Source organism: Monodelphis domestica, chromosome 2 (assembly GCF_027887165.1).
Source record: "Monodelphis domestica isolate mMonDom1 chromosome 2, mMonDom1.pri, whole genome shotgun sequence".
Lineage (NCBI taxonomy): Eukaryota > Metazoa > Chordata > Mammalia > Didelphimorphia > Didelphidae > Monodelphis > Monodelphis domestica.
This window is the reverse complement of record NC_077228.1, coordinates 283,561,625-283,633,336: the sequence shown is the minus strand read 5'-3', so window position 1 is coordinate 283,633,336 and position 71,712 is coordinate 283,561,625. Positions and strand designations below refer to the sequence as shown.

The 71,712-nt window shown below is 40.3% G+C and overlaps 2 protein-coding genes across 3 annotated transcripts; both read left to right on the top strand.

Moving 5' to 3' along the window:
- The first annotated feature begins 28,342 nt into the window (after positions 1 to 28,342).
- LOC100027389 (gastricsin-like) lies at positions 28,343 to 41,507 on the top strand. 2 transcript variants are annotated; one of them, XM_056818229.1, is made up of 9 exons: positions 28,343 to 28,645; positions 34,950 to 35,100; positions 35,857 to 35,974; positions 37,097 to 37,215; positions 37,755 to 37,954; positions 38,594 to 38,716; positions 39,285 to 39,432; positions 40,017 to 40,115; positions 41,207 to 41,507. In XM_056818229.1, the coding sequence occupies exons 1-9, from the start codon at positions 28,503 to 28,505 to the stop codon at positions 41,360 to 41,362; spliced, it is 1,257 nt and encodes a 418-aa protein (XP_056674207.1). In that variant the 5' UTR covers positions 28,343 to 28,502; the 3' UTR covers positions 41,363 to 41,507. The 2 variants fall into 2 exon arrangements, with proteins under 2 accessions (XP_056674207.1, XP_001370482.2); XM_001370445.4 differs by lacking the exon at positions 28,343 to 28,645 and adding an exon at positions 32,293 to 32,437.
- A 15,961-nt stretch (positions 41,508 to 57,468) lies between these two features.
- Positions 57,469 to 65,874, top strand: LOC100027368 (gastricsin-like). The gene is made up of 9 exons (XM_001370425.4): positions 57,469 to 57,749; positions 58,727 to 58,877; positions 59,634 to 59,751; positions 60,867 to 60,985; positions 61,524 to 61,723; positions 62,990 to 63,112; positions 63,647 to 63,794; positions 64,365 to 64,463; positions 65,573 to 65,874. The coding sequence occupies exons 1-9, from the start codon at positions 57,688 to 57,690 to the stop codon at positions 65,726 to 65,728; spliced, it is 1,176 nt and encodes a 391-aa protein (XP_001370462.3). The 5' UTR covers positions 57,469 to 57,687; the 3' UTR covers positions 65,729 to 65,874.
- The last annotated feature ends 5,838 nt before the right edge of the window (positions 65,875 to 71,712 follow it).

Sequence of the window (71,712 nt, the reverse complement as noted above, 5' to 3'; positions counted from 1 at the left end):
CTTTACATCTTTCCCCGGAGAGGTGACTCTGGCTGGCAGCGTGCTAAGCTTTCTGACATCTTGGTGTGGTGGCAGCTATTTGTCTGGGCTTGGCAGTGAGTTTGCCCTTGAACTGATTCAGGTTCAGGCATCTTGGCTGAGCCCTTTGGAGTTCAGGCTGATTCTTTCCTCCTTACTCTTCAAAACCGTATCTTCCTAGAGCCTCTGGTCTTCCTCCTGGTACTAGCCAGGCAGGAGAAATCCTACACCCTTTTCCTTCTTCCTTCTTCTTAATTTATTTCCACTATATAAATTAAATCACCATAAATTTCCAGTTGACTTGGTTATATTTCTTTTATATTTGGGATATCCATGGCAACCAAATAATTAGCATAGTTTAGGTCACAATGCTAAATTATCCTTTACAGTTATGATCCATGGATTTTTTCATTTTCCATTTTCTTCTCTTGTTCTAGAACATCAAGGCAGTTCTTCCTGATATTTTCTTGCAAAATGGTGTCCAGGCTCTTTTTAAAAAATCTTCACTTTCAAGAAGTCCAATGATTCTTAGGCTATCTCTCTCTTGGAGAGATAGCCTGTTTCCTTTCCAAGCCTGTTATTTTTCCAATGAATTATTACAGATTTTCTCCTATTTTTTCATTCTTTTGAATTTGCTTTATTGTTTCCTAATATCTTGTGTAGTCATTAACTTCCATTTGTCCAATTACAATTTTTAGGAATCCATTTTCTTGCTTGAAATTTTGTACTTCCTTTTTCAGAGAGTTATTTTCTTGCCTGAGTTTTTGTAATTCCCTTTTAGGAAGTTGCTTTCTTCAGTGAATTTTTGTTCTAAGTTTATGCTTTAATTTTCTTTCTTAAAAAAAAATCCTTACCCTTTTTCTTAGAATTGATACAAAGTATCATTTTCAAGGCAGAAGAGAGATAAAGAACAAGTCAATTGGAGTTAAGTGACTTGCCGAAGGATCAGACAGCTACTCTCATTTCCTTTCCCAATTTTTCTTCTACTTTTCTTATTTTTTGAACCTCTTTCCAATTTCTTAACAAGAGTTTATTTTGAGCCTGATATCCTTTCACATTTTCCTTTGAGGCTTCACATATTTCTATTTTTGCATTGTTATCCTCTTCTAAGCCTGCATTTTGATCTCCCCTGTTGCTAAAATAGTTTTCCAGGGTCAGGCTTTTTCTTTGTCTTTTGCTCATCTTACCCCTCTGAAAAATTGCCTTTATGTTGAAGCTCAACTATGCTCCTGGAGTGTAGGGATTACTGTTTTGAGTTTGTACCATGGTCTAGTCTGATGCCTGGTTTTGAAATAAGCACTCTGCAAGAGAATGTGGAAAGTTAATATTAATTTGTACCCCTTTTAGGCCCCCAAAACAAACTTTTGATTTTAAAGCTCAGTTTGAGTTTAGACCAGAAGCTTGAACTGTATCTCCCTGAGGCAACAGGTGGATTCCTCTCTTCTTTTGTCTAGATGTTTTGTCTTTGGTAAGGATGGGCAGAGTGGAGACCTGTGCTTTGTTTATCTGTAAATAAGAAGTCTCTAGGTGGTGAATAACTAAGTAAATTTAAAGGCCTATGTGGGAAAGAGTACACTTGGGGCCTGGCTCCTCATGATTGATCCTGGCATCTGGAAGACCAGCTTCTTGTCCTGATTGAGGTCTGAGTTCCCCAATGAAAGGGGCCCTGGAAAGGGATATCATGAAGAGCATAAATTGTTGGAGGATACAGGAAATGGGCCTCTTTTTCTTGGAACCAGGGACTCAGGAGGGTGCATGGTTTGACTTTAAGCTGGCTCAGCCTGCTCACAGAACAGGTAATTGAAAGAGCTAGCCAACCACACAGCTTGGACTTCTCTCTCTCTATCCCACTTTTTACTGTTTTGTAAATAATAATTATAAAGTTAAGATATAGGCTCTAAAGAATGTTAATCATAACAAGAGGTCTGTCTGATCTGCTGGGGTGGGGGCTGCAGCTATTTCATTCAGATGATGCTTGTCCTGGATTGAGGTGGATTCTTTCATGTCCTGCAGCATCTAGACTGCTGGGCTGCCCATCTCCCATTACTACCTGCTCTTATGCTATTACTGTCATCATTTTACAGTTAAGGAAACTGAGACAGAAACAGGTTAATTGACTTGTCCAAGTTCAGACAGATACTAAGTGCCTGAAGTTGTATTTGAACTCAGCTCTTCCTGGCTTCAGGCCCAGTACTTTGTCACCTATCTGCCTCTATAGTTGCCTCATAACTATGTTACACAGTCATTCATTGTTATTTTGGTATAGGGAACTCCCAATGGGGAAAGGCCCTTTATCAAGGCACATCAGTAGCAGGTCTGTAATTTATAATCTTAAAGCATTGCCAGGGACACAGAGAAATCAGGCACTAGTCCAGGGTCAAAGAACCAGTATATGTCAAGGGGAGGAACTTGAACTTCAGTCTTGTTGACTTTCTTTATATAATAGTTAGCATGTATATAGATCTTTAAATGCTTTGGAAAATGCTTTGCATATATTCTTCCTTCCTTCCTTCCTTCCTTCCTTCCTTCCTTCCTTCCTTCCTTCCTTCCTTCCTTCCTTCCTTCCTTCCTTCCTTCCTTCCTTCCTTCCTTCCTTCCTTCCTTCCTTCCTTCCTTCCTTCCTTCCTTCCTTCCTTCCTTCCTTCCTTCCTTCCTTCCTTCCTTCCTTCCTTCCTTCCTTCCTTCCTTCCTTCCTTCCTTCCTTCCTTCCTTCCTTCCTTCCTTCCTTCCTTCCTTCCTTCCTTCCTTCCTTCCTTCCTTCCTTCCTTCCTTCCTTCCTTCCTTCCTTCCTTCCTTCCTTCCTTCCTTCCTTCCTTCCTTCCTTCCTTCCTTCCTTCCTTCCTTCCTTCCTTCCTTCCTTCCTTCCTTCCTTCCTTCCTTCCTTCCTTCCTTCCTTCCTTCCTTCCTTCCTTCCTTCCTTCCTTCCTTCCTTCCTTCCTTCCTTCCTTCCTTCCTTCCTTCCTTCCTTCCTTCCTTCCTCTCTCTATCTCTTTCTTCTTTCTTTCCTCCTGTCTTATTATGGATTCTGAGGAGGAAGAGCGGCCAGGGCTAAGGTAATTGGGGTTCAGTGACTTAACTGCAGGCCTGTGGCACTCTATTCACTGTACCACCTAGTTACTCCCTTTCAGTAATACACATTAGGTGGGAATTAAGCACCTGGGAAAGATCAGAGTGTTCTGGGAGATTTGAGAAGGGAGGATCACTTTTAGATGAGGAAATCAGGAAAGTAGAGGAGACAGTAATATCTCAGCTGGATTTTCAAAGGGGGAAACATAAAAAGGCAGCGAGGGAAAGAGTGTTATATTTGGAGTCAGAAGACCTGGGTTCAGATCTTAAGATTTGCCTCTTACTGGATAGGTGACTTTGAGAAATTTACTAGTTTCCTCATTTGTAAAGCCAGGAAATTATCTCTGAGTCAAATTTAAATTACAAATCCATGATCCTTTGAGCCTCTGATAAGATTGTTTCCTAATTCTGGTCTCATTCTCATCAGACAGAGATTTTGGCTTTCCAGATTTTTACCTAGCCATAGACTTCTAGTTGCCCCAGTTCACTCCACCCCTGAAACCCTTCCCTCAGGCCTTTGGAGACATTCTATCCTAGTAAGATTCAGTTACTGGAAGTGGAAGCGTCTTCCCCACCCCTTCAGCATAGTGGCCATGGAAGCCATATGAGTCTATGGAAAGAGCATTGTTGGAATCAAGACCTGGGTTCAAATTTTAATTCTGTGTGACATTGGACAAATTCTTCCCATGACTGAATCTGTTTCCTCATCTGATAAATGGTGGGGCTAGCCATTACTAAGGCTACTTACAACTTTAAACCTTAGGAAATTGTGAGCTAGGAACAATGAGGGATTTCTGGTGGTTGGGATAGAAGGTGACTCCTGTGGCCTTTGTCTTGGAGAGATATCTAGTCCTGGGGTCATGGGGCACTGAAATTTAGGGAGAGAAATTAGTCCTCTGATTATCTTTTAGTAAGTGTTCTTTTTTTATGGGCAGGAAGGATACTCTTGGGGTTCGGGAAGGATACCTTTTGCAAGCATGCAAGACTCCAAAACTTAGCTTAAAAACAAAAAGAGATTTATTAATTTAGAAAGTAATGTTGAGAGTGGCCAGGAGGATAGCAAGGTAGAACAGCAAGATGGGGAGCAGTTCCTTGGGAGTACAGCATGAAAAGAAAGGCTGTTCCCCCATGGGGACAGCCTGGATGGAGAGGCTGTCCCCCAGAGGACATCAGTTCTGGGGTTTATGTACTCTTTAGATGCTAGGTCCTGGTGTGGGCGTGACTTGGAGTGCTAGTCCCTCAGGCATTTGGTGGAGTGGGGTGGTCATCTGACTGGGGTCTTCCTGGAGGCATAAAGATTCATTTCTTTGTCCACCTTAAATCTAGAGGACAAAAGAGGGTAAACATCTCAGGACCCTGGGTGGGGTCATTGGGTGTTTCTAGGTTAAGAGTCACAAGGATGCAAAGGCAAGGGAGTTTCCCTGATAATAGTTGGCCTGGGTTTCTGGGGTACAGAAACTGGGGTACAGTGCCCATGTCACTTTGTGATCCCTTGCTCTAGAGCAGAGGTTCCCAAACTTTTTACACAGGGAACCAGTTCACTATCCCTCAGACCATTGGAGGGCTGGACTCTAAAAACCTAACCCTAACCCTAACTCTAACCCTAACCCAGCAGCAGTAAACACAGTGCGGAATCCCCTCCCCCAGATCCCTGCTCACCATGCTGAGGTCTTCCTTGTACAGCCACATAATCCTTTGTGCTGTCCTAAAGCACCACGCAAAGGATTATGTCAGGGAAGTAGCACTGTACGTGAGCAACGCCTCGCTTTGCACTGCTGCCACATACAGTGCTCCTCTCACTGACCACCAATGAAAGAGGTACCCCTTCTGGAAGTGCATTGGGGGCCGGATACATGGCCTCAAGGGGCTGCATGTGGCCCATGGGCTGTATTTTGGGGACCCCTGGTCTAGACCCTTTTCACTTCCTTCAAACAATCCAAGAATTTCTTGGCCTAGGAGGAGCTCAAGCATACAGTGACCTGGACCTTGGATATTACTGTTGTTTGTGGGCCAGGTTATAGCATGGGCCAAGGGTTGAAGAGATGGCTTGATGTGGTAGATAAACAAGCCTCACGGTCAGAAAGACCTGATTTTCAATCATATCTCTGACACATATTGGCTACTCTAATTTCCCATAAGTATTATAGGCAACTCTGTTATCTTGTATTCAGAACACTGAATGGATTTTTGAACCCAAGTACAAAACTTTGCATTTATATCTAATGAGAAGTGGCCAATGAAGGACCAGAACCTCTACTCTACCCCTCTTACATTTCTATTTTCTTTCTTTAAAAATAGAAAACAAAACAATCCCTATCAAATCTCTACCAAAAATCATTCCAAGGCAGCAGAGTGGTAAGGGTAATGCAATCAGAGTTAAGTGACTTGCCTAGGGTCACCCAGTTAGAAAGCATCTGAGGCCAGATTTGAACTCCTCTCAACTCTAGGTCTATCCACTGTGCTACCTAGCTGCTCCTATTTGCTTTTATTTTTATTAGAATCAGCTATCCAATGTTGTACCTTGTAAAGGTCCTTTGAGGTACTGTGCTAACTATCTCTGCCATCTTTGTATCATCTGCAAATTTGTGATTATCCACAAAGAGGAAAGAACTGGACAAAAGGAGCTGGCAACAGTATGCTGGTAAATGTTTAACAAGATCTCTGAGAAAAAATAAAACAAAACTGTGCGTCAGGAGTCTTTTAAGTTTAATCAACATCATGAACATTTTCTCCATCACTTTCTTAAGTTGAGATAAACCAGCAATGACTCAAACCCTGACTTGGAGAATTTGCTGTTTTCTTAGGGGTAAATTCTTGGAAAATATGACAATGATCAGAGTTGGTGTGTTGGGTGAACAATAGAATGAGAAAAAGTTAGATAGGCTCTGCTTGAGCCAGATTCATGGGGGACTTGAAAGCAGGTAGTCATTTTAGAGTTTGAATTAAATGGGGTAGGAAAAAAGAGAGAGCCATTAGACATTTTTTAAAATCATTTTTTGTCCTAGCAGCAACTCTAAGAAAGAAGGGTAAGGGGTAGGCAAATGGGGACTTGCCCAGGGGCACACAGGACACACAGGGCTTTAGGCCAAACACTCTATCCACTGTATTACCTAACTCCCCTCCTTTGGATAGAGAGCCAGGTCTAAAGATGAGAGTTCCTGGGTTCAAATGGGACAGCATTCACTTCCTAGCTGTGTGACCCTGGTAAAGTCACTTATCTCCCATTGCCTAGCTGTTATCCCTCTTCTAGCTTAGAACCAATACACAGTATTGATTCTAGGATGGAAGGTAGGGATTTTAGGGAAAAAAAGAGAGAGAAGAGAAAGGAAAAAAAGGCAACAATTTAAGAAAGTTTGAATGAAGGTAGATAACTAGATGGTGCAGTGGTTAGAATGCTTGGCTTAGAGTTAGGAAGACTCATCTTCCTGAGTTCAAATCCATCCTCAGACACTTACTAGTTGTATGACTCTTGGCAAATCTCGTAACCCTGCTTGCTTCAATTTCTTTTTCTATTACAATAAACTGGAGAAGGAAATGGCAAACCACTCAAGTACCTTTGCCAAGAAAACTCGAAATGAGGTATGAAGGGTCAGAAAGGACTGAAAAACAATATTGAATGAAGGTAGGAAGAAGACTGAAGCTCCCTGACTGATGGTCTTGGAGAATTGGAGTTTCATGAGCCTCCTGACCTTGTGGATGTGCCAGTTGGACCCTTAGACTTAGCATAATTAATCCTCATAGACCTGAACTACAAGGTACAACCCTGAAATAGCCCACTCACCCTATAGGAGATGTCTCTTTCTGAAATTCCAACTTGTTATTCCTGCTCTGGTGCCTATAGGTCTTTCATCCCTTTTGGGCCTGCAGATAGGTGTGACCTGATCCTAGGACTCTGGTCTCATTCTATCCTGGTTCCTCTACCCTCTATCTGTGGGATCAGTGCCCAAGATCTTGGTTCAGGATTGCCCAGGAAATACATCTGAGATTGGAGACAGATATCAGGAGGCAGGGTAACCCTGGGTAGCCCAATCAGCAGAGCTGAGATTTTCTGAGGAGGAAGGGGTCAAACTGGATCTCATCCGTGAAGAGCTGGCATTCACCGGCTGGGAGGAAGGGGCAAGACTTCCAGAATCCTGTGGTCTGAAGGGCAACAGGACCACAATTCAACCAGAGGTGGTTAGGGGTTATAAAGACTTACCCACCCTGATCCCCAAGTGTGACAGTAGAAGCAGTTCAATAGTGCAGAAAGCCTTGTATTTGGAGTCAGAAGGCTTCTTTTCTGCCTTTTCAGTAAAAATATCCCTCACTTGATCTATCTAACCCAACTGGCTCTCTTCCTATAGCTCCTATATCTTCCTTTCATGGCTAACCTCCTTTTGAAAACTGCTTATAATCTATATCTTATTGCCTTTCCTTTTATTCTTAACTCTCTGCTGTACAATTCTTTTGACAACTAGCTTTTTAACCTTGGACAAGTCATTTCCTTTCCTGTGGGCTTCAGTTTCTTTCTCTGTGAAATGAGGTTGTTAACCCTAAATTATGTTATTTTTTTCCCCAAGTCAGGATTTGTGAACTTGTTTGCATTATTTTGAGAACTATATTACAACAGAATTGATTTCCTTTTAAATCCTTTGTTTCATTTTATGTATTTAATTGAAAAATGTATCACATGAAATAAAATTTAAATTAAAAAGCAATGTATTTTTAAGAAATAAAAAATTATTTTGAGAAGGGCTCCATAGTCATCACTAGATTATAAAAGGCATTCAGGATACATGAAAAGAGGATGAATCCCACCTCTGAATCCCATTAATCTTTTTTTTTTTTTTAAACTATTACAAAGTTTTGGTTCCAAGGCAGAAGAATGGTAATGGCAAGGCAATTCCTAGGGTTAAGTAACTTACCCAGAATCACACAATTAGATTTGAACACAGGACCTTCTGTCTCCAGACCTGGTGCTCTATCTATCCATTGAGTCACCTAGCTGTCTCATGAATCCTATTAATTTTAAATCCCCAAATGGGATCTTTTACCCAAGGAGTCACTTTGGTTGTGATTGTGAATGATTCTCTCTCCCCTTTCAACCAGAGGAGGGAGATGAAAGGTATTGAGAAGATACCCAGGACCTTTCTGAACTCTGAACTCCCCTTCCCCACCCAGAAAGAGAAGTCATCTCTGCAGACCTCAGTTTACTGTTTCCTAGACCCACTCCCAGCAGAGGCTGCTGCCACCTTGCTTCTTTAGTCCAAAGCTCAGCTGGAGGGGCAAGGAGCCACTCTGAGACCAAGTGAGCTATGGAGGGTGTCCTCACACATCCTGCCTCCTCCAGGCTTCCACGTGGCACCTCTCAGGTGCTGAGGGTGCCTTGTCCCACTCTCTTACAGATAACCACATCCTGCTGAGGGCCCAATCAAAGGCCCTGTGCTTGGGGGAGGTGAGAAGGGATGCAGGCTGAGCACTCAGAACTCATTATCAGTATTTAGTTTGGGGCTTTTTGAATGGATCCCTGTTCCTTGTTTTTACCTCCTTATCTAAGGGCCACCTGATTAGCTTCCCTGCCTCTACCCCCTGTGCCTGCCACTGCCCTCCAGAGATGGATCCTGGGTTTGGCTGGGGACAGAGCAGTACTAGGCCTTCCTGTACATGAACCTCTGGCAGAATTCCTTTTTATGACCCTTCTCCTTCTTCCTGATACTCAGCCTCTCCAGGTAGGCCTTAATTGTGGCTGAGTAAATCTCTGGCTAAAATAGCTCCCTGACCATCCTGCCCACCACAACCCATGTCTCCAGTAATCTCATCTTTTTTTTTTTACCCCTACCATCTTAGAATCAATACTAAGTATTGGTTCTACAACAGAAAGCAATAAGGGCTAGATAATTGGAATTAAGTGACTTGCCCAGGGTCATACAGCTAGGAAGTATCTGGATTCTGGCTCCTGAGCTGCTTCCAAGTAAAGTTTTATTTTTAAAGAAGAGAAGAAGAGAGAGAAGGGAGGGAGGGGGGAGGTAAGGAAGGAAGGAGAAAGAGAGAGAGGGAGAGAGAAAGGGAGAGAGGGAGGGAGGGAGAGAAAGAGGGGGGAAGGAGGGAAGGAGGAAGGGAAAAAAGAAGGAAGGGAGGGAGGAAGAAAGGGAGGAAGGGAAGGAGGGTCTGGTGTGCTATGGTCCATGGAGTCATGAAGAGTTGGACTTAACTGAATGCCTCGACAACAGTAACCACAAAGTTAGATATCACATAGTTAGGGAAAGGGGACATTAGTAGCTGGAGGAATTAGGAAAAGCTTCATTAGGAGAAGATGGTGCTTAAGCTTCATCTTGATGGAAAAGCAAGATTTAAGGAGCTAGAGATGAAGGGGGAAAGCAATTTAGGCAATGGACATGAAAACAAGAGAGGGAGTGTCCTATGTAAGGAACAGAAAGGAGACCTGTTTGACTAGATTGCATTAAATGGGAGGGAGAATAATGGACAATGAAGATTGAAAGATTGATTGGATCATCAAGGATTTCAAAAGCTAAACAAAAGGAGTTTATATTTGCTCCTAGAAGCAATAAGAAGACACTGGAGTTTAACAAACGGGAAAGTGATAGTGGTCAGATTTGAACTAAAGTGGAGAGAAGTAGCTGGGCAATATGGATTGGAGGGTGAAGAGATGTGAGGCAGAGGGAAGTAGTTTCAATAATCTAGGCAAAAGATGGTGAGACCAACATGGTGGTTGTGTGAACAGAGACAAGGAGCCTGATTCCAGTGATACTTTGAAAGTGGAAGTGCCAGGGACAATGAGGTAGCACAGTGAATAGAGAGCCAAGCTTGGAGTCACAAAGTTCTGTATTAAAATGTGACCTCAGACACTTTCTAGCAGTGGAACCCTGTGCCAGTCACTTAACCCCAATTGCCTAACCCTTACTGTCCTTCTGTGGTATAATTTATATTAAGGCAGAGTTTCAAAAAAAGAAAAAGAAAGTAGAAGTGTCAAAATTTGACACTCAATTGGCAATATGAGAGTAAGAAGTTAAAGATGAAACTGTGACTGAGAACCTTTGACTCATGGAAGGATAATGGTGTCCATGACCAAAACAGGAAATCAGGAAGAGATGTGAGTCTGGGAAGAAAGAGAATAAGTTCTGTTTATGTAATATTGAATATGAAATGTTTTTAAGACATCTAGTTAGAAATGTCCAGTAGGGAGTTAGTGATATGGAACTGAAATTCAGGAGAAAAGTTAGGTGTGAACTTTAGGTTACACCACCCTACTTAAGTCTAACAAAATCAGGAATGTCTACACCCATACTTAAGGATTAAGTATGTAGGAGGATGGACTATGATAGACATGTGCTAGCAAATGACAAATCAGAAACAGCTTACAGACCCCTGGGCTATCCTAAGTCAAGCTTAAGCTACCATTGGTACATGTGAGATGCAGGAAAGTGATGTAAAACTGTCTATTTCAGGCCACTTCCTTTCTTGGGGCTCTTTTGTGTCAGAGAGGTGGCTGGCAGCAGCTTGCTGAGTGTCTTGGCATCTTGGTGTGGCGGAAGCTATTGTCCGGTTTAGTGGTGAGTTTCCCTTGATACCATACTGGAGGAAGCCTAGTAACCTAGTTCAGGTCAGGCTCTTCTCTGAGCTCTCTTGGGGTTTAGGTTGATTTTCCTCCTTTACCTTCCAAACACTTTCCACTTAGAAGCCTCTAATCTTCAGAAACCTTGTGGTGGAGGACTTCAAACTCCCCCTGGCACAGGCCAGGCAGGTGAAATCCTATGCCTTCCCTCTCTCTTCTCCTTGAGTTCTTCCCTCTATATTGATTGTAAAAATTAAATCATATCTCTAGTAATAAAAATATTATATTTTAAGAGGTTTATTAAGAATTATTAGAAAATTAAGGATACAAAATAATAATCCACATGACCAGGGCTGATTAGCCCATTCAAAGCTTACTTACTACATCATTGCAATGGATGAGCAGAGAGAGCACATGGGAGGCGTTACTGCCAATTAAATACTAATTGTGTTCTTGCCCAGGTGGAGACTCAGGTGAGATTATAGGGAATTCTGGGAAATACCAAGGATTTCTGGGGATTGAAGTCCAGGGTTCAAATCTCCATTTTTATATACCCTCTGTGATTGTATTGGGAAACCAGTTTCCCCAAAAGGATCATGGAAATATAACTAACTTAAAGATTGCAATAATTTGTGGATAAAAGGAAAAGAGAACAAAACCAATCATTGCTAGGCACATTGACAAAAAGCCAGTTAGGGGGCAGTCCCCTTTGGCATAAGACTATACATATAAAACAAATGCATTCAAACCCCACACAGTTCAAATCACCACATCCCAAAGTTCCCTCTGGATCTTCTGGTGTAGCGTGTGGTCTGTGGAGGCATTTTCCTGGTGTCTTCTCCAAACAGTTCATTTTCTGGATTCAGAGAGGTATCATGTTTCTTAACCTAAAATTACTCTCAGAAGGAATTTAAACTTTGCAATTTAAAATAATGATAATTATACATACCCCCCTGAAGAGGGTGATTAAAAAACACAGGGATCACTCAGGGATGCATGGCTGTGTTATGAAGTATATGAATCAATTGACAAGATAAATAAAAAAAAAACAGCAAAAAAATCCAAATAAAAAGATAATTTCTGGATGAAATATAGACTATCAAAGTCTTATGTGTAAAAATTCAAAGTAAAGGAAAAATAAACCTATAACAGGTCCTTGAATCAGGGCCCAATTAAAATACTTTTAACATTAAGCATTTATCCAGTCAGTAGCCAGGACTACAGAAAGTTGCCACATTATGAAAGACAGAATAGGGACTAGATTTTAGGAGCCAGGTAGGAGTCAAATTTTGGTACTTGTCTGTAAGTATTTTCACAAAGAGTGTGGATACAAGGAAGGCCTATGTCTTAACATATGTCAAACATAGCAACCTTGAGTCTAACTCTAGGTTCAAGTCCTTTGTATTGGCTTAGAAGTGCATCAATCCTTCCTGGATTGGTTTCTTCTTCTTTTTTTTTTTTTTGACCTGTGACCTGTGTGCTCTTTTGGCACTATTCAGGTTAAGTTTGTGCTCCTTTTTTTTTTTTATTCTCTTGTCCTGGAATCAGACAGAATTCTTTAAGCAAAGTCCCATAAATTTTTTTTAAACAATCAGTGGCATCGTTTTTATAGTCTCAAGCTTTGGGGCATGCATTGACATTATAGAAAATGTATTTTAAACTTATATTACTGCAAAATGAAAAAAAAAAAGTTAAAGAACTTCTTAATACTGGTGACATATGCTTCAAATATAAAAAGGAGAGAAAAAATAAAAAAACTGAAATAGTATATTGCACATGCAAGCTAAAACAATAATAAAAGAGTTTTAAAAATAAAAATAAAAAAATATATAAAGTCATTGACACACTCTGTCAGCTAAGGAAATGTAGAATACAAGGTTTCTCACCAAAATGAGATCCATTTACTCTTCATAACTTGCCATGATCCACTGTGAGTACAAGCAAATGAATTTCACAAGGTAACAGGTTTTTTTTTATTTAATAAAGAACAGTAGTATAACATGTAATACAAATTCAAAAAGGTATCAATATCCCCCAAATTTGCAATAGCCCAATTAATTACAATAGCAAATAAACCCACTATCATATTTCACATAAGTTGTTGTATGACATAAAAAACCTATGAATTGATGGATATTTGTCACAACTTTTATAGACGTAGCAATGTTTCAACCTTGGCTGAGATATTTTAAAACAAAGTAAAACTTATTTGGGTCTAGAACATCATCAAGAAATCTAGCTATCATTCTGGTGGAAGTAAAGTGAGCTGAAGAGTTATAAATGAGAGATGCTCCTCTTTTGGGAGCCATGCAGGGGTACCATGCCCTGGGATTAACTTCCCAGCTCCTTTGGTATGAGACTGTGATGTCCCATCCATTCACATTTTTATAAATGTGGGAGGTGGGGATTATAATTGTATTTCACTTCAGCTACTAAAATGGACCTTACCTCCTGTTAGAGGCAGGCAAAATGATCAGAGTTGTTGAAAAAAAATCTAAAAATCATGTCTAAAAACCCCTTAAAATCAATTTGAGATATTTAGCTCATTAAATTTTTTAAAGATTGTTATACAATTGTAACCAGTTTTTTGAGGATGTCCATCCATCCTCTATGTGACAATTTACAAAGTCAAAATAGAAAAGTCTGTTTTTATATATGGGCTTATTCAGTAATATTTGTTCAGTATAGTTATAGGGGAAAAGCAACAGAATATAACAGTAGTTAAAACCCAGTACATTAAAATGATTCAGTGTACCAAAATAGTATTGAATACATTAATATATGAACTTAAACCCAACAAAATTAAATCTTAAACAAAATCAGCAAAATGCAATAAAATACAGATTTTTATAAAACATTGGAGTCCAAAACGCCTTAAAAATATAACCTCCAGTCTCTTTAAAGTTCATTTTTTTTGTTTGTTTGTTTTTATCCATTGAGATGCCTTTTGTCAGCACTATGGTGGGATTTTTCATAGCAAGGGTAGGTTTTAATCTCAAATTGGGTAGGCCCACATGGCAAAGAGTTGTAGGGAGATGAATTTCTCTCCTGAATCTAAGGTGAGATAAATAAAAGAATCAGTGCACTCATGAAAAAACATCCTTTGAAATAGGAAATGCATTTCTCTCTCATAGAATATGCCATACTTCATGTTTGAGAAAAAAAATATCTTCCTTCTCCTTTCCCTCCCCCCACCCCCCATGTTCCCCTGCCACGTGGAGGCTAATTGTAGCCTAAGGGAAGAACACTCCAATTTTTACCAGTTGGTTTGTGATTCCTTAAGACACAGGGGCAGCTATCAGCAGCCTGGGTCCTGGGGCTGGCCTGGGAAAATCTGGCTCAGAGGTTGGAGATCAGCTGGGGCTGGGCCAGGGTGGGTTGGAACCGGGGGAGCGATCTGGGTCAAGTAGGTCCGGAGTAGATGGCAGGAGGCAAGAGCAGGATCAGGAGCTGGGCAGGCAGGACTGGGACCAGGTGAGTGATCTTGGTCAAGAAGGTCAGGAGTAGCGAACTGAATCAGAAAGCCTTGGCAGGAGAAACGTGGCTTAAAAAAAAATATCTAGGCTATCTTTAAAAAATTGAGAAGTTCTCATCCAAATCTTGTGATTGCCAAAACTGTAAAATTTAAATTATATCTCTAGTATAAAATATTATATTTTAAGAGGTGTATTAAGGATTATTAGAAAATCAAGGATACAAAATAATAAACCTCATGACCAGGGCTGATTAGCCCATTCAAAGCTTACTTACTACATCATTGCAATGGTTGAGCAGAGAGAGCACATGGGAGGTAGCACTGCCAGTTAAATACTAATTGTGATCTTGCCCAGGTGAAGACTCAGGTGAGATTATAGGGAATTCTGGGAAATACCAAGGACTACTGGGGATTGAAGTCTAGGGTTCAAATCTCCATTTTTACATGATTAAACCACCATAGATTTCCAAACTGACTTGGGTATTTTATTTGGGATATCCCCTGGTGACCAAAAATCAAACTTAGATTAGGTCACAACCCTAAATTATCCTTACATAGGGCTGGATATATAGGTCTAGGAATCATTTGCAAGGAAGATAATTGAACCCTTGAGAGTTAATAGGATCACCAAGCAAGAGAGAGTAGAGAAAGAGGAGTAGACAGTCTAATTTAGGTCCGAGTTAGCATAGCATGAATAACATTTTTTAAGCCCTTACCTTCCATATTAGATTCAATATTATGTATTTGTTCTAAGCCAAAGAGCAATAAAAGCTAGGCAATGGATATTGAATGAATTGCCCTGGGTCACAGAGCTAGGAATTGAGGTTAGATTGGAATTCAGGACCTCCTGTCTCTAGGCCTGGCTCTCTATCTAATGAGCCACCCAGCTGCCCCTGCATGAATAACTTCTTAGAAGAATGTTATTCTGATGTCTTTGGGGAAGAAAAGCTACAAATTCCTTACATTCATCCTTGAAACAGATGTATGTGTGTTATAGATTACCCTTCCAAATTATATTTTGTCTGTCATTATTAAAATGAGTGGGAAGAGTATTAAACATACCTTTCCTTAGATTATACCACCATGGAAGAATTGAGAACTTATCGATTCCAGAACTAGCTCTGAAAACTTTTGCACAAAGAACTTAAAGTTTGGAACAGTGCTCTCTTCATTATATGATATAAGATTTAAATTAATATCCAACACTCAAAGAATTATATTTTATCAAGCTTATTAATGATCAATTGAAGTAGGAGGCATAAAAGAAAATAGAAGCATACAAAACCCAGTTACCTAACAAAATTAAGACCACATTATTAACTTCTCCTTGCCTGTTTAAAAGGCCCATTCCACCAAAACCATGACAGGAAGAGAAGAGAGTGAGAGGCGGGGCTACACCAAAATTTATATTCGTCCTATGTCAGCACATAGTGTGAGAAGGAGAGTGGGATGCTGGGAGTTGTAGTTTTAGGGTACAGATCCTAATTGCACCATCCTCCCTCTGATCCTTTGAGAGATTAGTCTCCCCAATGGATCATTTAAACATAACTAACTTATACCTCTAAAAATCTTCTAAATAAAGGTGCATATGATATTGTACTTTCTAAGAGAAAACTACAATAGCTAGAGATAAAAAGGGATATAGGAGAGAGAGAGAGAGAGAGAGAGAGAGAGAGAGAGAGAGAGAGAGAGAGAGAGCAAAACTAATATTAGCTAGGCGTTTTGACAAAAAGCCAATTAGGGGGCAGTCCCCTTTGGCATAAGAGTTTACATGCAGAATAAATGTGTTCAGACCCCTTCATTTCAATTGTTTATATCCCAAAGTTCATTCTGGATCTTGGTGCAGTGTGTGGTTTCTGTAGGCATCTTCATGGTGCCTTCTCAAAACAGTTCAATTTCTGGATTAGGGGAGATAGCAAGTTTCTCATCCTAAAATTACTCTCAATCAAGAATATTTTTATAAATGTAGAATTATATGTCAATTATACAACCCCCCCTGAGGAGCGTGTTGGCAAACACACAGATCACCCAGGGTTATATGGCTGAGTTATGAGGTATGTAAATAAATTGCTAAAGGAAATCAGAAATATTAAAAAAAAAGAGGGAAAAAATTAAATAGTATAAAAAAAATTCTGAGTACGCAAGAATAGACCTATAACAGATCCTAGAATCAGGGCCCAATAAAGTTGTTTATGTCCCACAAGCCTGTAGGACCATTGTAGCAATATGCATTTACCCAATCAGCATCCAGGACTACAGAAAATTGCCACACTTATGAAAGACAGAAAAGGGACTAGATTTTTGTAGAAGATGGGAAATAGTATTCCCTGGTCTGATTTTACCTTTGCTATCAGGGATAGGGGAGCCAATATTCTAGCCAAACTTGTCAGAATGTGACATGTGGGACATGGGGAAGACCTGTATATGATGTATGTTAAATAGCCACAATCTTGAGTCTCTAACAACTCCTTTGTCTTGTGCAGATCTCATCAATCCCACTGGTATTGGTAGGTCCCCTTGTTCTTGTGCTTGTAGGCACTGGGCAGATTAACTTTGTTCTTCCTTGGCACTATGCAATGGCTCTTTTGTGATCCCTTTTTCTGGAATCAGATACAATTATTTATCAAAGTCTCACAATATTTATCAATCAATAGCAAGTTTCCATAGTCTAAAGTTTTCGGGTATGCATTGATATTAGGGTTAATGGATATTGTAAACTTATATTAGTGCAAAATAAGAAAAATATTAATGCTAGTAACATGTGCTTCAAGAACAAAAAAAGAGAGAAAAAAGAAAACTCAAATACTCTATTGCACACACAAGGAAAAAACAAACAAACAAGATAACAAAATATATAGTTCACCCTGTGTTTGCCTAAGGAGAGGCAGAATGCAAAGGTTTGTCACTCAAAAATGAGATCTATTTCCTTTTTAACTTAGCTATGATCCACATTGTGAGTGTACATAATTTTCACTAAGAAAACAGCTTTATAAAAAACAATGGTATAGCAGCTAATACACATTCAAGAAGTACCAAAACCCTCCAAATCATAATAGCCTGTTTAATGACAATAGCAAACAAACCTACTATCATTAGGATTCATGTGAGTCTCTGTAGCTCATGGATACTTATCACAAGTTCTTCATATCTAGAAAATCTTTCAATCTTGTCTGAGATATTTCTAGCAAAATCTATTACTGCCATCATTCCAAAATTTGGCAGAATAACCCAGAAAAAAACCTCTGTACTGCTGATGAAAATCTTTTGAGTCTAAAATGTTACCAAGAATCTAGATCATTCTGGTGGAAGGGTAGAGTAAGCTAAAGAGTTACAAATATTTAAAAAAATCCCATTCAGAAACTACTAGGCTTCATGGGAAATGCTCCCTATTAGGGGTCATTCAGGGGGTACCATGCCCCCTAGGAAAACCTTACCACCTCCCAGATGATACTATAATCCATCATGGGGTAACCAAACCCCTTGGGAAGCCTCCTTCCTCTGGCATGAGACTGTAATAGCCATAAAAGGCATGTCTATATTAGTCCCATCCATTGCAATGTGGAGGTGAGGACAATAGTGACAATCACTTCAGATGTCTCATCCATTACATTTATATAAATGTGGAGGTGGGGAATATAATAATGCTACAGCAATTCACTTCAGCTACCAAATGGACCCTTTACCTCTTGTTACAAACAACTCAAAAGTAGGCAAATGATCAGTCAGAGATAGTGGTGCTACTGGATATCTAAAAATCATATCTGAAGGCCCCTTAAAATCAATTTAAGTTTTTAGGTCATTAAATTTTCCAAAGGTTGTATGCAGGTTGTAACCAGTTTGATGAAGTCACAATTAACAAGGGCAAAAAGGCACAAAAGGCTGTTTAGTCAACATGTGACCTTGATGGATCTGGTGACAAACCCAGCATCCATAAGGACCTATGGTTTTGTCATGACAAAGGGTTTGTGCAAGTTGTTTATGGACTTTTACAATGATATTTTCTGTAGTACAGTCATATGGAGAGATACAAATAAAGATAGTAGGATGGTGCAAATAAAAACAGTGTAACAGAACATATAGCTAATAGCCAAAACACAGTAACTTAAAATGACATAGTGTAACAGACTATATTAGATTAGATCAATATGTGAACTTACCAAACAAAATTAAATCTTAAAACAAACAATCAGCAAATATAATATATGTGACAGGATACAGGAACTGAATTCAAGAGTCCTTTTTAAAAAATTCTTTAAAAAGTCCTTTAAAAAAATTCTGATGCTTGCGTTACAGAGACTTCTTCACTATTATGAGGGGAATAAAACTGAAAGAGTTAACAATGGAGTCTGAAAAGGCTTAAAAATTCACCTCCAGACTTTTTAAGGTTCCTTACTCTCCCCAGTATCATCATCCATCTAGATCCCTTTGGTCATACCTCCAGGGTTTCACATACCTGCACTGAGCATAGTGGGGACGAATCCCATATTGCCCAGAGAATGGGCAGGTCAAAATGGTAAGGGGGTGAATCTCCCCCCGAATGTCATAATTATTCAAGCTAATCTCAAGGACCACTGCATTGAGGAACAGTAGTAAGTAGTAAGTAGTAAGAGAAGATACCCCAAAACTTTGAGCTGTGTAATCTCTGTAATGCTCTCCCAGAATGGGAGCTGTTTTGAGATAGGCAAGAAATTGGACCATGCTTGCATTTCTACTTTTTAAATTGGTTGTAAATCTACTTCCTGTTTGGAAGAGTAACCTTCCTTCCCTTCCTCCCAGGAGTAAAAACACCAGGGGCCATGTGATACTGTATTTCCCACCCCCCACAGCCAGGAGCATGAAAGCCCTCCTGGGTTAGTTGAAAATCAACCAGGGAGGCATATGGGGGTAGGAGTAAGTAGGGGTAGGCAGTGTGGAAGGGGCCCAGGAATTCCTGCTCACCAAGTATTCATGTTGAGCTGCTAGGCTGTTGCTAGTTTAAAAAACCCTTTCAGCCCTGAGCTAATACATGCCTGAGATCCACATGGGGGGGAGAGTTAAGAGGGTGGAAGTGTCTCCTCAGGTAAAAACCTTTAGGAGGATGATAGTTGCCTAAAAGAAATACCTGAGCTTCTCATTTAGGTTTTAGTAATGCAAGAGAAAGAGGGATTAATACTTTACCAGCCACAGCCACAGCAATAGCAGCAACAGTATGAGGAGGAGGAGCAGCAACAGTAAGGACCACCCAGGTAAAAGCAGCAGCAGTTGGAGTTCCCTGGAAAGAGAGGGCAAAAAGGCTGTGGCAGGAGAAACCTAGTTTTTAAATTAAGAGTTCTAAATCCCACTTATCGTCTCAATCAATGTAAGATTTAAATTAATATTCAACATTGGAAGAATTACATTTTATAAAGTTTATTAATAATCACTTGAAATTGGAGGAATAAAAGGAAATAGAAGCATAAAAAACCCAATTACCTAACAAAATTAAGATCATATGTCTAAGTTCTCTTTGCCTGTTTAAAAGACCCACTCCACCAAAGCCACAACAGGAAGAGAAGAGTGTGAGAGGTGGGGCTATGCCAAAATTTATGTCCTTCCTACATCAGCACATAATGTAAGAAAGAGAGTGGGATGCTGGTAGTTGTAGTTTTTTTTTAAAATTTTTTAAATATATTTTATTTGATCATTTCCAAGCATTATTCGTTAAAGACATAGATCATTTTCTTTTCCTCCCCCCCACCCCCCATAGCCGACGCGTAAGTCCACTGGGCGTTAGATGTTTTCTTGATTTGAACCCATTGCTTTGTTGATAGTATTTGCATTAGAGTGTTCATTTAGGGTCTATCCTCTGTCATGTCCCCTCAACCTCTGTATTCAGGCAGTTGCTTTTTCTCGGTGTTTCCATGGTAGTTGTAGTTTTAGGGTACAGATCCTAATTGCACAATGAACAGAGTCCAACTTTAACAAATTTTTTTTTTAAATTAAAAGAAAAGGAAAAAAATCTGGAAAATAAGAAAAGAAAGAAAGAAAGAAACACAACATAGAAAGTTATTTTGGTGACACGGAAGACCAAAACACAAATTCAGAAGAAGATATAAAAGTAAGTATTGCTGCATCCAAAACTTCCAAGAAAAATGTGAATTAATCTCAAACCCCCAAAGAATTAATGGAGGTGCTAAAAAAGGATTAAAAAACAAATGAGAGGGTAGAAGAAAAACTGGGGAAAGATATGAGAGTAATATAGGAAAATTATAAAAAAGAGTTAACTTGGTAAAGGAGGCACAAAAAATTCTGGAGAAAATAATACTTAAAAAAAAAAAGAATAGGCCATTTAGTAAAAGAGGCACAAAAAATCCTTAGGTAAACTCCTTAAAAGGAGGAATTGACCAAAGGAAAAGAGATATACAAAAATTCACTGAAGAAAAGAACTCCTTAAAAGGCAGAATTGGCCATATGGAAAAAGAGATACATTCATTAAGGAAAAGAACTCTTTACAAAATACAACTGACCAAATGGAAAAGAAAGAACAAAAGCTCATTGAAGAAAATAATGTCTTAAAAATTAGAATCAGGTAAGTGGAAGTTAATAAGTCCATAAAGCATAAAGGAATAAAAAAAAATCAAAAGAATGAAAAAATAGAATAAAATTGAAATATCTCATTGGAAAAATAGCTGACCTGAAAAGTAAATCCAGGAAAGATAAACTAAGAATTATTAGACTACCTGAAAGCCATGACCAAAACAGATCTTAGACATCATCTTTTTTTTTTTTATGGTTTCTTCACCAAGGAATACTGCCCTGATATTCTAGAACCAGAAAGTAAAATGAAAATTGAAAGAATCCACTGATCACCTCCTTAAAGGGGTCCCAAAAGGATTACTCCCATAAATATTCTACCCAAATTCTAGAATTCCCAGGTCAAGGAGAAAATATTGCAAACAGCAAAAACAAAAACAAAAAGAAAAAGAAAAAAATTCAAATTTAGAGCCACAATCAGAACAGCATAAGACTTAACAGTTTCTACACAAAAGGATCAGAGGAAATAGAATATTATGTTCAAGAGGGAAAAGGATCTGGTACTACAAAGAATACTCATCCAGAAAAACTGAGCATAATCCTTCAGGGGAAAGATGGGTATTCAGTGAAATAGAAGACTTCCAAACATTCCTGATGGAAAGACCAGATTGAATGGAAAATTCAACTCCCAAACATAAGACTCAAGAGAAACATTAAAAGGTAAACAGGAAAATGAGATCAAAAGACATTCAATAAGGTTGAACTGTTTACATCCCAAATGGGAAGATGATTCTTGTAAGTCTTAAGAACATTATCATTATTAGGGTAAGTAGTAGGAGTGCACATAGAGTGCAAGGGTGTGAATTGTGTTAATGACTAAGTTAGTCCTCAAAGTATCCACTTATAATAAAAGTGGAGATTTAGTGACCATTAGGCACATTAAGCACCTTTCACTCCACAAGATATTGAGAGATTTAAGGAAAATACTCCTTCTATTGAAGATGATCCTATTGTGGTTATAAAAAAGCTAAAAAGTATTTACCACACTTATGATCCCATGTGGATTGACATGAAAAATTAGCTCCAAGCACTTTTAACAGAAAGAGAAAAAAATAAAATTGTTTCTTTTGTTAATCAGGCCAAGGGAAGGAAAGCAATTCATTGGCCACAGGAATACCCAAAATGGAACTTGAATAAAGAAGATTCTCCAAAACTATGCCAGGCATGAGAGGCATTATTACAAGCAATGAGTTCTTGTTCTTATAGCTTTGGTATATGGACAAAATTCAAAAAATTTAAACAAAAGCATGATGAAAATCCCTCCAAGTTTATGGATAGACTTATTGAGCTGGGAGGGAGATGTATAGACATGGACCTTTCCAGAGAAAGGGATGTCAGGCAAATAAGAAGCCAGTTTATTAAAAAAAAACCTGTTGCAAAGTGGTCAAATATTATTTTAAGACCAAATGACCAAACTGGGCTGATATAGATCTCGAAAAATTAAGAAGAGTAGCAGGTTATGTCTTTAAAGGCTATTAAAAGAAACATTAAGTGAACATTGACTTAGTGGAGGCATTAAGGAAGAAAATAAAAGCATTAACTGAAAACGTTGAAATAGGAAATGAAAATCAGGGAGTGGCCATAGCCCCTTTGCAAAAATCCACAAATCAAACACTAATGTGTCAATTCTGTGGGGAAAAGGGTCATGTAATTATGAATTGTAGGAAGTGGAATCAGGTATACAATAATATAAATTTTAGGAATAATAGTAACTTCAGAAATAATAACAATAATAGAAACTTTATAAATAATAATAATTATAGAAACAATTATCCAAATGAGGCAAATCAAGACTCATACCAAAACACCCCAAATGGATTTCATCCACATAATATTCAGCGCAGGTATCCCCCTCAGTATGGGGGACCCCAGAGGCATGACCAAAGGGATCTGGATAAATGATGGTACTCAGTAGGTGAAAGAACCTCAAAGAGTCTAGAGGGGAATTTTAAGCCTTTTCAGACTCCATTGCCTTATTGATGTTAAATGTTCCAGTCTATTCTTCTCCCTAGTAGTAAAGAAGTCTCTGTTATGCAAATTTAAATTCAGGTTCTGCTTCAATTACTGTTAACCACTCCAACAGCTATCAAAAATGGAGAAAAGGACTCTTGGATTCATTGCTCACATGTAAAACTGGTACCTTCTATTAACACTGATTACATGTAACACAATTTATTTGTACTCTTATGATTGGATTGGAGATAATACCATTGTAAAAGTCCATAGATAAGTTAGATATTGTTTTGGCTGACACATAGTTATAGAATATGAACTATGAATTTTTGATTTTTTAAAATTTTATTATAATTTTTCTTTTTATTTGCAATAGGATATTTAAAATATCCATTAGCCCAAATACCTATGTGTACCCAAAAGCTTTAGACTATGACAACCTGCCATTAATTGTTAAATATTATGGGACTTTGATTAATAATCATGTCTGATTCCAGAAAAAGGGACCACAAAAGAGTCACTGTACAGTACCAAGAAGCACAAGATCAAGGAGATCAACAATCCCTGTGGGATTGTTGTAAATTTGCACCAAGACAGAGGACTTGTTTGAGGTTCAAGGAAACAACTGTTTGACAATGTCAGATACTGAACTCACCCTTGTCAGATTTCTGACAAGTACCTTAGTTTGGCTGCCATTTTGGCTCCCCTATCCCTGAGAGGTAAGGAAAAATCAGACCATGGAATCATATACTTCCCTTTTTTACTTCAAAATCTAGTCTCTTTTTCTCTTCTATAATATAGCAATTTTCTGTAGTTATGGCTGCCAAAGGGTAAAATGCTATATTACTGCAATTGTCCTGCAGATTTGTAGGACATAAATCACTTTAATTGGGCCCTGATTCAAGAACCTATTATGGGCTTATTCTTGCTTACTCAGAAATTTTATATACATAGATTTGGATATATTACTTTTTTTCCTTTCCCCCAAATTTAATTTTTTCTCTTCTATTTGTTTTTTTTTTATGTTTTACTTTTTTCTTTTGAGAGTTACCAATGACCTCTTTTCTTATAGGGATACATATCATTTTAACTTATTGAGTCTCTTAAATTTTTTTTGTTTTGTTTTTCTTTTCCCCCCTCTTTTTTAATTACCTTTTGATGATTCTCTTGAGTTCTGTGCTTGTACATCAAATTTTCTGTTCAGGTCTGGTCTTTTCTTTACGAAAAGAAAGCGATCTCAGTTGCTGGATGTCCTGGCATCGAGCTACCAACCAGTTTCCTAGGTGGAGGGCATCTGGCTGAGAGCATGAATAAATCCCAAAGATGCAGAATCAGTTCAAGAGAAGGAAAGCATTTATCCTTCATGTCCAGAGGAGGTCAGTTTTGCTAATTATGATGAGACCTGACAACTTCTCATGGTTCTGACTGGTGAAGAGTGATGTGTTTAACAGAAGCACCTATCTTGTGAGCCAGAGAACTTCTACCTCGTTAAACCAGGATCAATATTGTGGAAACTATTTTTCTTTTCAACATTTTTATATCTTATACATCTATTTTGATAAGCAGATAGATAGAAAGAAAGTTCAATTTTAGATTTATCACTGAATCAGTCTAAAGGACATTATTCTTTGAGAATAGTTATTGTTTACAACCCTCAAACCCTGAATTAAATCTGTTTTGTGGACTTGTTTTCATACATGATAGGCACTGTCAAAAATACTTTGCTTTTATTCTTTAACTGGAACAAAGCATTGCTGTTCAAATGAAGAAAAAAAATCACATTTAAAAACTTAGTAGTAAAGTAACAGCCTTAAAGAACCTTCAAAACAGTATGCTTGGGATAGAAAAAAATGTTTTAACAATAACAAAAAAAATCAGTTATCTTCAAAATATTATTTGACAGAATACAATCAAATTCACTGGTTAACAACAATTCATAGAATTTTTCAGTGTTTTCTTGAGATGCAAACAGTTCACTGTTACAGTGTTTCAAATGACCAAACGAGTGCTGCTTGTTTTTAAAAAGGCCACTGGTATATCCATTTGATTGCAAAGGATGTTCCGCCACTGCTGGAAAAATCCGCTCCCAAGAAGTCTGTGTCATTTCTCACAACTCATCTTTTCCTAAGTCGTTAAAAATTTTCTTTATGAATTCTTGAAATGCTTCTATTTTGTTGAATGACCATACTTTCCCCTGTAAGAATATAGTAGTTGTGCTGGGTAGTTGATTCTTGGTTGTAGACCTAGTTCCCTTGCTTTCCAGAATATTGTATTCCATGCCTTTCTTTTTTTCAGTGTGGATGCAGCCAGATCCTGAGTTATCCTCACTATGGTTCCTTGGTATCTGAATGACTTCTTCTTGGCAGCTTGTAATATCTTTTCTTTGGTCTGATAGTTCTTGAATTTGGCTATAACATTCCTGGGTGTTGTCAGTTGGGGATTAAGTACAGGAGGTGATCTGTGGATTCTATCAATCTCCACTTTTCCCTCTTGTTCTAGGATATCAGGGCAGTTTTCTTTAATAATTTCCTGTAAAATAATGTCCAGGCTTTTTCTTTTGTCATGGTCTTCTGGTAGGCCAACAATTCTTAAATTGTCTCTCCTTGAACGATTTTCTAAGTCCTCTGTTTTGTGAATGAGATGCTTCATATTTTCCTCAATTTTTTCATTCTTATGGTTTTGTTTTATAGTGTCCTGCTGCCTTGTGAGGTCACTTGATTCTAGTTGTTGTATTCTGGTTCTTAAAGACTGGATTTCATCCTTAGTTTTTTGGTCGTCCTTTTCCTTTTGGTCTGATTTTCTTTGGAGGTCATCTTTCATCTCCTTTTTCTCATCTTTCATCTTCTTTGCCTCATCTTTCATCTCCTTTGCCTCATTTTGCAGCTGGTTGATTTTGGCTTTCAAGACACCATTTTCTTGTTTTAGTTCAAGTGCCTCTGTTTCCTGATGACTTATTTTAGTTTTTAAGTTCTTTTCCCAATTGTCTTCAGCCTCTCTTAATTGTGTTTTGAATTGCATTTTGAGTTCTTCCAAAGCCTGTATCCAATTCACTGGGATTTCTGATTTTTCCTTTGCTGATTCCTCCCTCTCTGTTTCGTTCACTCTTTGCTCATTACCTGTGCAGAAGCTGTCTATTGTAATTTCTTTCTTCTTTTTCTGTTGTTTGCTCAGGTTTACCCCTTCTTTGCTCCCCATATCTGTCTGTCCACGCTGGAAGCTTGGTGCCCGGTGCCCCACTGCTCACAAGGTAGACCCTCCAAACCAGCACCTTTGCCTGCTCAGAGGTTCCCGCTGTGCTGGGGGCTCAGCCCTCTGGGTTGGGGGGGAGAGGTCCTGGGACCTCCCTCTGCCTTCCCCTTAGACCCGAGTATTCTCGGGTTCCGGCTTTTGGGGGGGGGGTGTACCTTTTGATTTGAGTCCAGAAGGAGGGTTTCCCACCTCTGTCCTGTTGCTCAGCTTGAATTTTGGTGCCCTAGGAGCATTTAGTCTGTAATCGGTAAGGAAGGGTGTTCCACGAGGTCTAAACTTTTGTAGTTTGCTAAGCAGCCATCTTGACTCCGCCCCCCTATTTTTTCTTTTGAGAATTGATTCATATTCCGCATAACTCAGGCATGTATCCTGCGTTGATCTGGGTGTTGGTCAACACCCTCCTCGGGGATTGTTTAATTGTCGTAAAATCTAAGATTTAAAAATTTTTGAGAGAAATTTCAGGAAAATAAGCCAACTAACTCCCAGAATCAAGAAAGTGATCTATTTGAAAAAGGCACCATAAAGAAGTCTGTGGAAACCATATACCACATCAGAAGATCTAGAATGAACTTTGGATATAATTAATTGAACTGAAGGGAGTTGAAGACATTTATTTTGAAAGTAAACTCTTATGCCAAAGGTGATTGCCTCCTAATTGTCTTTTTATCAACGAGCCTACAAATAATTGGTTCTGTTCGCTTCCTCTTTTATTTCCCTCTTATCTCCTACTATTGCAACTTCCTCTTAGAAAGTGCAAGTATTGTATGCACCTCTATCTAGAAGAATCTTTTGAGATTTAATCTAGTTATGTGAAATGACTTATTGGGAAGACTAGGCATGTAAATCTGGGAGATTTCAACATGTACCTCTCCCAGTAGAATCACAGGGGGGATTGTGAAAGGATTTTTAAAATTCCCTTTGTATATTTTGAGTTAATCAATCAAGAACTAAAGGTACTCCTACTTAACACTTAGTAAGTCACTAAGTACAAGAGTTCACAAGTCATTTAATAGAAAAAAATAGTTTTCACCACCAAAGGCCACAAGCACTGCCCTCACCTTGGGCAGTACTAGGCAAATTGGGTGGCTGTGATTGGTTCCCATGAAGTAGGGGAGAGACAGGAAGTTATGTGGAAAAAAGGATTATAAAAGGAGAAACCAAGAAGAAGAATTTTTTTCCTTCCTTGGCTCTTTGGTGAGGACACTCTCTTCAGTGTGAGCTCTGGTGAAGACTCTTAGGGGTCTTGACCTTGTGTGTGCTGAAGATTCTTGGTGGTTTTTCAGTGTCTTCTGGATCTTTGGATTTTAGCTTCCTGATTAGGACCTTGGTTTCTGGTGAGGTTTGCTTCTGGATTCGCATTAGTGGTCTGGAGGCACTAGGATTAGGACTTAGGGTATTTGTAGGTAGTGTGAATTTTAAAACTACTCCACCCCACTCAGACCATACTTTAGATGATCTGATTTAGCTATTTCCTGATTAGTAACAATAGAGATACTTGGTCTAACAGAATCAAGTCTTGGGAACTCTACATATCTCCACCCTACTTAGTTTAATAAGGTCAGGAATGTCTGCACCATACTCAAGGATTAATTATCTGAGAAAATGGCCTTCAACAGACATGTGCAGAAACAGCGGACAGACCCCTGGGCTGTCCTAAGTCAAGCTAAGCTATCATTGGTACAGATGAGATGCAGGAAAGTGACATAAAATCGTCTATATAAGGCAAATCAGTTCCTCTCTTCGGGCTCTTTTCTCGGAGAGGTGTCTCTGGCTGGCAGCATGCTAAGCATTCAGACATCTTGGCGTGGTGGCAGCTATTTGTCTGGGTTTTGGCGGTGAGTTTTCCCTTGAATTGATTCAGGTTCAGGCATCTTGGCTGAGCCCTCTTGGAGTTCAGACTGATTCTGTCCTCTTTTACTCTCCAAAACCTTACCTTCTTAGAGCTGCTAATCTTCCCGCCCAGCACAAGCCAGGCAGGAGAAATCCTACACCTTTTCCTTCTCCCTTCTTCTTAAATTTCTTTCCACTATATTATTTAAATCACCATATATTTCCAGCTGACTTGGGTATTTTTTAAAATTTGGGATATCCATGGAGACCAAATAATTAATATAGCTTAGGTCACAATGCTAAAATTATCCCTTACAGTAGACAATTTTCTTCTACCTCTTTCCTATATTTCTCACTTTAATATCTCTACCTTGCTGTAAATAAAAGCTGCTAACAGTTATTTTGACTTAAGAAGTTCATTATTTTTTTACAAACAGCAACCACAACAATAATTTTAAAATTCTTATATTTGTCATACCCATTTTTAATGATTACAGTTGAATGAAGATTAAATTGAACTTTCCCTGATTATAACAATGAAAATACTTAACTCTCCCCTGATTGTGAAGATTAAATTTTAATCCCTGCCTATTTTTAGAACACCCTACTTAAATCTGAGTATGAAGATCTGCTCATTTTATATTTAATCATCAAAGGTGCAAACACCCCAATTCACACTTGAGTGGGGAAGGTCTGTTACCCACATGTGGGTTATGAATCAGAATTGACTGACTGCCTTCTGGGCAATCCTAGCAGAGAGCGTCAACTGTGATTGGTAGACATGGAATTAGGAGAAGGCACAGGACAATGATGCAAGAGAAAATGTCTTTAAAAGCTGTTATTTCCTGTGAGAAAAAAAATAATTCTTCATTCCTTGGAGTGTTGACTGGACCTGAGACCCTGTTTCCTGGTGAGGCTGATAAAGAATCTCCTGACTGGACTGACACATGGTGAGTGAAAAGCTGACTCTGAACTGCTGGTTTTTTCTCTGAAGGGACTGGCCTCAGGAAAGACCTGTCCTCTTGAGAGAGGTTCCCTGTATCCCCAGGGCCTTGGCTACAAGGGCCTGAGGTCCCTCCAGCTAAGAACTAACTCTCCTTGTCAGGGCTGAGATAAGGGCCAGAGATAAATACTTAGTGCTCAGGCTCAATATCTTACCTTATCCTCTCTCTGATTTCTTGCTTCACTCTTTCTACATTTTGTAAACAAATTGTAAGTAAAAATCTCTTTGGAATTAATTAAGTTCTTGGTGACCACATTCATAAAATATAAAGTCCAACCCTTTTAAAAATTAAACCCCTTTCCCTCCCTTACAGGATGATATCTAAAAAAAAAAAATTAAAGCATACAAGAGACATGCATTCAGAGAAGAGGGAAAGGAGAAATAGAATGGTGTAAATTATCTCACATAAAAGAGGCATGAAAGAGTTTTTACAATGGAGGGGAAGATGGGGAAGGTGAGAAGGGGAGTACTTTACATTACTCTCATCAGAATTGGCTCATTGAAGGAAGAATGTACATAATCAATTGGGTATAAAAATTTGTTACCCTACAAGAAAATAGGGCAGTGATGTTGAATCTTTTAGAGTCTGAGTGCCCAAACATCAACTCTGATGGCACATGTGAGTCTCCTGCCTTACCCCAGAAAGAGGAAGGAGGAAACCCTCCCATTGGGCTTTTGGACAGAGGGTGGGTCATGTGAGAAATGGCATCAGGTGTGCATGGAGAGGGGAAAGAGAGCAGCCCCTTCTGGCTTACCTGCCATAAGATTGCCAACACAGAAGTAGGGGAAGGGGATAAGAGAAAGGGCAGGGTGGCTAATGGAAAAGAGGGCAAATGGGGGGATGTGGTAGTCAGAAGCTAGACACTTTCCAAGATGGACAGAATGAAAAGGAGAGTAGAAAGGATAAAATGGAGGGAGAAAACAAGATGGAAAGTAATACATAGTAATCAGAATGGTGAAAGTTTTTTTTTTAATAAGTCTTTCTAATAAAGGCCTCATTTCTCAAATACATAGAGAAATGAGATGTATATTAAGAAAACAAACAATTCCCCAATTGATATGTGGTCAAAGGATATGAACAGGCAGTTCTCAGACAAAGTAATTAAAGCTCTCTTTAGTCATGCAAAAAAAACTATTCTGAATTACTATTTATTAGAGAAATCCAAAATAAAAACAACTCTGAGCTACCACCCCAAACCTATTAGATTGACTATTATGATGGAAAAAGAAAATAACAAAATTTGGATGGGGTGTGGGAAAATTGAGACACTAATACACTGTTGGAAGAGTTGTGAACAGATTCAACCATTCTTGAGAGTAATTTGGATTTATGCCCAAAGGGCTATAAAACAGTATTCTCTCTCTCTCTCTCTCTCTCTCTCTCTCTCTCTCTCTCTCTCTCTCTCTCTCTCTCTCTCTCTCTCTCTCTCTCTCTCTCTCTCTCTCTCCCCCTCCCTCCCTCCCTCCCCCTCCCTTCCTTCCTTCCTTCCTTCCTTCCTTCCTTCCTTCCTTGCTTGCTTGCTTGCTTGCTTTCTTTCTCTCTCTCTCTCTCTCTCTCTCTCTCTCTCTCTCTCTCTCTCTCTCTCTCTCTTTCTTGCTTTCTTGCTTTCTTGCTTTCTTTCTCCCTTTCTTGCTTTCCTCAGAATCAATATTGTGAATAGGTTCTGAAGAAGAAGAACAGTAAGGGCTAGGTAATTTGGGGTTAAGTGACTTGACCACAGACACACATCTAGGAAGTGTCTGAGGTCAGATTTGAGCCCAGGATTTCCTATCTCTAGACCTCAATACTCCCTTAATTTTTTTTTTGTTTGTTTGCATTTCCTTCCACAAAAGGAAAAATACGGGAAAATGTTTTACATGATTGCATGTGTAAAATCTGTTCAGATTCCTTACCAAAATTCTTTTTAAAATGTTGGAAACTGTTTTTACTTGCAATTGGGGGGAAAATAAAATAAAATAAGAATATTTATACAATGATTTCATTGGTATAAAGATTTCCAATACTCCCACCGAGAAGATGCAAATCCTCTCAATGCAAATCAATAGCTATTTTGAAACTAATAGTCTCAAAGACTTGTGTGGGGCATGGGAAAGTAAATGATATGCCTAGGATCATACAGTCAGTATGTCAGAAACAGTACTTTAAGCTGTCTTCCTTACTCTGAGCCCTGCATTCTATTCCCATATAATGTCCCTTCAAAGAAAGAAAGAAAGAAAGAAATGAGTGTATATAAAATCCTCCACTAAATTTCTTTTCCAGTACATCATCATTGTGTGTGGGTAACTGGTTTCTCAAAGGCTTTGCCAAGGAAGGCATGGTCCTATCAAGCAAGAAAATTTAGGCTTAGTGATGGACAGTGATAAGCTCATTGTTAGAGAACTAAATCTAGCTAAGTGTTGAATAACTCATCACCAGAAGATTGGCCACTTAGTGATGAGGATTTTTTGCCCATAGCAATTTATCTATGGAATTCAGGCAACAGTAACTATCTGTACTGGTGTGGGGGCTACCCATGCTATTAAAATCACGGATCTTTTTGCTCCCCTCAACTGCAAGCCCAAAAGAATGTAATTCCTTTAAGGGCAGGCCTGAGTTGATTTTTTTTCCTTTCTATTTCTAGTCCCTAGCAATGTTCTTGACACAACAGATATTTTAGAATTTCTTTTAGAATTTAATTGAATGATAGTGGAAACAATGTAGATAGTGGAAGCAACTGTAGATGAGTTCATGAAGAATGAGAGTGCAGTGAGGAAAGAGAAGAGGGTGCAGGGCAGAAGAAATGTGATCCCTGTGATTTTCCATTTTCTCCTTTGTCAAAGGAAAGGGGTAGACAAAATGCATCCTTTATTTTTTTAACTTAAATTAACTTTTTCCAATAAAATTTTTATTTGACTAAAGGAATTCTAAGATTATTTCCTTATTGGTCCCTCCCCTCATGGAATTTGCAGTCATAGTCCTTGTCTAATTTAATGTTTCTACTATAAAATCAATCTTCCCCAGGATTTATCTCCTGAGCTCTAGTCAGTTGACCTTGGTATCTGGTACAGGGGAGAAGTAGAGACCCACTATTCCTAATTTGAACCTTGAGGGCAATACCACCAATCCCTCAATCTATATGTAAGTAGGTCTCTCCCCCATCCCAGAATGATTTTTCCTTACAGAGAGAGTGAGCCAATGACCTCAGAGACTCTTTCTTCCAAAGGACTCCCTCAATCTTCCTTTCTCTAGCAAAGTCCTTCCAACCCTTTTCTCTATACATTTCTTCCCTATAAACTAGAAAGCAATAACATGATCCCTTCCCTCCATCTCTTCTCCCTCCCCAGCTGGGAGCTTGGACATGAGGAGGAGGGAGGGGTGTTCTATATCTCATTTGTTCTTGGTTATCATGTTACCATTTGGTCTATTTGTTTGGGACCAAGAGGCTCTGGGCACTTAAAAGCAGATTAAGCAGCCAAGTTCTGGATAAGAAGCTAAGACCCCACAGGCTCCTGACCTGCCACTTCTGCCAAATGATTATTCTGTTTACTGAGTGGGGCAGTGAGAAGTGAGGAGGAGGGAGGGACACCCCATTCTGGATGTATATATATGAGAGTCCCCAGTCCCTTTTCTTTAGCTGGGAGTGGATCTCAGGAGCTTGTGACTGTTAGGAGTTAGTGGCTTGAAGAAGAAATCAGCCATGATGAAGTGGCTAATTATTGCCCTTGTCTGCCTCCAACTTGCAGAGGCACATATCATCAAGTAAGTCCTGGGGCTGAGGGTGCTGGTGTTTGGGGAAAACTGATGTCAGGGAAGAGGACAAAGGAGAAGGGAGAAGGAAGCACAATGTATGGGGAAGAGGCCTGAATTTGGTAAAGATATCTTAATTTTCAATGACATGTAATAGCAAATTTCCACCTAAGTTTTCCAAAATTATAGGATTCAGATTGTCTCTCTCCCTCCCATCCCTCCATCCTCCCGGGAAAGAGCCCTGATTTTGAAGTCAGCATAACTTAGTTGAAATTCTGGCTCTGCTTTTTAGGACCTAAAGTATAATGGCAAGTGAATTAACCTCCCTGGTCCTCAGTTTTCTTATGATATGTCTTAAGATTCACCAAGTGCGTTCAGTATTTATAAGTTGTTTAGCTAGGTGGACAGCTAGGTGACACCATAGTGCAGAGTGCTGGGCTGTTCCTGAGTTCAAATCTGGTCTCAGACATTTATTAGTTGTATGACGATAGGCAAGTCATTTCACCCTGTTTGCTTCCATTTCCTGATCTGTAAAATTTGCTGGTGAAGGAAAGGGCAGACCACTCCAGGATTTTTGGCAAGAAAACTCCAAATAGGATCATGAAGAGTCAGATATGACTTAAAAAAGACTGAAAGATAGAGAACAACAAAAAGTATTTAGCAAAGTGGCTGGCATATAGTAGGTACTATGTAAATACCTATTTCTATTCCTCCCTCCTTCCCTTTTATATATGCTAATTATTATTATTATATTATTACTTATTATTAGGGATATTATTAGGGATAATATTATTATCCCTATTTTATGGTTTAGAAAAACCAAGACTCAGAGGAGGTAAATGACTTAGGGTTACAAAGCTAATAAGTGTCAGAGGTAGGATCTGAATTCAGGTCTTCCTGACTCCAAGTTCTCCTCCATCCTCTGAATCATCTACCTATTCTATTAGCTATAAAGTGAGTTAGATGAGACTCAATAACCATTTTGGTAAAGGAAAATGCCTTAACTTTGTAGTCAGAATGCAGGGATTTAGATACTAGATCTGCCACTTCTAACCTAGGTGATTCTGGGAAAGTTTCTTAAGCTCTCTGGCTTTTAGTTTTCAGATGTGCAAAATGAGGGAGTTAAACTAAAGGGACCTCTGCAGTCCCTTCCAGGTTTAGATCTATGATCCTATGATCTTTTTTTCCTGTCCTAGTAACAACTCTAAAACAGAAGGGCAAGAGCTGGGCAAATCCAAATCATACAGAAATCAGAGAAGGTATATATAAACCAGATAATACAGAATGAAAAAGCTTTCCTTTTGGGAGTGAGAGGGCTCAGCTCAGACAAGAAACTGGGTCTTGCCAGAGAGGAAACTCCCCAAAGACTCTCAGTAATAAGCTAGGAAGTGGGACATGATGGAGACATCTCACTTCTCTCATATGTTCCCAGAGTCTTTTCCTTTAGTTACTTGAAAAGGGGTTGGTCTCTTCCATCTTCTCTCTTAAAATTGGCAACCAGAAACATTCAATTCAATTTGATTTTTAAAAAGTCCTAAAAAAGACTGATGCTTCAAATGGAACTGTCCCTGAAAAGTCCCAAAGGTGTCTCAAGAGAGACTCTTTCTTGGAGAATCCCAAGAAAGTCTAGCAAAGACTGGCGCTCTTTCATGACTCGCTAACTCTACCCTGCCTTCTCTCAATCCAGTAAGAAGAGAATCATCTCTTTGGAACAGTGGTTACATTATTATTTCCATTTTGCAATTGAAGAAATGGAGACAAACAGAAGTCAAATGATTTACCCAAGAATAAATAGCTTTTCTCTGAGGCAGAAGTGTTCCTGTTTTTCCATCTAAAGGCTCTAAGCTCTTTTCACTGTTACCTAGCTGCTTAGGTGATGGAGGTGAGGCAGACAGAAAACAGAAGCTATGCATAGAAAAAGTAAAAATAGTAAAAAGAAAATGTATACAAAGTGAGGAGAAGTTGAGTGGCTCAGTGGATAGAGGGTCAGGCCTGGAGTCAGGAAGAAATCTTCCTGAGTTTGAATCCAGCCCCAGACAGTTAGTAGCTGTGTGACCCTGGGCAAGTCACTTCTCCCTGGTTGCCTTGGTTTCCTCATAGGTAAAATGAGCTGGAGAAGGAAGTGGCAAGCTATGCCAGTATCTTTGCCAAGAAAATGCCAAATGGGGTCTGGAATAATCAGATAGAATGAAAGAACTGAACAATATCTAAACTAAATATAAAGAAACTTCAGATTAAGAAAGAGCACACTACCAACTGGGGACCATCTTGGAAGGTCTTCTGGAAAAATGGTAGCTCAGTTCAGGAGAGTAAGAGGTCCCCCCTGACAAGCTGGGCCTGAAAGGGCCTGTTGCATAGGCTCAACTAAAAGCAGGAGGGAGTTCTCCCTCCCCAGTCTCTGGCTCTGGTTGACTTTGGTTGGTGGGGGCTTTGCTGCTGGATTGTGGGTGGGGTTGGTCGAGTCAGGGAGCAGTTGAGTCCTGGGACAATTCCACTGACAGCAGCTCCTGCTACCCCCTGCCAGGGTCCCTCTGAAGAGGTTCAAGTCCATGAAGCAGGTGATGAAGGAGAAAGGCGTGTGGCAAGACTTCCAGAAGAGCCACAAAATGGACCCTGCCACCAAGTACTTCAACCAGTTTGCTGCTGGCTATGAGCCCCTGGCCAACTACATGGATGTGAGTGAGCACCTTCTCCCTGCCCTCAGGCTCCAGGCTGAGCCCCTGCCCTCCTGGGCCCTTGGGATCCGCAGCTCAGTTTGTGACAGTCAGCTCGGATGGGCATCTCGTGGGGGCAGGGCCTGGATTAGAGAAAGAAGGAGAAATGCTGCCCAGGCCCAGGAAACCCCCATTTGGATGGGGAAGGACAAAGTCCTTGCCTGGAGACCCCTTCCATTGGAGTGGGGTTACTGTGCTGAGCCCCGGGATGGGCCCTGCAATGTCCCTGCATCAGCAGGTGACACAAAGATAGGTGGGAGCGATGAAGAAGTAGGTCAGACGGCTGTATGGGGGGCCCAAGAGGGCTTGGCAGGCTAGAGCTCTGCGCTGAATCCAGCATGATGAAGCTGAATGGAGATGGATGTGAAGTCTTAGCCTTGGGGGAAAACAAGAACTTGCTATTCCAGCTAGCTAAAGGGGCCTCCCGTTTCTGCCTCATTGGCAGAGCAAAGATCAGTGGTCGGTACTTTGTGGAGGGCCTTTTCAGATGCTGCTTGGACTCGGGTCTCTGAAGACCCTTCCGTGGCTGGAGCTCATGGAGAAGGCCACTCAAAGGAGAGAGTGCAATGGTGCCCCAGCCAGCCCTGCCAGAGGCTGCTAGCCCTGAGGTGGGGAGGGCATGGTTTGAGAGCTCAGGCTCACCAGCACTCATGGAGCAATTAGGATGGCAGCCACAGGGCAGGTCTGTGCGGATGCTGACCCAACCTTCCTCCCTAGATGTCCTACTATGGGGAGATCAGCATCGGGACCCCACCCCAGAACTTCCTGGTGCTCTTTGACACTGGCTCCTCCAACCTGTGGGTGCCCTCCATCTACTGCCAGAGCCAGGCCTGCAGTGAGTACCCAGCTGGTGGGAGAGGGGGGAGGGAGGAGGACAACACCCAAGGGCAGGAGATGGGAGACAAGGAGGGACTTCGGGGTCCCCGGGAGAGTCAGAAAGGACTGGCAGCTTCCTCAGGGTCACACAGCCTCGCCAAAGCAGAGCTGAGCATCGCTTTGCTCTCACTCTGTTGCACTCTGCAGTCTGCACTCTATGTTTTTGAGATGCCTGCACTGTGGACCTTGGTGGGGGCACAGCAGGATGCAGGAGAAGGATAAGACCTGGTCCTGCCTCTTCCTTCTCCCCTTGTGGACAGGAAAGGCTGAACTGGCTAAATGCTTCTCTTGGTGCTCCCACAGACAGCCAGACTCTACACGAGTTCCTATTTGTCAGGTAGACAGAACAGGCAGAGGCCACTCTGGCTCTGGTCAGTGGCCATGGACTTGGGTGACTGTGGGAGAAGCAGGAAGCTGCAGAAAAGCCAGTTCAGGGGGAAGAGAGAGTGTGGTCAGGCATAATGGTGGCTGAGAATGGACAGAGGGGGCAAAGAGGAGGAAGCTGCTGCCCATCCCCACAAGGAGAGGGGATTCTGGATCAGTCCTTAGATCAGCCCAGTTCCCAAGGCTTCTGGGGAAGAATTTGGGCTTCTGGTTCATTCAGATTGTGCCACCACCAGCAAGTGACTCTCACTTTTTTAAACCTCTCCCTTGTGTCTTAGAATCAATACTGAGTCTTGATTCCAGGGCAGAAGAGTGGTGAGGGCTAGCCACTGGGAGTTAAGTGACTTGTCCAGGGTCATACAGAGGTAGAAGTGTCTGAGGGCATTTCTGAACCTTGGACTTTCCATGTCTTTGCTTGGCTCTCCATCATTTCATACTTTAACTGCTAAGAGGTTTCTCTTTTAGCCACTACTCAAGAAAGGGAGCACAGGGATTATTATCCTCATTTTACAGATGAGGAAACTGAGGCTTAGGAGCTTTCCTAGAGTCTTATGGCTAATGAATAGCAGAGATGAGACTTGCACCCACATCTTTGCATACCAAGGACACTCTTTCCATTGCACTATAATGCAGAGGAGTGGGAAAATGGGAAAAGGATTCATTGGCCTCCACTGACCCCCTCTTTTTGTCTGAGCAGCCAATCACCCCCAGTTCAACCCCAGCCAGTCTTCCACCTACTCCAGCAATGGACAGACCTTCTCCCTGCAGTATGGAACAGGCAGCCTCACTGGAGTCTTTGGTTATGACACTGTGACAGTGAGTGTTTATGGGGCTGAAGGGATAAAGGGGAGCATATGAGTGGTTACCCAGTGGTGGTGGGGGGGTCCCCTTATGGCTGCTCCACTCATGGAGCTTGGAAACCTGGGAGCAGGGACAGGTGGGAGTCCAGCTGCCAGAAGCCACAAGCTGAGAGCTAAGGGGCCCTTCTAGTTTGCTGAGAGAGCAGCCATGAATGAGGGGAAGCTCTGCCTCCCTGCTTGTTCCTCCTTCTGCAGTGAGCTTAGTCTGACTTCAGGAGCCTCAGGGAGCATGAGGCATGTGAGGAGGGGGTTCAGAGCCATGCTGGTCTCTTGCAGAGAAGGCCTCAAGTCCCCCCAGGTTCTCTTCCCTCCCTAACCCCCTCCCACCACCATAGCTATTTCAGGATGGAGTTTGGGGGCATCCTGACCCTCTCCTCACTTGCCTCACTAAAGTGGGGAGACTGAGCTCATCTGTAGACCTTGGGGAGGATTATTTTTGCCCATCACCTTCTTGTGAGGTGGCCCTTCCTGATGGACTTCTTCTGACCCCCTCAGATCCAAGGCATCTCCATCACCAACCAGGAATTTGGCCTGAGTGAGACTGAACCTGGCACCAACTTTGTGTATGCCCAGTTTGATGGGATCCTGGGTCTGGCCTATCCTGCCATCAGCTCTGGTGGGGCCACCACTGTCATGCAGGGCTTCCTGCAAGAGAATCTGCTCAATTCCCCTGTCTTTGCCTTCTACCTTAGTGGGTAGGTGACTTGGTTGACCTCTTCTGCTCCCCCCAGCCACATTCTGACCTTATCCCTTTTCCTGGTTCCAGGGGACAAAACTCCCTTTGTCAGAACCTCTTAATCTGGGCTTTATGATTAGAAATATGCATATGCATATATACACATATATAAGCTTCATTTTCATTATAATCAAATTCTTTTGCAATCTTATCACATTTAATTACATGCATATAAAAACAGGATTCTGTGAAAAGGTCATAGGCTTCACCAGATCTCCAAAGGGGCCTGTGCCACACAGAAAAAAGTTTCTTTCACCCTCTCCTTTTTCTTTCTTTGTTTCCTTCTTTGTTTGTTCATTTGTTTTCTTCTTTCTTTGTTTCTCTGTTTCTTTCTTTGTTTCTCTCTTTGTTTCTTCCTTTCTGTCTTTCTTCCTTTCTTTCTGTCTTTCTTCTCTAACCATCTGTTTTAATATCAATTCTAAATCAGAAGAGTGGCAAAGGCTAAACAATCAGGGTTAAGTGAGTTGCTCAGGGTCACACAGTTAGGCAGTGTCTGATGCCAGATTTCAACCCAGATCCTCCACAGTCCAGGACTAGCACTGTTTGCACTGTGGTATCTAGCTGCCCTTAAAGCTGATATTTTCCCATTACCCTTCAGCAATGAGAATTCCAACAATGGTGGTGAAGTTGTTTTTGGAGGAGTGGACACCAGCATGTACACTGGAGATATCTACTGGGCTCCTGTGACCGAAGAAGCTTACTGGCAGATCGCCATTAATGGGTATGTCTGGGCAGAATGGATATGTTTTCCAAGATTATTCCTATACTCTGGAAAAAGGGGGACTTAGAGGATAGAAGCCCAAAATCTAGGGAGCTAAGTCATGGCTCATATGCACTGATATCCCAAGTCCTTATATAAAAGATATTTAACCCCATAGAGGCTTTGATCATTTCTGTAGGGACAAAGTTTATTATGAGTCCTTAAATAGGGAAGTTGAATGAGAGGAATGGAGATGCTGGACCCCTGTCTCTAATCTAGGAAGGAGACTGTCCTAAATTCTGCTTCATGCTGTGTGTGTGTGTGTGTGTGTGTGTGTGTGTGTGTGTGTGTGTGTGAACATGTGTGTGTTGGGAAGTGCAGTAGATAGAGATCTTTCGACTTGGGGCCCACCAAGGTGTCCCAGGCTGGGAATTCCTTTCCCTGGGTTTCCTCTGAAATGAGTGGAGTGGTGTTTTCTCAGCCAAGGACAAACTGAGATGAATGTGGGGGAGAGATTCTTGAACCCAGGCCAGAGGAGGGAAGGCACATGACCACGACCTGCATTACATCAGGGACTGTCTTCTTACAGGTTCTCCATTGGGGGCCAGGCTACTGGCTGGTGCTCTGGAGGTTGCCAGGCTATTGTGGACACTGGCACTTCCCTCCTCACTGCCCCCCAGCAGATCTTCTCTGAGCTGATGCAGTACATTGGAGCCCAGCAGGATGAAAATGGATCTGTAAGGGAGCCTGGTCTTCCCTAACTTCCTAGGAGCAGGGAATGGAGGGGGCTGGAAGCTAGAGTGAATGACTACAGAGAAAAACATTGAACTTTTCAGGCCAGAAGTCAGAAGTCCTAGGTTCAATTCCCACTTTACCAATTGTGTGAACCTGAGACAACACACATAACCTCCCTAAACCTCAGTTTCCTCATCTGCAAAATGGGAATTCTATAATAACTCTTTGATTCACTAATTCACTGGGTGACTGGGAAGAAATCACTGTGTAAACCTTAAAATGCTATGTCAGTATGACCATCATCATCATTATTGGCTCCCCCAGAGAACCCTACTACTCTGATCCCTGTTTCAGGTTATCAGGATCACATTCAGAATCAGGAGTCCTTTGGTTGGGGTAGGGTTTGATCAATGCACTGGGGCAGGCCTGATAGGGAGAGAGTGGAGCATGGGAGGTAGAAACTGGGCTAGGAGGTCTTTCTTCTGGACATTCTCTGGAAGCTCTAGAGAATCTTGGTAAGATGGAGATCCCAAGTGCCTCTTCCCCACCCAATATCTATCTTTCTTCCTGGGTCTCTCTCCTCTAGTACTTGGTCAGTTGCAGCAATACTCAGAGCATGCCCACCATCACCTTCAACATCAATGGTGTGGACTTCCCTCTACCTCCCTCTGCCTATGTCCTTCCGGTGAGTTCCCTTCATTTCCCATTCTGTATATTCTTGCCTTAGTCAGGGGTGTCTCTGAGCAGGGAAGGTATAGTAGGGAGGAACTATACTCTCCACCTTTAGAAAGTGGTAAAGAATTGAGGTGTAGATTAGAGACCAGATGAGACTTTCATAAATATGGTCCTCCCTACCCTCCAGGTCCTGCATGATGAAATGGATGGAAGTGTATATAGGGTTGGGGACTTGGGGAAAACAGATACACTCTTATTGCAAAGCTCTTTCAGTATTTAATGTGATAGAATCATGAAACTCCAATATTGGATGGGGCATCAGAGTGGCAAAATGGGAATTCCTGTCCACAATAATTTAATGTTCTTGTCATCAAGCATGAAGTCTCTTCTGGGGCAGCCAGTTTTTTGTCCAGTTCATAGCGTTGGAGTCAAAACCAGAGAGACAAGGGAATCAATATTTATTTACCACATGCAGTTCTCTTCTTGGGGCAATTTCCGTGATTTGATTCCTGTACCTCATTCTGGAAATTTTCTTGAAGGCCTATTTAGGAACAGAGCAAATGTAGATAAGTAGGTTTGTAGGCAATTAGATAAATAGAAAGGTGTAGACTTTCTTAGGTGCCAGGAATTGTGCTAAGAAGTCATATGTGGTTCATGTCATGTGCTAATTAATCAGCCAATAACAGACATAATGCACTCATCATGGTGCTAGTCACAATGTGTAGACATGTAGGATTGTGGGAAGGGTGGGGAAGTAAAAAACATCATCTAGGCTCTTTAGCATTTTACAATCCAGGCAAAAATGCAGTTATACAAAGAGAAAATGATACCAAGTAGGGAGTATTTATTTCTTTCCCCACCTTCCCAGCACCTTAGTGGCTAGATTAGATCAAAATATAGATAGGTGTGAGATGAAGTGGTCAAGGAAAGTTTCCTAGAGAAGAGTTAGATCTTTCCCACCTAGAGAAAGAACATGAAGCCTAAAGCAATTATCTCTTTCTCAATAAGTCCCACATTCAGACTGTCAAGACTAGCTTTCTGGAGGAAGTGGGTCATCATGAGTTGATGGATTCATCTCCTTTTCTTTCTTCTCACCTCCAGAGCAACAGCAATTACTGTGAGGTGGGGATCATGCCCACTTATCTGCCTTCCCAGAATGGACAGCCCCTCTGGATCCTTGGTGATGTTTTCCTCAGAAACTATTACTCTGTTTATGACCTTGGCAACAACAGAGTGGGTTTTGCCAACCTGGCCTAAGTTCACCTTCTAACCTATTTCCATCTACATGGTTCTTGGGGTTGCCCTCAACTCTGCTTCCCTCCCTTTTGTTCTCTCTGAATGGATTCTGGATCTTCATTATGGGTTCTGGGAGTCTATAAATAAAAATCTTTCTACACCTTCATTCATTTGTCCATCTATTCAACATGTGTCATATCCTTACTGTGTCAGAAATCACATACTAGAGGTTAGAAATGGTACATACAAAGATTAGATATCATATGACTCTAGCCCTTACTGAGGTTACATCCTTGTAGAGAGATGGAAATACCAATATATTGGTAACTATATGATAAATTCATTAGAGAAATACTAAATGAAATGTTATATAAAATCCAAGAGGGTGAGCATTGGGAGGGAAGAGGATTACTCTTCAATGGACCTGTGTGGTTTCTAAAAGCTCTTTGTAGAGTTAGAGGAGTTGGGATGTTGGGAAAGGATAGGAAGTTTCAAGAGGTGGATTGGTGTTCTTCCATTCTTTTGTAGAGTTTGATGTTAGTACCAAAAGCTTCAAACTGATAGCTTTATCTTGAATAGCTCCATCTACCATCATGATGTATCTTCTTTAGGAAGTTCATTTTTAAATACTTGAATGTCCATTCATCAATTAATTATTCAACATCTACCCTATGTGCCAAGCACTTAGTCTACTTAAAATTTTCCTCTGTTGATCACTCTCAGGTCCCACCATGCATGTTCATCCTTATTTTTTTCTATCACCACTGTATACTCAGCTCCATCAACCAAGTCTGATCAATAGCCCTTAATTAACTGTCTTCTCCATCTAGCTCTTTGCCTTCCCACATTCGAATCTTCTCGGTCTCTACCAATCCCTCCTGGAATACATCTACCCTTTTCTAATAATCCAAGTCCCTCCCTGCCCAAGCAGGGGAACCATATATTCTCTATTTGCTTGGGAGATTTCCAAGGGCAGAGATGATCTCTCTTTCCATACAAATGGGAGTTCCCTAAGGATAGGGACTATGTTTATTCTATTTGACCAGGAGTTTTGTATGGGTAATAACCAGGTCTCTGTCTTCTATACTTCTCTCTAAAGCCTAGATATGGTTTAAATATTCATTATACTCCAACAGAAGGTGATGATCCTTTATGGGACTGCTGAACAAATTTTTCCCATCCACTTTGGACAATGCAAGTTAAGCAACTCCCAGAATATCACAGAGGACTGAATACATTTTTATATCCTGCTCCATCATGGAATGGCTGTTATCATCCAAGTACAAGGCAATATTATTTGTCTAAATTGCATTGGTGCTAGTCAAATTTTCAAGAAATCAAGCCATTCCCCAATTGACAAATGGTCAAAGGATATGAATAGGCAGTTTTCAGATGAAGAAAACTATCAATAATCACATGAAAAAGTGTTCTAAATCCCTCCTAATTAGAGAAATGCAAGTCAAAACAACTCTGAGGTACCACCTCACACCTAGCACATCAGCCAATATGAAGGTAAAGGAAAATAATAAATGTTGGAGGAGATGTGGCAAAATTGGGACACTAATACACTACTGGTGGAGTTGTAAATTGATCCAACCATTCTGGAAGGCAATTTGGAATTATGCCCAAAGGGCTTTAAAAGAATGCATACCCTTTGATCCAGTGATACTACTACTAAGTTTATACTCCAAAGAGATAATAATGAAAAATGTTTGTTTGTGGTGGCAAAAAATTGGAATATGAGGGGGTATCCCTCAATTGGGTAATGGTTGAACAAATTGTGGTATATGATGGTGATTGAATACTACTGTGTAATAAGGAATGATAAAGTGTTTGATTTCCATTAGAGGTGGAAAGACCTCCACGAAATGATCAGGAATGAAATGAGCATAACCAGGAGAACATTGTACACAGGGACAAACATTGTGGGACTATCATATGTAATTGACTTTGCTACTGATAGCAATGCAATGATCCAGGACAATTCTGAGGGACTTATGAGAAAGAACGCAATCCACATCGAGAGAAAGAACTGTGGGAGCAGAAACACAGAAGAAAAACATTTGATTGTTCACTTGTTTATATGGGTATTGGATGTGTGCTTTTGGTTTTTAAAAGATTATTACAAAAATGAATAAAATGGAAATATGTATTGAGTGATAATACATGTATAACCCAGTGGAATTGCTTGTCAGCTCTGAGTGTGGGCAGGGGAAAAAGGGAGGGAAAGAACATGAATCATGTAGCCACAGAGAAATACTTAAATTAAAAAAAAAATTACATGGTGCTGAGTATATCTCCCTCTGCTAAGCCAATGTCTGAACTTCAAACTCTGGATTTTTTTTTTATCTTGCAATTACTCAAGAGGTAACTCCAAGACTGAAAAATGAAGTCTATGGATAACTAATATCAGAAAAGCATAAAACACAGATCTAAGAAGATAGATTAAAGATAAAACAATGCAATGGTGGGGAGTTGGGGAAGGGGAGAATGGGACCATCCCAGGGGACAGTTCTTACCAAAAGCCCCAGACCTGAGACTGAAGAAGACACTGAATTAAAGAAATTCCTTGGATTCTCTCAGAAAGATTGGCTGAACCTGAAGCAGTATAGGAAGAAAAGTTCTCTTTGTGGAAAGGGACACACTGGGGAATCTCAGTTTCTCTGAAACCTTGTCCTTACTAGTATGAATCCTTAATAGAGGGGAAAATGTGATATGAGAAGCTTTTATAAATCCTTCCTCCCCAACAGAGAATCAGAGTATCTAAGATTTGGAAGGGACTTCAGATATCACCTATTCCAATCTTTATCTGAACAGGCATCTTTTAAAAATTAATTAATTAATTTAAAGTACTTTTTCCAGGGTTACATGAGTCACATTCTCTCCCTCCCCTCTTCCCTACTCTCTCCTGGAGTTGACAGGCAATTCCACTGGGTTATTTATGTATTATCACTCAATACCTATTTCCATATTATTCATTTTTATAATAGAGTAAACTTTTAAAACCCAAACCCCAAATCCTATACCAATATACTAAGTGACAAATCATATGTTTTTCTTCAGTGTTTCTACTCCCACAATTCTTTCTCTTAGTATGGATAGCATTCTTTCCCACAAGTCCCTTGGGATTGTCCTTGATCATTGCATTGCTATCAGTAGCAAATATATTACATTTGATTGTCCCATAATATTCATTTACTGTGTACAATGTTTTCCTGGTTCTGCTCATTTCACTCTGAATAAGTTCATGGAGGTCTTCCCAATTGTTATAGAAATCAAGCAGTTTATCATTCCTTATAACACAATAGTATTCCTTCACCATCATATACCACAATTTGTTTAACTGTTTCTCAATTGAGGGATACTCCCCTCATTATCCAATTTTTTGCCACCACAAAGAGAATGACTGTACATATTTTTTAATAATATTTTATTTGATCATTTCCAAGCATTATTCATTAAAGACAAAGATCATTTTCTTTTCCTCTCCCCCACCCCCCATAGCCAACGTGTGATTCCACTGGGTGTCACATGTGTTCTTGATTCGAACCCATTTCCATGTTGTTAATATTTGCATTAGAGTTTCGTTTAGAGTCTCTCCTCTGTCATGTACCCTCAACCGCTGTATGACTATAAATATTTTTGTACAAACACTTTTTAAAAATATCTTTGGGGTAGAAACTGGATCAAAGGACATGCATTCTTTTAAAGCCCTTTGGGAATAATTCCAAATTGCCTTCCAGAATGGTTAGATAAATTCACAACTCTACCAGCAATACATTAGTCTCCCAATTTTGTGAACAGGTATCCTTTTATGACATCCTCAGAGAGGAGTCATCCAGCCTGTGATTAAAGATCTCTGGAGATGGGAAACTCACTGTCTCTGGAAGTAATCCATTTCAATTTTGTGCAACTCTAATTATTAGGAAGATTTTCTCTCTTCAAAATGAAATCTGCTTCTTTGAATGTTATTCTCCAGGGCCAAGCCTAAGAAAGCTTCTACCATGCCAGAACCCTTCAAATATTTGATGACAGCTATCATGTCCTCATCGAATTTCTTCTCTAAACTAAACATCTCTGGCTCATAATAATAACAGCTAGCATTTGCATAATTCTTTAAGGTTGGTAGTGTGTTTCATGTTTGTTCCAAGTAATTGGTTCATTTGTCTCATCTCTTGTTGCCTTATCATTCTGAGCTTACTTCTCTAAATATACTCCAGTTTGTCCCCTTTCTTTCTAATATATGGCTTCCAAAACTGGACATGTGACTCCAGGTGTGGTCTAATGAGGGATGGGCACAGCGAATCTATCACCTCTTTCAGTCTGCCTATGGGAGTATGTGAGTAATTGAGAAGTATCTATACACTCCCATAAATGTATTTATAAATGCTATAAAAGCCATTCCCAAAGATAAGCTTATCAATGTGTTCATTTACACCTCAGGGAACTTCTCTGCCAATACTAGTATTATTAGACTAAGTAAATTAAGGAGTGTGGAATCCAGTATGGAAAGGAGAGAAGAAGAAATGAAAGAGGAAGGATTTAGTTAGAGTGCCAGGCTTGGAAGTCTTGGCCCACTTCCTAGATGTCTATGAACCTGGGTAAGTCACTTACCCCCAGTTACCCAACCTTAACTGCTCTTCTAGCTTGGGAACAATACTTAATATCAACTTTAAGATAGAAGGTAAGAGTTGAAAAAAAGTCTTTTATATCATTTATAGTAACAGAACACTTTCTTTGCATGCCTTCTTTTATATTAATAACAAACCTGTGAGATGGGAAATTAAAGCATTTTTATACCCATTTTGAAGCTCAGAAATGTAAAATGTTCACATAAGAAGGTATTATTATTCCCATTTTACAACTGGGAGAACTGAAGTTCAGAGATGCTAAGTGATTTCCCTGAGATCCTACAATGGAAGACTTAAATTCAGGTCACTTGACCTCTGCTAATATACACATGATCAGTGTGCAATAACTTCACATAATTCCCTTCAAAAAACCTAGGAAGGATCATTTCTATACATTCATCCTGTTTTAGTCTGTGCCTTTGGCTATCCTTATTGCCAGGCTAAGATTACAATGACAAGAGAGAATAGTGCTGGTGGGAACTGTCCAGCAACAGTTCAGCTAAGTAGGCTGGAAGATGGGACTAGTCTTAGGAGAAGGGGAGTAAAAATACCTAGAGCTTGTAAAAACTTTTAATGGAACTCAAACTCTTTCGGTTTTTCTGATGTCTAAATGCTTTGTCCTAAGTCTCAGAGAGAAAAAAATCCCTTCTCACTTCTACCTTGAACTTTGCTTTGAGTTTAGTGGCAACTGGTATTGTAACCCAGATTTCTACTTTGATTCAACTCCATATTCCAAATAACTGACTCTAGCTTTGCATAAATAATCAATGATTTGGGACCATTCTTTTTTTTTTAAATCCTTACCTTCCGTCTTGGAGTCAATGCTATGTATTGGCTCCAAGGCAGAAGAGCAGTAAGGGCTAGGCAATGGGGGTCAAGTGACTTGCCCAGGGTCACACGGCTGGGAAGTGTCTGAGGCCAGATTTGAACCTAGGACCTCTTGTCTCTAGGCCTGGCTCTCAATCCACTGAGCCACCCAGCTGCCCTCTTGGGACCATTCTTGAGCAGGAATCTCCGAGCTGCCATCTTTCTTTGCTCCTTAATCTGAGAGTCCAAGGAAAGTGGGCAAGACTGAGGGGAACTTTGGATATTTGGTATAATGTTTCTTTTGTTGACTTCAAGATAACTGGCCTAAGATTGTTGGTGAGGAAAAAAATGGAAAATAAGGGAGCAAATGCCCATCCTAATTGGCCTTGTTCCTCAAGATCTCAGTTAGAGTCACGAAAAGGGATGACAGAAACAGAAGCTAGAGCTTCATAAAACTATATTTTTGTCAGAGATAGAAGGGAAGTTAGAGGCTTTCTAGTTCAACTCCTTCATTTGACAGAGGAGGAAACAAGACCCAATGAGATGAGTTAATTATCAAAAGTACCCCCCCCCCCAGGTCTTCTGGAGAGACCAATAAGCATGTGGTGTTCCATAGTGCACTAGGAAGATATGATCTCCTGAGCTTCGGGGAAGCTTAGGGGAAGTTATTGGTGCTGGAGATGAGATCTGTGTGCACAGTCCAGAAGGAACAGGGACCATCTTTGAAGGCAATTTCCTGGGGAGTCCTAGTTGTCCAGCTGGGGGCTGGGGGGGATGAGACATTGAGAGATAATGTTTTTGAGAGGACACAAGACTCAGAAGTGAATTCCTTTTGCCCATGGAAGTAGAAATCATGGTTGGAAAAGCTGATAACCAGCATTCACTTGGGGTTCTGAGATCTGAAATGTTCAAGGACCAAGTTTACAGGCTTTCATTGATTATTAAGGGCAGTATAGCATCAGGAAGGGTGCTAGCCATGGGGTGAGGAGACTTAGGTTTGACTCCTGTCTCAGAAAGGTATCAAGCTGTGGGATGTTGGGAAATCACTTAATCTCTCAGGCTGAATCTTTTCATCTGGAATATTGGCAAAATAATGGCCTCAGTGGTCCCTCCCAGCTCTCCATTGATGATCCCATGCCTGTACTGTCCACCTCAGAGATAGGTTATAGAGAAGAGCTCTGTAAACCTTCAAGGTCTGTTTTCTCTTGAGTAACATTAATTAGAGGCTGTGTGGTGTAGTACATTGAGCAGACCAGCCTTGGAGGTAGGAAGACTTGGGTTCAAGTCCTGCCTCTGACACATATAAATTAAGTGATCACCCTGGGTAAGCTACTTAGCTTCTTCATGGGTAAAATGAATGAGTTGGTTAGCTGGGTGTGGTAGATTGAGTGCTGGTCCTGGAGTCAGGAAGACCTCAATTCAAATCTTACCTCAGACATTTACTAGCTGTATGACCCCAGGCAAGCCACTTCTCCTTATTTGCCTGTTTCCTTATCTGTCAAATGATCTGGAGAAGAAGATGTCAAACTACTGCATTATTTTTACCAAGAAAACCCTAAATGGGATTGTGAAGAATTGGACATGACTAAAATGTGTGAACAATAAAAATAAATTTTACAGGGTAGTAACAGCACTGCTCTGCTTAGACACTGTACTGATTAGAGTTCCCAAGTTTTTCCAAGTTGTTTCCATTACAATGATTCTGTCTTTGTGTAAATTGTTCTCCAGAGTTCATTTTATATCTTTTCCCATAAGTCTTCAGAGGTTTGTTTAAGTCACCCAATGCCATTCTAATACAGAGACACCATAAATTGGTTTTGCCATTCCCAAGTGATGGACATCTGCTTTTCTTCAGTTCTTTGCCTCAACAAATGAACTGTTACAAATATTCTATATCTTTCCTTCTTGCTTTGATTTCTTTGACAGCTAGACATAATAGTGCATAGAACACCAGGCCTGGAAGCAAGAAGATATGATTTCAAATCCAGCCTCAGACACTTATTAGCTGTGTGATGTTAGGCAAATCACTTAACCTCTGTTTGACTCAGCTTCCTCAACTGAAAATGAGGATGACAATAAGACTTGCCTCTTAAATTTATTGTAAAGATCAAATGAGATAATATCTGTAAAGTATTTTGTATAATGTCTTACACATAATATATGTTATATAAATGCTAGTTATGATTACATGACTGATAATGAAATCACTGAGTCAAAGGTTTACATAATTTTGTGATGTTTTGGGTATAGGTCTAAATTACTTTCCAGAATGATAATACACACTACAGCTCTATCAATAGTGTATCAGAATGCCTGTTCTTCTATGGATCTTGTAACAACTCTCATTTTTCTATGTTTGCTATTTTTGCCATTTGATGGATTAGAGATGGAACTTCAGTTGTTTAAAATTTCTTTTATTATTAGTGATTCAAAGCATTTTTTCATGTGATTGTAGGTAACTTGTCTTTTTTCTTTTGAGACTGTTCATATCCTTTAATTTTATCTTTTGGAAAGATTCTTGTTTATATATATATATATATATATATATATATATATGTTTATATATTCCCCTGTATTGGGATATAAGATCTTTATTAGATAAATATTAAGACTTTCCAGTTCTAATTATCAGTCCATTGATTTTGTTTGTACAATTTTTTTATCTTTATGTAATTAAAATCATTCACTTTATGTTCTAATAGAATCTCCAACCCTTCTTTGAACAAGAACTTTCTCCCTATCCAAAGCGAAAGATATCACCTTTCCTTATCTAATTCCTTTATATGATTTTTTTTTAATATCTAGGTCATAGATCCAGTTGGGGCTTATTATAATATATGTTGTGAGATGTTGGTCTAAACCTAATTTATGCATATATTATTTATAGCTTTCCCAGCAGATTTTGTGGAATAGATATTGCCCCAGTAGTTGGCATCCTTGGGTTTTTCCAGTATCTCAGGTTTCTGCCCTTTCCATTTCTATTTTCTATCTCTCTCTTTCACTTTTACTTGATTATGAAAAGCTGGCCTTCTTAGTAAGCTGACTCTCTCCCCATGGCTATTATGGTGGGTTTAACTTCAGATTACCTGACCCTCACACACTCAGTCTTATCGTGGAACTCTTATCACTGATCACATCCATACTTCCCTGAGAGCTACATAGTAGTATTATAAGGATTTTCTTAATCTCTCCCTCTGTCCCTTTAAGAGGCAGAGGAGCAGAGAGATTTGGCTGTTAGAGTCAGTTATAGACTGACAGTTGGGAGCTTTTGTCTTTGGGTCCCCTGGGGAGAGGAACAGCAGTTTCTGGCTCTCTCTCTGAGACTGGCAGTTTTTGACTGCTTGACAGTTGGGGATAGAGAAAATGGTTCTAAGGCCTTAACAGCCTTATTGATTATTGATAAAGTTAGGTAGGTAGTTAGATAGTGGGTAAATTCTTAGTTAGAGTAGGAGAGTAGACTGGGCTTAGCCCAGCAGAAGACATTGCCCTAAAAAACAGATAGATTTAGGGTTTTTTAGAAATTTTAGTTAGGATTGTAATCTTAGGTATAGGTATAAGAGTTCTCTTACTTTCCTCCTTTCTCTTTCCTCCTTTCTACTTTCCTCAAAATAAACTAAGTGTTTTGTGTTTTACCAAACTGCTCTCTTGACTTTTGTTCAAACTCCTACCAAAAAATTTAACCCTTCACAGTAGAGTGGTCCAAAGTAGAGAATTTAAATATTATATGGATACAAATGAAGAAACTGAAAATCAGAGTGGGGAAGAGACTAACCAAAACTTTCCAGAGATAGTCACTAAAATTCCTTCCTCCTCACCTAAAAGAGCTAGCTCCCTATGGATCACTGGAGAATATCTGGTTCATCTCTAGAACTGTCATTCTTTTTACAACATGGAACTATGTTTCCCAAATTGTGTTCTCTGTGGTTTTTGCAGTTTGTGGCCAGCATTGGGGATTAGAAACTGGGTCTTCTGATTCTCAGGTCAGGACTCAGAGCAAAAGAGAGCCGCTGCACCATTAGATTGGAAATAAATTGTTTTGGCTCACATGGAAAATCCCCAATGGCTTATTTTTGCCCATATCTTGCACTCCTAGCCTTGGCTTGGATCCTAATGTCCTGGCAAATCTCCCTCTGATTTCCTGGATTCAGGGGTAAGGGTGTTGGCATGGAGGTAGTTTTTCCATTCACCCCATCACCCCAGAATGGAGAACTCTAATGGTAACTTGTAATCAAACCTCGAGCCATCACTAGATTACTCTGGTTGACAGGGAGCAGGTATCAGGTGTGTATATGTGTGTGTTTTGTGTATGCGGGGTTCTCCAAGAACTGGGTCAGGGGAAGCATGCAGGGGGGAACAAGAAATGGGCAGAGGAGGCAATATAGTGAAATGGGAGACTCAGAATTGGGTCCAGTGGGACAGAAGTACTCGGTAGTGAGGGAAAAGTCATTTATTAAGCACCTACTATGTGCCAGACTGTGTGTTAAACTCTTTGCAATATCATCTCATTTGATCCTCACAATTATCCTGGGTAGTAGGTGTTTTTAATTATTCTATCTCCCACTCCAAACTCTTACCTTGGGCAATTGAGCTCCAGTGACTTGCCCAGAATCATAGTCTCAGATGAGATTTTAACCCAGGACTTCTCATCTCTAGGTCTGGGCCTTTATCCACTGAGTCACCCAGTTGCCCCTTATCTCATTTCACAGTGGAGGAAACTGAGGTAAACAGAGGTTTCCCAGGGTCATATAAATAGTAAATGTCTGGTGTTGAATTTGAACTATCGTCTTTCTGACTCCAAACATAAAAGTTCTTGAACTCTATTTTCCAGCCATATTGAACTCTATCACTGTCTCTTATCCTGCTCACTCCCATTTCTATGCCTTTGTGTCCAGAAAACATTATGCCTGGAATAGATTTTCCCCGATTCTACCTATCAAACTTCACCTGGCCAAATCTTTCTTTTCTTTCAAGTTCCAACTCAGATTGTCAGTTTCCCTATGAATGCTTTCTTGCTCTACTCATCACATGTTAAAATGTTCTTTTCCTATTCATATCTCTAATAGCATTTTCCTGGATTCCTCCATTCCTCTTTATAATAACCATTTGTGTGTGTTCTCCCCATCAGATTATAACATCAGGGCTTTGTTGTATCCCCAGTACCCAACAGGGTTTCTTGCATATAGTAGATAGTCAAAAATTTTTATTGAATGGAGATAAACAAAAATAAGCTTCCATCCCCTTTCTTGCCCATTATTCTACCCTGTTCTGCTAGCCCCTGCCTTTGTCCTTCTTTCCTTCTGTCACGGGATGTTGGCAAGTGAGATGAGACCAATACTATGCATGAGGTGCTCACTAAATACTAAATGTGTACTAATTCTGGGACAGAATGCCAGATATGAAAAGAACTTTGAAGACCATCTATCTCAATTTCCCTAATTTACAGAAGAGGAACCTAAGGCTTAGGGAGGGGCAGTGATGCTAAAATCATTCATTAAATTATTGAAATCAATATTCAGATTCAAATAAAAACTCAAATATCAATATCAACTGTTGAGGCTAGAACCCCAAACTCCTGATACCTAGGCCAGTGTGCTTTTATTATGAATGCTTGCACTTGCTCTAGGAATTCCATTGAAAGACCAATTCCCTATCAAATACCTTTCATTTCAACTCCAAGAGCCAGATTTCATTGCCATTGCTGTACCCAACATCTTCAACTACTTGTGGTTTTGTGAGATGCCATTACTGAGCAAGCCTCCTGGTGTCAGGATTGATGTCTGTTGAAATCCTCTCTTTATCCTCCATTACCTAGAAGAATGGATTTTCCACAAGTCATTGGGAAAATCTCAGGTTAACTTTTGGAACTGTCCCACTCTGAGTGCCCTATGGAGGAACCTTTAGCCTTTTTCATGGAGCTCTGCTTCTTCATGTGACACGAGAATCTCTGGAAACAAGTGATAGTTTTCCTGGGAACTATGAAAAAATGCAATTCATTTATTCAATAAGCCCTCATCAGCACCATGTGTGGTATTGGGGATAAAGAGGCAAAAATGAAAACAGTCCCTTGCTGTAATTTGTAAGGAAGTACAAACAATTGGGGATAGGCAGGAAAGTCTTCGGGTAGGGACTCCAAGAGAGGGAAATGAAGAAAAAATTTGTTCCAGTGATGAAGGATGGTCTAATCAAAGGCATATAGGACAATGGAGGAGGAAAGTTTCATACTAGGAACTGAAAATGAGTCATATTTGAAAGTGAAAAATGATTTTAAAATTTTCAATTCCTTATTGGAAATTATATATAGCACATTAATATATATTATTATGACAGTTGAATATATTATACAATTATATGATGATATATATTTTTATTACATAATTAAAGTATAAAAACATAATATATTCATGAGATGTTTAGGTAATATATACTATTAATAAAATATGTAGCATAATAGGTTTATAATAATATAATTTATAGAATTATAATAATATAATAAATTTTATTACCTCCTTCCTACTGGTCCCTCTGTACTCATATTTAACTTTCTCTTTCTAGTTAAAATTTTTTTTAAATACTCTCTGGAGATGAGATAATAAGTTCAACTATGCTTTTTTTTTCTTTTTTAGTCTTTACAAGTCAAATAATCAGCTCACATCATTCCCCCCCCAAGAAAGCTTCAAATGCTTCACTTTTATTGTATGTTCATCTTTTTTCATTGGTGAGTAGACTTGGATTTTCAGGGCATATGCCATTTTGAGTTGTTTCTTGAACTACTTTAGTTTTTGGGAATATAGTCTTTCATTTCTCTGTGTAGTTTCTGGTGGGTATAGTCTTGTTAGATCACTGATCTGCACTTTTCTCTAAGCATTTTGATTTTGGAACACTATTCTGGGGGCCATCAGTCCACGACGCTTTGACAGAGTCATGCATGGTAGCTGGGGAGACCACAGAGTGGTCCTTGGTGAGATGTGACTGCCCACTCTATCCCCCTTGCATGACTTTTTTCATCAATGTCCCTTACCTATGAATTGACATGATTATTATTCCCCCTAGTCTCAAAAGAAATAATGCAATAGCAAAACACGTGTACCCTAATTTTTCAAAACCTCACCAAAAGATCAGATCCTCAAACCCAATCCCAAAAGGCTATCGTGGGTTAACTTTTACTTAGGTATATAATTCCCAGCAAAACCGAAGCTACAGGCCAAGCCAAAAACTTTCTCATGAAGCCAGCACACAAATCAATCATAGAGGCCCATACAATACATACAGGTATAGTACAGGTACACTAAGCTTCAATATGCCTCAGTGACTCAATTACACAAATCAGTAACTCAAACTCCCTAGTAAGCCACCTGTGACAAAATCATTTATCTTGTATTCTGTCTGTAATCACAATACAAAAATATAGAATGTTAATCAAGTGATTTGTTAAAAGTTAATGTATCACTTTTCCAATTATCTCTCTTTCATTTTGTGTATCTGCATGCCAAGAGAATGAGTATAAAAATAAAGATCAGATATTGGGAAAACAGAACAGCTCGGAGATGCAAAGTAGTCCCATGGCCGTAATGATTAAGCTGTCTTCTGTTTGTTATTTATTTTATGTTATTTATTTTGACTGATTGTTCGCCACAAGTCGAGAACCCTGGAGTTGTGAGTGGGGCTGGACCCTGACTACGGCAACACTAATTCTTGCTTCTGATTTAGAACACAATTTTCTGCCTTTGGCTTCTCTGCCCAGTGCCATCCACCCAGGGGTATGCTGGTAAATGTTTAATAAGCAGATGTCCAAGAAAACAGGACACACTTTAAAGCTTAACCTGTATTATCCATACTTCCTCATCACTTTCTTAAGCCTAGGCAATCAACAAAATGACATTTTTAGCCCTGATTAATAGTGGATTTTTGAAGTATAAATGCTTACATAAAAAATCTAATAACCATACATTAAATTAAAAAGTTTTTATACAAACAAAACCAATATAACCAAAATTAGAAGGGAAGCAACAAATTGAGAAAAAAATCTTTATAACAAAAACCTCTGACAAAGGTCTAATTACTCAAATTTGTAAGAAGCTAAATCAATTGTACAAAAAAATCAAGCCATTCCCCAATTAATAGATAGGCAAGGGACACAAATAGGGAATTTTCAGATAAAGAAATCAAAACTATCAATAAGCACATGAAAAAGTGTTCTAAATCTCTTATAATCAGAGAAATGCAAATCAAAACAACTCTGAGGTATCACCTCACCCCTAGCAGATTGGCCAATATGACAGCAAAGGAAAGTAATAAATGTTGGAGGGGATGTGGCAAAATTGAGACATTAATGTGCTGCTGGTGGAGTTGTGAATTGATTCAACCATTCTGGAAAGCAATCTGGAACTATGGCCAAAGGGCATTAGTTTGATCCAGTCATACCACTGCTTGGTTTATACCCCAAAGAGATAATAAGGAAGAATACTTGTACAAAAATATTTATAGCTGTGCTCTTTGTGGTGGCAAAAAAATTGGAAAATGAGGGGATGCCCTTCAATTGGGGAATGACTGAACAAATTGTTCTATATGTTGGTGATGGAATATTATTGTGCTCAAAGGAATAGTGAACTGGAAGAATTCGATGTGAACTGGAATGACCTCCAAGAACTGATGCAGAGTGAAAGAGGCAGAACAAGGAGAACATTATATAGAGAGATCGCTACACTGTGGTACAATAGAATATAATTGACTTCTCTACTAGCATCAATGCAGTGATCCAGAAAAATTCTGAGGGGCTTATGAGAAAGAATGCTATCCACATTCAGAGAAAGAACTGTGGGAGTAGAAACACAGAAGAAAAACAACTGCTTGATCGCATGGGCTGATGGGGATGTAGACTCTAAATGATCACCCTAGTGTAAATATTAATAATATGTAAATAGGTCTTAATCAATGACACATGTAAAACCCAGTGGAATTGCTCGTTGGCTATGGGAGGGAGGAGGGAGGAGGGGAGGGAAAGAACATAAATCATGTAACTATGGAAAAATACTCTAAATTAATCAAATAAATAACCTCTAAAAAAGTCTAATAACCAGATCTCCCTGAGTGGTTTGCGCTGGCTCCAGTGCACTCCGGTTTCTATCTCTGGTATTTGACCCATGATCCTACATGACTGATCCAGTGTTGCTGGTCCATTTTCAGTGAAGAGTCTGGATATAGTGGCCTTTTTTATTTCCAGTTTTGGAAGCATCAATCTGTGTTACAGAAGACTCCTAGCACCACTTTCAAGCATATACTCTGGTACAGAGAACATGAAGCAAATTTGGCCTCTACTCATAAAGATTTGTCTAGTGCCTCCTCTCTTCCTGCCCACCCCCCACCACCCCCAATTGACTGGAAAATGGCAGGAAAAGTTGTAGTATATGATTTTGATGTAATACTATTGTGCTATGAGAAATGATGAGGAGGGTGGTTTCAGAAAAACCTGGGAAGACTTACATGAACTGATAATAAGCAAGTTGAACTGAACTAAGAGAACATTATACCTAGTAACAGCAATGTTATATGATGATCAGCTGTGTAAGATTTAGCTACCCTGATGACAATAATGATCCAAGTCAATTCCAAAGGACCCATGATGGAAAATTCTATCCATCTCCATACAGAGAACTAATGAACTCTGAGTGCACATTAGATTTTCTTGTTGAATTTGATTAAATGATAGTGGAAAAACTGTAGATAGAGGAAGCAATTGTAGATGAGTTCAAGAAGAATGAGAGTATAGAGAGGGAAGAGAAGTGAGTGGAGAGCAAAAGATATTTAACCTGTCTGGTCCTCCATTTCCCACTACCAAAGAAAAGGAGGAGACAAAATGAATTTTTTTAAAAAATAGTTTAATTTTTTACAATTAAAAATTTATCTGACTAAATGGATACCAAGATTTTTTCCCTCATAGTCCATCCCATCGTGGAGCTTGGAGTCATGGTCCCTGACCAATTTAATGATTCTACAATAAAATAGTTCTCCAGTATCTGTCTCCTGGTCCCAAGTCAATTGACCTTTTTTTTTTTAAACCTTCTTTTCCCTCTTAGAATCAATGCTGTGTATTGGTTCTAATGCAGAAGAACAGTAAGGCCTATGAAATGGAGGTTAAGTCATTTGCCCAGAGTCATACATCTAGGAAGAGTCTGAGGCAAGATCTGAACACAGGTCCTCTCATCATTAGGCCTGACTCTCAATCCACTGAGCTACCTAGCTTCCAGTCCCTTGAAATGACCTTGGTATCTGGTACAGGGGAGAAGCAGAGACCCACCACTCCTAACTTGAATCCTGAGGGCAATACCACCAATCCCTCAACCTATATGCAAGTAGGTCTCTCCCCCATCCCAGAATGACTTTTCCTTACAGAGAGAGTGAGCCAATGACCTCAGAGACTCTTTCTCTCTTCCAAAGGACTCCCTCAATCTTCCTTTCTCTAGCAAAGTCCTTCCAACCCTTTTCTCTATACAGTTCTTCCCTATAAACTAGAAAGCAACAACATGATCCCTTCCCTCCATCTCTTCTCCCTCCCCAGCTGGGAGCTTGGACATGAGGACGAGGGAGGGGTGTTCTACATCTCATTTGTTCTTGGTTATCATGTTACCATTTGGTCTATTTGTTTGGGACCAAGAGGCTCTGGGCACTTAAAAGCAGATTAAGCAGCCAAGTTCTGGATAAGAAGCTAAGACCCCACAGGCTCCTGACCTGCCACTTCTGCCAAATGATTATTCTGTTTACTGAGTGGGGCAGTGAGAAGTGAGGAGGAGGGAGGGACACCCCATTCTGGATGTATATATATGAGAGTCCCCAGTCCCTTTTCTTTAGCTGGGAGTGGATCTCAGGAGCTTGTGACTGTTAGGAGTTAGTGGCTTGAAGAAGAAATCAGCCATGATGAAGTGGCTAATTATTGCCCTTGTCTGCCTCCAACTTGCAGAGGCACATATCATCAAGTAAGTCCTGGGGCTGAGGGTGCTGGTGTTTGGGGAAAACTGATGTCAGGGAAGAGGACAAAGGAGAAGGGAGAAGGAAGCACAATGTATGGGGAAGAGGCCTGAATTTGGTAAAGATGTCTTAATTTTCAATGACATGTAATAGCAAATTTCCACCTAAGTTTTCCAAAATTATAGGATTCAGATTGTCTCTCTCCCTCCCATCCCTCCATCCTCCCGGGAAAGAGCCCTGATTTTGAAGTCAGCATAACTTAGTTGAAATCCTGGCTCTGCTGTTTCGGAGCTGTAGTATCATGGTCAAGTGGATTAACCTGCCTGGGTCTCAGTTTCCCTGTAATAATAATAATAGCTAGCATTTATCAAGTGTCTCAAGATGCACAAAGTGCTTCCAGTATTTATTAAGTGTTTAGCTAGATGACACCGTAGTGCATAGAGTGTTGGGCCTGGAATTGGTAATATTCCTCTACCTGAGTTGAAATCTGACCTCAGACACTTAGTAGTTGTGTGACCCTGGGCAAGTCACGTCACCATGTTTGCCTCAGTTTCTTAATCTGTAAAAGAAGCCTGAGAAGAAAATGGCAAACTAGTTCAGTATCTTTGCCAAGAAAATGCCAAATGGGGTCTGGAATAATCAGATAGAATGAAAGAACTGAACAATATCTAAACTAAATATAAAGAAACTTCAGATTAAGAAAGAGCACACTACCAACTGGGGACCATCTTGGAAGGTCTTCTGGAAAAATGGTAGCTCAGTTCAGGAGAGTAAGAGGTCCCCCCTGACAAGCTGGGCCTGAAAGGGCCTGTTGCATAGGCTCAACTAAAAGCAGGAGGGAGTTCTCCCTCCCCAGTCTCTGGCTCTGGTTGACTTTGGTTGGTGGGGGCTTTGCTGCTGGATTGTGGGTGGGGTTGGTCGAGTCAGGGAGCAGTTGAGGCCTGGGACAATTCCACTGACAGCAGCTCCTGCTACCCCCTGCCAGGGTCCCTCTGAAGAGGTTCAAGTCCATGAAGCAGGTGATGAAGGAGAAAGGCGTGTGGCAAGACTTCCAGAAGAGCCACAAAATGGACCCTGCCACCAAGTACTTCAACCAGTTTGCTGCTGGCTATGAGCCCCTGGCCAACTACATGGATGTGAGTGAGCACCTTCTCCCTGCCCTCAGGCTCCAGGCTGAGCCCCTACCCTCCTGGGCCCTTGGGATCCGCAGCTCAGTTTGTGACAGTCAGCTCGGATGGGCATCTCGTGGGGGCAGGGCCTGGATTAGAGAAAGAAGGAGAAATGCTGCCCAGGCCCAGGAAACCCCCATTTGGATGGGGAAGGACAAAGTCCTTGCCTGGAGACCCCTTCCATTGGAGTGGGGTTACTGTGCTGAGCCCCGGGATGGGCCCTGCAATGTCCCTGCATCAGCAGGTGACACAAAGATAGGTGGTAGCGATGAAGAAGTAGGTCAGACGGCTGTATGGGGGGCCCAAGAGGGCTTGGCAGGCTAGAGCTCTGCGCTGAATCCAGCATGATGAAGCTGAATGGAGATGGATGTGAAGTCTTAGCCTTGGGGGAAAACAAGAACTTGCTATTCCAGCTAGCTAAAGGGGCCTCCCGTTTCTGCCTCATTGGCAGAGCAAAGATCAGTGGTCGGTACTTTGTGGAGGGCCTTTTCAGATGCTGCTTGGACTCGGGTCTCTGAAGACCCTTCCGTGGCTGGAGCTCATGGAGAAGGCCACTCAAAGGAGAGAGTGCAATGGTGCCCCAGCCAGCCCTGCCAGAGGCTGCTAGCCCTGAGGTGGGGAGGGCATGGTTTGAGAGCTCAGGCTCACCAGCACTCATGGAGCAATTAGGATGGCAGCCACAGGGCAGGTCTGTGCGGATGCTGACCCAACCTTCCTCCCTAGATGTCCTACTATGGGGAGATCAGCATCGGGACCCCACCCCAGAACTTCCTGGTGCTCTTTGACACTGGCTCCTCCAACCTGTGGGTGCCCTCCATCTACTGCCAGAGCCAGGCCTGCAGTGAGTACCCAGCTGGTGGGAGAGGGGGAAGGGAGGAGGACAACACCCAAGGGCAGGAGATGGGAGACAAGGAGGGACTGCGGGGTCCCCGGGAGAGTCAGAAAGGACTAGCAGCTTCCTCAGGGTCACACAGCCTCGCCAAAGCAGAGCTGAGCATCGCTTTGCTCTCACTCTATTGCACTCTGCACTCTATGTTTTTGAGATGCCTGCACTGTGGACCTTGGTGGGGGCACAGCAGGATGCAGGAGAAGGATAAGACCTGGTCCTGCCTCTTCCTTCTCCCCTTGTGGACAGGAAAGGCTGAACTGGCTAAATGCTTCTCTTGGTGCTCCCACAGACAGCCAGACTCTACACGAGTTCCTATTTGTCAGGTAGACAGAACAGGCAGAGGCCACTCTGGCTCTGGTCAGTGGCCATGGACTTGGGTGACTGTGGGAGAAGCAGGAAGCTGCAGAAAAGCCAGTTCAGGGGGAAGAGAGAGTGTGGTCAGGCATAATGGTGGCTGAGAATGGACAGAGGGGGCAAAGAGGAGGAAGCTGCTGCCCATCCCCACAAGGAGAGGGGATTCTGGATCAGTCCTTAGATCAGCCCAGTTCCCAAGGCTTCTGGGGAAGAATTTGGGCTTCTGGTTCATTCAGATTGTGCCACCACCAGCAAGTGACTCTCACTTTTTTAAACCTCTCCCTTGTGTCTTAGAATCAATACTGAGTCTTGATTCCAGGGCAGAAGAGTGGTGAGGGCTAGCCACTGGGAGTTAGGTGACTTGTCCAGGGTCATACAGAGGTAGAAGTGTCTGAGGGCACTTCTGAACCTTGGACTTTCCATGTCTTTGCTTGGCTCTCCATCATTTCATACTTTAACTGCTAAGAGGTTTCTCTTTTAGCCACTACTCAAGAAAGGGAGCACAGGGATTATTATCCTCATTTTACAGATGAGGAAACTGAGGCTTAGGAGCTTTCCTAGAGTCTTATGGCTAATGAATAGCAGAGATGAGACTTGCACCCACATCTTTGCATACCAAGGACACTCTTTCCATTGCTCTATAATGCAGAGGAGTGGGAAAATGGGAAAAGGATTCATTGGCCTCCACTGACCCCCTCTTTTTGTCTGAGCAGCCAATCACCCCCAGTTCAACCCCAGCCAGTCTTCCACCTACTCCAGCAATGGACAGACCTTCTCCCTGCAGTATGGAACAGGCAGCCTCACTGGAGTCTTTGGTTATGACACTGTGACAGTGAGTGTTTATGGGGCTGAAGGGATAAAGGGGAGCATATGAGTGGATACCCAGTGGTGGTGGGGGGGTCCCCTTATGGCTGCTCCAGGCATGGAGCTTGGAACCTGGGAGCAGGGACAGGTGGGAGTCCAGCTGCTAGAAGCCACAAGCTGAGAGCTAAGGGGCCCTTCTAGTTTGCTGAGAGAGCAGCCATGAGTGAGGGGAAGCTCTGCCTCCCTGCTTGTTCCTCCTTCTGCAGTGAGCTTAGTCTGACTTCAGGAGCCTCAGGGAGCATGAGGCATGTGAGGAGGGGGTTCAGAGCCATGCTGGTCTCTTGCAGAGAAGGCCTCAAGTCCCCCCAGGTTCTCTTCCCTCCCTAACCCCCTCCCACCACCATAGCTATTTCAGGATGGAGTTTGGGGGCATCCTGACCCTCTCCTCACTTGCCTCACTAAAGTGGGGAGACTGAGCTCATCTGTAGACCTTGGGGAGGATTGTTTTTGCCCATCACCTTCTTGTGAGGTGGCCCTTCCTGATGGACTTCTTCTGACCCCCTCAGATCCAAGGCATCTCCATCACCAACCAGGAATTTGGCCTGAGTGAGACTGAACCTGGCACCAACTTTGTGTATGCCCAGTTTGATGGGATCCTGGGTCTGGCCTATCCTGCCATCAGCTCTGGTGGGGCCACCACTGTCATGCAGGGCTTCCTGCAAGAGAACCTGCTCAATTCCCCTGTCTTTGCCTTCTACCTTAGTGGGTAGGTGACTTGGTTGACCTCTTCTGCTCCCCCAGCCACATTCTGACCTTATCCCTTTTCCTGGTTCCAGGGGGACAAAACTCCCTTTGTCAGAACCTCTTAATCTGGGCTTTATGATTAGAAATGTGTATATGCATATATACACATATATAAGCTTCATTTTCATTATAATCAAATTCTTTTGTAATCTTATCACATTTAATTACATGCATATAAAAATAGGATTCTGTGAAAAGGTCATAGGTTCACCAGATCTCCAAAGGGGCCTGTGCCACACAGAGAAAAGTTTCTTTCACTCTCTCCTTTTTCTTTGTTTGTTTGTTTGTTTTCTTATTTCTTTGTTTGTTTCTTCCTTCCTTCCTTCCTTCCTTCCTTCCTTCCTTCCTTCCTTCCTTCCTTCCTTCCTTCCTTCCTTCCTTTCTTCCTTCCTTCCTTCCTTCCTGCCTTCCTGCCTTCCTGCCTTCCTGCCTTCCTGCCTTCCTGTCTTCCTTTCTTTCTTTCTTTCTTTCTTTCTTTCTTTCTTTCTTTCTTTCTTTCTTTCTTTCTTTCTTTCTTTCTTTCTTTCTTTCTTTCTTTCTTTCTTTCTTTCTTTCTTTCTTTCTTTCTTTCTTTCTTTCTTTCTTTCTTTCTTTCTTTCTTTCTTTCTTTCTTTCTTTCTTTCTTTCTTTCTTTCTTTCCTTCTTTCTTTCTTTCTTTCTTTCTTTCTTTCTTTCTTTCTTTCTTTCTTTCTTTCTTTCTTTCTTTCTTTCTTTCTTTCTTTCTTTCTTTCTTTCTTTCTTTCTCTCTTTCTCTCTTTCTTTCTGTCTCTCTTTCTGTCTTTTTCTTTCTGCCTTTCTTTCTTTTTTCTTTCTTTCTTTTCTTTCTTTCTTTCTTTCTTTCTTTCTTTCTTTCTTTCTTTCTTTCTTTCTTTCTTTCTTTCTTTCTTTCTTTCTTTCTTTCTTTCTTTCTTTCTTTCTTTCTTTCTTTCTTTCTTTCTTTCTTTCTTTCTTTCTTTCTGTCTTTCTTTCTGTCTTTCTTTGTCTTTCTTTCTGTCTTTCTTCCTTTCTTTCTGTCTTTCTTCTCTAACCATCTGTTTTAATATCAATTCTAAATCAGAAGAGTGGCAAAGGCTAGACAATCAGGGCTAAGTGACTTTCCTAGGGTCACACAGTTAGGCAGTGTCTGATGCCAGATTTCAACCCAGATCCTCCACAGTCCAGGACTAGCACTTTATGCACTGTGGTATCTAGCTGCCCTTAAAGCTGATATTTTCCCATTACCCTTCAGCAATGAGAATTCCAACAATGGTGGTGAAGTTGTTTTTGGAGGAGTGGACACCAGCATGTACACTGGAGATATCTACTGGGCTCCTGTGACCGAAGAAGCTTACTGGCAGATCGCCATTAATGGGTATGTCTGGGCAGAATGGATATATTTTCCAAGATTATTCCTACACTCTGGAAAAAGGGGGACTTAGAGGATAGAAGCCCAAAATCTAGGGAGCTAAGTCATGGCTCATATGCACTGATATCCCAAGTCCTTATATAAAAGATATTTAACCCCATAGAGGCTTTGATCATTTCTGTAGGGACAAAGTTTATTATGAGTCCTTAAATAGGGAAGTTGAATGAGAGGAATGGAGATGCTGGACCCCTGTCTCTAATCTAGGAAGGAGACTATCCTAAATTCTGCTTCATGGTGTGTGTGTGTGTGTGTGTGTGTGTTGGGAAGTGCAGTAGATAGAGATGTTTCCACTTGGGGCCCACCAAGGTGTCCCAGGCTGGGAATTCCTTTCCCTGGGTTTCCTCTGAAATGAGTGGAGTGGTGTTTTCTCAGCCAAGGACAAACTGAGATGAATGTGGGGGAGAGATTCTTGAACCCAGGCCAGAGGAGGGAAGGCACATGACCACGACCTGCATTACATCAGGGACTGTCTTCTTACAGGTTCTCCATTGGGGGCCAGGCTACTGGCTGGTGCTCTGGAGGTTGTCAGGCTATTGTGGACACTGGCACTTCCCTCCTCACTGCCCCCCAGCAGATCTTCTCTGAGCTGATGCAGTACATTGGAGCCCAGCAGGATGAAAATGGATCTGTAAGGGAGCCTGGTCTTCCCTAACTTCCTAGGAGCAGGGAATGGAGGGGGCTGGAAGCTAGAATTAATGACTCCAGGGAAAAACATTGAACTTTTCAGGCCAGAAGTCAGAAGTCCTAGGTTCAATTCCCACTTTACCAATTTTGTGAACCTGAGACAACACACATAACCTCCCTAAACCTCAGTTTCCTCATCTGCAAAATGGGAATGCTATAATAACTCTTTGATTCACTAATTCACTGGGTGACTGGGAAGAAATCACTGTGTAAACCTTAAAATGCTATGTCAGTACGACTATCATCATCATTATTGGCTCCCCCAGAGAACCCTACTACTCTGACCCCTGTTTCAGGTTATCAGGATCACATTCAGAATCAGGAGTCCTTTGGTTGGGGTAGGGTTTGATCAATGCACTGGGGCAGGTCTGATAGGGAGAGAGTGGAGCATGGGAGGTAGAAACTGGGCCAGGAGGTCTTTCTTCTGGACATTCTCTGGAAGCTCTAGGGCATCTTGGTAAGATGGAGATCTAAAGTGCCTCTTCCTCACCCAATATCTATCTTTGTCCTCTAGTATTTGGTCAGTTGCAGCAATACTCAGAGCATGCCCACCATCACCTTCAACATCAATGGTGTGGACTTCCCTCTACCTCCCTCTGCCTATGTCCTTCCGGTGAGTTCCCTTCATTTCCCATTCTGTATATTCTTGCCTTAGTCAGGGGTGTCTCTTGAGCAGGGAATGTATAGGAGGGAGGAACTACTCTCCATTTTGGGAAGATGGTGAATCAATGAGTTGTAGGTTAGAGCAGGGACCTGAGGATTCCCTCAGAAATACCCTGTTCCCTGCACTCCAGGTTCCTTAGGATGACATTTTGAGGGGTTATGGGGACAGAGATTTGGGGAAATAGAGAAAACCCTTTATGTTGCTCTTCCAGGATTTCACCTGATAGAATCCCAGTAATGGAAGGGGCACCACTGATAATCTAGTCCACCTTCCACACAAAACAGGAATCCCTTTTGCGTTATTTCTGTGGAGTAATTGTCAATCATCAGCTTGAATTCTCTCAGGGATGTTGAGTTTCTTCTCTCATGGGGCAGCCTGTTCTATTGTCCAGGCCATAGACTTGAGGCCAAAACCAGAGAGAGATTTGTTTAGGGGTCATTCCTTTCCCGTATTCATATTCTGAGTTGCTCCTTCTTTAAGGCAGTTTCTTGACTTGACTCTTCTACCCCATTCTGGAGAAAATGTAGACAGGTTTATGTGTAAATAGATAGACAGATCAATTGATAGAGCCTTTAAGTGCCAGGCACTGTGTTAAGAAGTTCTATGGGTATTCTTGTGATGTGCTAGTTAATCAGACAAAAACAGACATATAATTTAATTGCTAGGTACTATGTGTAGACATGTATATGTATTTGTGTGTTTTTGTGGGGGTAGTGTGGAGAAAGAGAAAACATAATGTAGGCTATTTAGGATTTCCCAATCTAGGCAAAATGAGGTTATACAAAGAGAAAGAACAATGATACCAAGCAGAAAGTATTTATTTTCTTCCCCCACCTTCCCAACTCATTTGTGGCAGTGTTAGACCAGGGTATGGACAGGTGACTGTGAGAAGGAATGTTTCCTAGAGTAGAGTTAGAATTTTGTGGCCCAGAGAAAGAGCCTGAAACCTAAAGCAATCACTACTCAATGAGTCCCACATATAGATAGTCAAGGCTAACTTCCTGGAGGAAGTAGGTCATGATGGATTGAATTTATCTCTCCTTTCTTCTTACCTCCAGAGCAACAGCAACTACTGCGAGGTGGGAATTATGCCCACTTACCTGCCTTCCCAGAATGGCCAGCCCCTCTGGATCCTTGGTGATGTCTTCCTCAGGAACTACTACTCTGTTTATGACCTTGGCAACAACAGAGTGGGTTTTGCCAACCTGGCCTAAGCTCTTCTTCTAGCCTATTTCCATCTGCCTGGCTCTTGGGTTTCCGTCAGTTCTTCCCTTCCTCCCTCTCTTTCACTCTCTCTGAATGGATTCTACATCTTCATCATGAGTTCTGGAAATGTATAAATAAAAATCTTTCTACACTTTCATTCATTTGTCCATTTATTCAAGATGTATCATGCCCTTACTGTGTGGGAAATCATATAATAGGTGTTAGAGTGAGTACCTCCAAAGGTCAGAAATTGCATGCTTCCAGCTTTTACTAACATTACAGCCTTGTAGAGAGATTGAAATACCAACATTTGGTAACCATGTGAAAAATTCTTTAGAGAAATGTTAAAGAAAATATAATATGAAGTACAGGAGGGTTAGCATGGAAGGGAGGGTAATTACCGCCCACTGGACCTGTGTGGTTCCCAAACACTCTTTGTAGGGTGGGAGGAGCTGCAACATGAGAATGATAGAAAGCTTCAAGATGTAGATTAGTGTTTGCTCCATTCTTTAACAGAGTATGATTTTAGTGCCAAAAGCTTCAAGTTGAGATTGACTTATCCTAGACTGCTCCGTCTACATCATGATCTATCTTTTTTAGATATAGGGTTTTTTTTGTCTTGTAATATCTCTCAACCAATATATGAACTACAATTTAATCAACAACTACCCTATGTACCAGGCACTGGGTCTTCTCAAACTGTTCCTCTCTTGATCATTCGCAGGCCCCACAATGCAAGTTCATCCTCAGTTCTTTCTATTTCCAGTATGTTTTCTGCTTCATCAACCAAACCTGACCAGTAGCCCTAATTAACTCTTTGTTTTCCCCATCTAGCTCTTTGCGTTCCCACAATCTAATCTCCTCTCTCTCTCTCCCAATTCCTCCTGGAATATGTCTACCCTTTCCTACTAATCCAAGTCCGTCCCTGCCACTCTCTATTTGCCTGGGAGGTTCCCAAGAGCAGAGACTATCTCCCTGTCCATCCAAATGGGACGTGACCATGGACTGGAACTATGACTATGTTTATTCCTGTTGACCAGGAGCTTCATAAGAGCAAGAACCAGGTCTCTGTCTTCTATATCTTCCCCCAGTTTCTAGTGGAAGGTTCTACCTCAAGGACCCCACAACTCTCAGTCTAAGCATCATAACAGGGATGACCATTAGGCATTGTTTTAAAAAATACTAATTTGCAATTGCCCTCCTGGCTCCAGGCTCATATAAACTGTATTTAGTCCAGGAACTTGGCCCTAGTCAGCTTCTTTTTTTTAGACAATTATATAAGCCATACTACCTTATTACATTATTAATGCCAGAGCAAAATTCCAAGGATGTTTCTCTTTTAGATATTTTATTAAAAAAAATCTTTTTTGGTCAGGGCTAGGCAATGGGGATCAAGTGACTTGCCCAGGGTCCTACTGCTAGGTCAGATTTGAACCCAAGGCCTCCCATCTCTGGCACTGGCTCTCAATCCTCTGAGCCCCCCAGCTGCCCCCTTTTTTAGATATTTTAAAACACAACTTTATTCTTATTTGCCAAAGGTTCTTAACATAATCTTTACCTCAGGCAGTCTGGTGAAACCTATGGATTCTTTTTTAGAATGCTGTTGATAAATGCTTAAAGTAAAATATATCATACATCCAAGGGAGCCAATTATATTGAAATAAAGTTACCCCATATTTATTTTTATAGTATTTTATTTTTTCCAATTACATGTAATAATAACTTGCCATATAATTTTTCTAAAGTTATATAATCCAAATTGTACCCCTCCCTCCATTTCTACTCCCCTCCAGGAGCTGGTAAGCAATTCAATCTGGATTATACATGTATTATCACACAAAACACATTTCCATATTGTTAATTTTTGTAAGAGGATAATAATTTAAACTAAAATCCCCAAACCGAAGCCCAAATAAACTTCAGTGAAAAATCACATTCTTTGATCTGAACTCTGTCTCTAACAATTTTTTCTCTGGAAGTGCATAGCATCCTTTGTCATACATTCCTCAGAATTGTCCATTGTATTGCTGATACAATCATTGTATTGCTGAAAGTAGCTATGTCTTTAACAGTTGATCATTCCACAATATTGCTGTTATTGTGTATTGTGTTCTCCTGGTTCTGCTTATTTCACTCTACATCAGTACGTGTAGGCCTTTCCAGCTCTTTCTGAAATCATCCTGTTTATCATTTCTTATAACACAGCATCATATACTACAATTTGTTCAGCTGTTCCCCAATTGATGGACATTCCTTCAATTCCCAATTCTTCACCACCACAAAAAGAACAGCTATAAATATTATTTATTTTACAAGTAGGTCCTTTCTCCTTTTTTTGATCTCTTTGGGATCCAGACCTAGTAGTAGTACTACTGGTCAAAGGATATGCATTTTTTATAACCCTTTTGGGAATATTCCAAATTGCCCTCCACAATGATTGGATCAGTTTACAACTCCACTAGCAATGCATTAGTATCCTGATTTTGCCACATCCCCTCAAACATTTATCACTTTCTTTTACTGTCAATATTGGTCAGTCTGGTAGGTGTGAGGTGGTATCTCAGAATTTTTTAATTTACATTTTTTCTAATCAGTTTGGATTTGGAACTATGGAACTATTTGGAACATTTGGAATTATGATTATTGATATCTTTGATTTCTTCATCTGAAAACTACTTATTCATATCCTTTGACCATTTGTCAATTGGGGAATGACTTGTATTTTTACAAATGTATCTTCGTTTTCTATATATTTGAGGAATGAAAGAAAAATTTGTTATAAAATCCACACCCCCTCATTTGTTGTTTCCCTTCTAATCTTGGTTACATTGGTTTTGTTTCTACAAAACCGTATTAATTCAATGTAGTAAAAATTATTCATTTTATATCTTTTAATTTATTTTCTCTCTTATTTGGTCATAAGTTCTTACCTTCTCTATAGATTTGATACTTAAGCTATTCTGTATTCCCCTAACATACTTTTAACATGATCCCTTGTGTCTAAAGCATATACCCATTTTGACCTTATCTTGGCAGAGAGTATGAGATATTGGCCTATACCTAATTTTTGCCATACTGCTTTCCAGTTTTCCCAGCAGTTTTTGTCAAATAGTGAGCTCTTATTACAATATCTAGGATCTTGGCATTTAACAAACACTAAATTGCTAAGGTCATTTAGCCCTAATCTATTCCATTGATCCACCATTCTATTTCTTAGCCAGTATTGGACCATTTTGATGATTACTGCTTTATAGTACGGTTTCAGATCTGTTTTTGCTAGGTCACAATCTTTCCATTAATTCCTTTGATAATCTTGACCTTTGTTCTTCCAGATGAACTTTATTAGCTTTTTCTAGTTCTACAAAATGGGTTTTTGTAGTTTGACTGATATGGCACTGAATAAGTAAATTAATATAGGTAGAATTGTCATTTTATGATATTAGCTCATCTTACCCTTGAGCAATTAATGTTTTTTTAATTAATGTTTTTCCAATTGTTTAGATCTAACTTTATTTGTATGAAAAATGTTTGTAATTGTGTTCATATAATTCCCGAGTTTGTCTTTGCAAAGAGATTCCCAAGTGAAAAAGAAAAGGTCCTCCAGAAGGAGATATGTATATAGAGGGGACCCAGATGAATTGGTGGTGAAAAAAAAATCCACCTAGGGACCTTCTTAGGACCAGTGAATTGCAAAACCCCTTGAGACTATATTGGAAAACACAAGAGTTAAGGTTATTTTGCAACTTAAGGTTAGGGAGCTGATAGTCAAGATCTAAAATGCCCCTGATTCTATAGATCTAACATCTCCAACCAATCTTCTATGTCTCACTCACGAGAGAGCCCTTCTGATCTTCCAAAACTTCCTACCAGCACTCTGTTCTTATCTAAACCCCCAAAACATCTAACTACCTAGACTAAGTATCTGAGATTGTTAATCAGTTAACCTTAAATTGTTTTTAAAAGGCTATTGAGAATGGACTCATTGGTGGACTGGGTACTGCCCCAAGCTTCTAAGGTAAAACTCCCAAAGTCCCAGATGTTAAAATCTTTGGGTTACCTCAGCCAAGTTGATACAGCACTGCAAGGAAAACCAGATTCCCTCCTATATATTTTCCAAGGCACAGAGCTGCTGTTCTCCCTCCCACCTTCCAGGAAAACCAGTGAAATGACAGTTAATTTCCAAACCTCTCCTCTGCAGTCCTCATTCCAGAATATTTTCTCAGGGTTCATGGTTAAATTTTCCTCACTCCCTTTTAGAGACAATTTTGCATTTTCCCGTATCCCTTATTTCTCTATTCCCATACAAGTATTTCATATTGTCTAGAGTGATTTTAAATGGAATTTCTCTTTCTAATTTTTGCTGCTGGACTTTGTTGGAAATATATAGAAATGCTAATGATTTATGTTGGTTTATTTTGTATCCTGGAGCTTTGCTAAAGTTATTAATTATTTCAACTAGTTTTTTTAGTCGATTCTCTAAGTTTACCATCATATCATCTGCAAAGAGTGATAGTTTAGTTTCCTTGTTACCCACTTCAACTTCTTACAGTTATTTTTCTTCTCTTATTGCTAAAGCTAATATTTCTAGTACAATATTCAATAATCATGGTGATAAGGCTTGCTTCACTGTTGATCTTATTGGGAAGGCTTCTAACTTATCTCTATTGCAGTTCATACTTGCTGATGGCTTTAGATAGCTATTGCTTGTGATTTTTAAAGAAAGGTCCATTATTACTGTCCTTTCTAGTGATTTTAATAGAAATTGGTGCTATATTTTGTCAAAAGTTTTTTTCTGCATTTATTAAGATAATCATATAATTTCTATTAGTTCAGTTATTGATATGGCCAATTATGCTGATAGTTTTCCTAATATTAAACCAACCTTGTATTCCTGGTATAAATGCCACGTGGTCATAGTGAATAATCCTTGTGATATATTGCTATAGTCTCTTTACTAGTATTTTGTTTAAGTTTTTGCTTCAATATTCATTAAGGAAATTGGTCTATAATTTTCTTTTTCTATTTTTGGTCTTCTTGGCTTAGGTATCAGCACATATTTGTGTCATAAAAAGAATTTTGTAGGACTCCTTCTTTGCTTATTTTGACAAATAGTTTATATAGTATTGAGATTAATTGTTCTTTAAATGTTTGATAGAATTCACTTGTGAATCTATTTGGCTCTGGGAATTTTTTATTAAAAAGTCCACTGGTGGCTTGTTCAATTTCTTTTTTTTTTTTGAGATTGGATTATTTAAAGATTATATTTCCTCTTTTGTTAATTCATTTTCACCTAGATTATTAGATTTATTGTAATATAATTGGGAAAACTAGCTACTAAGGATTACTTTAATTTTCTCTTCATTGGAGGTAAATTCACCCTTTTCATTTTGGATACTGGTAATTTGATTCTCTTTCCTTTTTAAAATCAAATTAAGAAATGCTCTATTTTATTTTTTTCCATTGAACTAGTCTTATTTACTAGTTCAATACATCTCTTACTTTTAATTTTATTAATTTCTTTTTTTTCCTTTTTCTTTTTATTTGGTCATTTCCAAACATTATTCATTGGAAACAAAGATCATTTTCTTTTCTTCCTTCCCCTCCCTCCCACCACCTCTCCCATAGCCCATGAGCAATTCCACTGGGTATCACATGTGTTCATGATTCAAACCCATTTCCATGTTGTTGGTATTTGCATTAGAGTGTTCATTTAGAGTCTCTCCTCAGTCATATCCCCTCCACCCCTGTAGTCAAGCAGTTGCTTTTCATCGGTATTTTTACTCCCACAGTTTATCTTCTGCTTGTGGATAGTGTCTTTTAGATCCCTGCAGATTGTTCAGGGACACTGCATTGCCACTAATGGAGAAGTCCATTACCTTCGATTGTACCACAATGTATCCGTCTCTGTGTACAATGTTTTCCTGGTTCTGCTCCTTTCGCTCTGCATCACTTCCTAGAGGTTGTTCCAGTCTCCATGGAATTCCTCCACTTT

Coding starts and splice junctions, on each gene's coding strand:
- LOC100027389 (XM_056818229.1), top strand. CDS start 28,503: ATGATGCAAGAGAAAATGTCTTTAAAAGCTGTTATTTCCTGTGAGAAA. Junction 37,216..37,754: donor TTGGTTATGACACTGTGACA/GTGAGTGTTTAT, acceptor TGACCCCCTCAG/ATCCAAGGCATCTCCATCAC. Junction 39,433..40,016: donor AGCAGGATGAAAATGGATCT/GTAAGGGAGCCT, acceptor TCTCTCCTCTAG/TACTTGGTCAGTTGCAGCAA.
- LOC100027368 (XM_001370425.4), top strand. CDS start 57,688: ATGATGAAGTGGCTAATTATTGCCCTTGTCTGCCTCCAACTTGCAGAG. Junction 57,750..58,726: donor GCAGAGGCACATATCATCAA/GTAAGTCCTGGG, acceptor ACCCCCTGCCAG/GGTCCCTCTGAAGAGGTTCA. Junction 63,795..64,364: donor AGCAGGATGAAAATGGATCT/GTAAGGGAGCCT, acceptor TTTGTCCTCTAG/TATTTGGTCAGTTGCAGCAA.